We start from the raw sequence: 72,089 nt of genomic DNA, 5'->3' as shown, positions 1-72,089 counted from the left end.
TCTTCCTTAGTTGGTGGTTGGTTGGTGGTCAATAAAATAGGAGTATCCCGTCAAATCTCGATCTATTAATTTATATTTTTCAATGCTTTAAGTAAGATAAATGTATAGTAACTACAGCTACCAAAAGTAACAGAGTAGTTAGAATACAAGTTGTGCGTCTCTCCTACACGATGTACTCAGTGCTGGTTACCATGAACTACTAAAGCCATTCAGTTTAGGTCTAGAGAAAGAGACACAGCTATACCAGTTATATAGCTCCGTCCCTCTCTCTCCACCTAAACTACTTTTGTACTTCATGGTAACCCCAGACCTAAACAAGATAGAACACGAACCAGCGCGTGAGTGGCACTCCACGTGACGCGAGCCTCGTAAATGAAGCGTGTTTTTTTTATTTCTTGCGGGACATACGTGGGTACTTGAGGCAAGAAAGTGCAGCGAATAGCTTGGGAAGCACGTTTCAATTAGTCAGTTTCAGCATAGAGAAATTTAATAAGGAGTTAATCACAGCTGAGCATTATTTCAATTTTCTGGGAAAAAAGTGCTTTTTGCTGCAAAATTAATTGACTTGAATGGGCCAGAAATGTGTTTATTCAGAAAAGTATTTAATGAAGACATTTTAAGGGGCTCATCCATATCATATACAATGCTGACAAAAATAAATTTTTCAATCAATTAAATGTATATTACAATACATATTCTATTTTATATCTATCTATACGTACGCTATTTATTCCCAGATACTTTGTAAATAAACACAAAATAATAAATTATTATATGTACATGGGTGAATCAACTTTTTCTTGCTTTTTGCAAGAATTGCCATATATGCATATTATTAGCTCTACTTTTGTGAGTTTTAACCTGGCCATCGTGAATAAAGATCCTTATTTTTATTTTACATTAAGGGAATAATTAAAAAAAAAAAACATTTACAATTAAATCTATATGTGACCCAGTGGAAGAGACACTTTTTTCATAGAAAAGTGAGGGACAGCTATGTCCACTGGGTCACTGCTCGAAATAAAGTAATAAAATAGCAAATCCTATAAAAACATGATGTATTGCATACATAGCTTGTATATTTATCTGTTTTTAATATAATAAGTATAAACTAATTACACTAAATACAAATTAATTTTTCTGACCACATGTAGTCGAAGTATGCGTAATTTTCATAATGGCTTTAAAGAAACCAACTTTAGTACAAATACGTATAATTTTATTATTGACAAAAAGTAAACTTCACGGAAACCAAATGTTTATTTAAAAAGATGCTACTACAGACTACTACAGACTTTTTCTTATTCAGTGGGATTGAGAAAACGGGAAACTTAATCCACTACCAGCCTAGCCAAAGTGACAGTCGTAAACGCTACGTGGCGATCAAAATTCATGGCCACAAACGCTCACCAACGCTCGTAGATATCTATCTCTGTCGCTCTTGCGGATTGGCGCGTGGCGCGACAGAGCCAGACTACCTTTGCCAGGCTCCGTAGCCGCATGGCATTTCTACGACGCGAAACGAAAACGAAACACCGCCAAAAGGTAGTCTGGCTCTGTCGCGCCAATACGCAAAAGCGATAGAGATAGATATCTACGAGCGTTTCGTTTCGTGAGCTTTTGTGCATTTGGCTACGCACGCTGGTTCTGTTGCGCCATTACAGAAAAGCGATAAGGATAGCGAGCTACGATACGCTTACAAAGCGTAAGCTATTGTAAAGTTGGCTAGGTAACCTCCACAGAAATAAACAAGAAAATAAAGTACTTACTCTGTCTAGTCTAAATAGAACCGTCGTGTTACTTCTATTTCAATGATTCTTTTACGATTAGTACTTAACGTAACGTTGTAAACGATGATCATTGGTTTAAGCAGACCAAATGTGAAAGCCAGACACACTTGCCCTTATGACACACTTACCCGTATTTACCTTTATATTAAATCTGTTTAGGTTATACAGCGCGTAAACCTAATAAGGGCGATAAATGAAACCAGGCATATAATTCAATATTGTTATCATTCATTAAGAGGTGTTTTTCAGTTACTTTTAATTTTCACCCCATAATGATTTGTTTGAAAAATTTCCCAGCAGCAATGTACTGTAAACGTGGTTGCAATGACAACCAATGACAACTGTCAATGAGCGGTTAACGCGAGTGTGTTTGCATTACGTTGCGGGCCGAATTATTTTGTATGGATAAAAAAAAACAGTTTTAAGTAAAAGTTATCTTATGCCATTTTTTACGTCCTATACTCACCACCGTTAAGAGGTTCGCCCGTATTAGGTTTACACCCTGTATAAAATATGTTTAATGAACACAATACGAGTAACACCTAGGTGTGTGTATTCATTAGAAGTATTTGTAAAAAATCTTAAAAAAATCATTGATGTTAAAGGCTTATTACAGAGTCGAGGACTATTTGACAGACAAACATGCATGGCCCGAACCAGAAACTACAAAAAACGAATAGCAATTAAAATAATTGTATTATGTATAGAGGACACAGTTCAGATAAGAAAGCACATCAAATATTTTATATTTTATGTTGTGTAGGTAAATTACATATTTAATGATATTGAGATTCATATTATCTTTTTCTTCTGTGACAATTTGATATGTTTTCTCTGAAGAAGAACGACGTATTATTAAGCAATAATATAATTTATTGAAATTAATTTCCATAGAGTACCTAGTCTGTTCATATTCTTTGATGAATACTTTTGCATGTTAAATTGTATCTTGTTATTTAATGCATGTTAGTTATAGGATGTAATGTTTTGAAAATAAGTTGCCCGCCGAGTTTCTTGCCGGTCCCATAGTGGATACCCCCCTCCCAACTGAGGGGGGACTGAAATCTTCTCGAGGCTGAGACGTAGGGTTAGAGCCGGCGTAGCTTTATTTGACGTTCATATGCGCATTGTAATATGCCTACTTGAAAAATAAATATTTCATTTTCATTATTTCATTTTCATTTTTCATTTTGTGATGAACCCATTTCACAAAATACTAAATGAACATTTAAAACTTTTAGTTTGTTTAGGGCTCTGTTCTTCCAGTGCCATACTAAGCAAACTAATCATCCTTTCTAAATAACCTTCAATAGTCCTTTATATTCAGGTTCACAAAATGGGAAGGGTTTAGAATTGAGACAACTTACCTTTTCATACAAACTGAAGGTTTTCATTTAATTTTTGTGTGGGACTATAGATATTGAAACTGAACATAAAATAATGAGATCTAGGGCTATAGTTAGTTAATACAGGCTGTTGTTATTCGTGGATAACCTTTTAACCACCGATAAAGCACCGGATTATTTGTAATTTTAATGAAACTTTTATTTTTTGTTTGCACTTTTTTATGCCAATCGATGTTATTCCTATCAAATTACACCCTGCATATCTTTTTAGGGTTCCGTAGTCAACTAGGAACCCTTATAGTTTCGCCATGTCTGTCTGTCCGTCCGTCCGTCCGTCCGTCCGTCCGTCCGTCCGTCCGTCCGCGGATAATCTCAGTAACCGTAAGCACTAGAAAGCTGAAATTTGGTACCAATATGTATATCAATCACGCCAACAAAGTGCAAAAATAAAAAATAGAAAAAAATGTTTTATTAGGGTACCCCCCTACATGTAAAGTGGGGGCTGATATTTTTTCATTCCAACCCCAACGTGTGATATATTGTTGGATAGGTATTTAAAAACGAATAAGGGTTTACTAAGACCGTTTTTTGATAATATTAATATTTTCGGAAATAATCGCTCCTAAAGGAAAAAAAAGTGCGTCCCCCCCCTCTAACTTTTGAACCATACGTTTAAAAAATATGAAAAAAATCACAAAAGTAGAACTTTATAAAAACTTTCTAGGAAAATTGTTTTGAACTTGATAGGTTCAGTAGTTTTTGAGAAAAATACGGAAAACTACGGAACCCTACACTGAGCGTGGCCCGACACGCTCTTGGCCGGTTTTTATAAGGTATACCTTGTTAGGTATCGAGAAACAGATTTCCAAATCACTGACTCGGGTAAATTTCAGTGTTCCTTTCTGATTTCACACAAGACACTCACTTCAGTCGAGTGTAATGAAGCTTAAAAGATTATCTTTGTTAAATTTTATTGTTACTGAATATTGGCTTTAGATCCGGGTCCTAAAAAAATATATTCCTTCTCTTTCGTGTCTATTTGTCTGTTTTTATTTGTGGAAATAAATGATTTCAAGGCGTAAATGTGGTTCATATTGTTATACCTATTTGTAGTTATTGTTTTATTGATGAAAAACCTTTAATTGCAACTTCCAACTGCAAATGTCTTTAAACGTTTAACGCTCAGTGTTGCCAGATTAAATTTTGTTCTTGGACTATTTTTATATATTTTCTCCCTCACTAGCTCGGAAACACGTGTTTTATCCTTTAATGCCAGCGGGTAAAAACGCATTTTATCCACTAGTGGGTAAAGTAATTTGACCTAGAATATAGTCAAATTAACTGCTTTAAAATTGATAAAAGTAGGTGAATCCAGTAATGAAGATGATTTACCACCTGTGAAACCATTGGAAGCAGTGATAAATTTATGCATTTTTTGCGTTGTAGTTTCTTCGCTATAGTGAGGGGAAAAGTTTTGTGTTACACACGGGCGCAAATGTATTTAACTTCTCGTGTATTGAAAAACTCGCTAAGTTCAGGATTCTATTCTCGAACCTTCAACTATAGAATCCTTTGACTTGCTCGTTTTTCAATTCCACACTCGGCGTTAAAATACAACTTTGCCCCCTTGTATAACAAATAACTATTAATGTAAAATTGTCATGCCTAACAAAAAAACTATATCAAATACACCTTTGTCTTTGTCACTGGGGATAAAAATTCCCGACCCCATGTCCCTCAATCTCTAAAGGACCATCCTAACTTTTCTCATCCAAGCCGTAATAGAAGGTTCATTGGATATTTTATCGTTTATCGCTATCGCATGTTTTATGTTAGCGAAATTGTTTCCGTGACGGAGGACGCTACGTGACGGTCGTGTTTTGCGATTTCCGAATAAACCCATTGATGTCATGAAACTTGTGTTATTACTTCCTTTGTGTTCATGGCAATGACGCGGCTATAGTAAAGACTTTGACATCCAATAATTTCAATTTGTTAACGTGTTGTTAATAGTTCGGATGGCAGAGCAATTAAGGTATCTATCTATGCATAATATACCTACATGATGTATGGGCCATTTTTTTCAAAGTTGTCCACCCCACTTTTTTTGTAACATGGGTAGCTCTTTCGATCCTGATAGGAGAAAAAAAATGTCCCAAGATTTCCATAATTTTTTTCGAACCTTCCATTCCGTTACCGCCATACAAAATGTATGAAAAAATGTTAACGGAATGAGAAAAAAACCTTGGGACACTTTTTTTCTCCTATTAGAAGTGAAAGAGTTCACGATTCTGGGGGCCGATTTTTGAGTCTCACTGTCACTAAAATACCGGTTGAAAACGGTGAATTGCCTATTATTTTCAGTGACAATTTTCTGAATTCGAACGCCGTGAGACTCAAAAATCGGCCCCCTGTGTGGAAACCACATAAAAATTCCCAAATCCAAAAAAAAGTGGGGTGGACAACTTTGAAAAAATTGGCCCACATATCTAATAGCACAACTAGCGTATGCGAGATACATTCTAACGCGAGATTAAGTAGGTACATATATTATGAAGTTGCGCGCGAACGCAAGTTATGCTTACTGCGAATGAAGAGGGCGCTGTTTCGATTCTAGTCAGTATCTTGGAAGATTTGCTCAGTTGATATTTTTTTATATTCCATATTTGAGTTAATTTTCAGCACAATTTTGCATTATGTTTGTACTATTCTCTCAATTTAATTTTGTGACATCGAACAGCCTTTTGTGAGAGTCTATTAGTTTGGACTAGGTATGAATAAATTGGTAATTACATACTAAACAACAAGCCTTAAACAACACTGTTTTATTGTTAAAAAACCCTACAAATTAGGAACAAGAAACAGAACAAGAAACAGAATTAAAAAATTATGAATTATGTAACTTTAATACGAGGTACCCTAACAAACTCATATGTCCGAGAACAACACACACACAAGTTTATATAAGAAAAGTTGCTATCCTATGAGTATACTTTTGTATAATAAGCTCCCAGACACTATCAAAGGCCTTACTTTACATTTGTTTAAAAGAAGATTATTTGAATGGCTAAATGAACAGACTTTCTACTCTGTAAAGGAATATTTAGACTACTAAACCGCTAAATCTGTGACATCTCAATTAATTAATTTATTTATATTCGATAATTTTATTGTTTTGTATATTAATATTTCTATGTAGATATAATCTAGCTTTAGATAGGTATTATTTAAGTGCATGCATAGTACTAGACCTAGGTACAATCTGAGATTTGCATGTCACTGTGTGACAAGGTAGATTGGCTCACTTTATTGTAAACAAACACCTATGTATACCCTATCTTTCGCAAATAAATGACTTATGACTTATGAACTTAAAAGTATTAGTTAAACTAACGTAAAAATGTGACCTGACGCCATGTTTTGATTAGGTTTCTTGGTGAAAACGTAAAATGCTGTCGAGTTTAACTAATATACCGAACATTTTCTTTAAAATCTCTCTTACGTCCCAAATACTAACCTTCAAGTTTAGTTATAGTTGTCTAATAAAATTGTAGGTAAGGTGCATTAGCCAGCGTTCCCACTTAAACGTCGCGTGTCTCGGGGCGCGCAACGGACGTCCGCGCCACGCCACCTGAGTGTAATTCAAAAAACGTCTCCTCAGTACATTTTGTATAGGAAGGACGTAAGACGCGCCGCCGGCGCGCGCCACGCCGCCGCCACACCACTTGGGGCGCGTCTTACGTCCTTCCTATACAAAATGTACTGAGGAGACGTTTTTTGAATTACACTCAGGTGGCGTGGTGCGGACGTCCGTTGCGCGCCCCGAGACACGCGACGCTCTGATGTGGCCGGTCCCTTAGGGTAATGCCGAATGACAGAAATGCTCTGGAAATTCCGAAAGGGGAATCTTGATATGATGGAAATAATGGTGATTTTTATGCAATTTTCGTAATTTGACGACTTTCGGAATTACCCTAATGCACCTTACCTATAACGAGCTCGGATCTTTCGACGTGTGATTGCCAATCCATTTTATTTATCTGTCTTTGCCCCATATTGTTTTACGGCCTCTTTGCTTAAGAGGCTCTCATTTCTGACAACGCTGGATAATATTCCCCGTGGTAAGTTAAGGATATGTTGCTTCTATTTGTGGCTGTTTTGTTCTTTCGTTATTGATAGTGACAGTTGCGCGGGGATCCGAGATGTTTTAGGAGGAAAGTGGACTACCGCAGTTTCGTACATTGTTTGCATATTTCATACCTAAACTACACCTCGGATAATGACGATCAAATATATGAAAGAGGCGCGTTCCTACGCACACAATCTAAGCTCGTGTAGGTGAACTGGTGGAAAAATATAGAAAGTGAGTGAAGAGATGAAAAATAGAGAAGAATTTCTTTTCTCGCTCCCAGTTATAGACGTCAAGTGTAACATGACATCACGTTGCGTTTTGAAAAATTGTGCAGCGGGAATTAACAACAGCCGCTTATTGAAAATTTTATTTCACTATTAAATTACGATAAATTTCTGAAATATTTTGTGAAATTATGTTTTTTAGTAATGAAGATTACAAATAAAAATATTTTGGCCATTTTGGTGTGATGTGCATATTTCCTATTTAGAAAAGGACGTGACTGTGATCACTATACTAAGGTAACGGACCCAATCATGGACAGTTTAAGAAAAATTTTCGACAGATTTTTATATTTCACTCATAAATGTAAAAATTCTACCGCTAAGCGTGTTAAATATTGAATGTCCTATCCTTCTTTTACATTTCAAGTGTATTGCAGAATGGATACTCCTATTAGTTTCTTCATACTTAACAAATTAAAACTAGGTGTTTTTTCTCCAATTATGGACGGCAGTTCTCCAGTAATGGATCCCCCATTATGGACAGTGAAATAAGTTTAAAATTTTACTTTTAAAGCCAACTGATACTCAATGAGTAAATTTTATATACCATAAGTACAATTAGTTTGAGTTATTTTAACATAGCATTGTTTCTTGTAAATTTTGGTTTTGTAAAATGTTCCTTGTCCATTATAGGAGGTAGGCAGTTTTTCGGTTCCAGTAATGGACACTCGCAAAATAACGCCATTTCTTTATATCTTTGGAGCAACAAACTAGTATGTTTTATTCCTTATCTCATGCTTAATGCAGTAAGTAAAACGCATTCAAGTTTACACCGAGTATTATTTTTTTATTATTTTATACATGAACTCAACTCTCTTAGCAACATTACTAAGAATTCGTCTTGATATTTTTTTCATTAAACTGATGAATTTTATCTTGTCGCCAAATCCTTCAGAAATAACCGAATTAATTGAAACTTCAAAATGAAACAGCTCTACAACTCTAGTTTATGCTACATAGTCGTCAGTTTTTAGAAACTAATTTTAGATACTTATTTTTAAGGATTTGTGTTTTTTTGTCCATAATGGCATCACCGTCCATTATGGGGTATTTCACCTTACTAACTTTTCCAACTATGGAGCAACTGGGCATTTTTTTTTTCAAATTTGTCCACCCCACTTTTTTGAACTTAAAATTTCTTATGTGGTTTCCACTTAGAATCGCAAGTTCTATCCCAAGATTATTTTCCCATTCCGTTACATTTTTTATCGCGGTAACGGAATGGAAGGTTTGAAAAATGTATGGAATTCTTGGGACATTTTTTCTCCTATCAGAATTGAAAGACCTCGCGATTCCAAGTATGAATCGCGTAAAAAATACCCATGTTACAAAAAAAGTGGGGTGGATACCATGAAAAAAAAGGCCCAACTAACGTATCGAAAACCCTCGGTAGTATCTCCGCACTCTCCGACCCGCCACTAACAGTTTATGTGAGCACATTAACGTGAACAACTCACGGTACAAGTTTCCTCATCTGTTACATGACCGCTACATCTGTACGAACTTCAGGGCATTAGTAACTCTTACCCTGCGTTAGATAATATGAGGCAATCTAGAATAGTTGGCCCCGTAGCCGAAAGGCATTTCTGCGACGCTATTGTTCCAGATTTGTAAGTTCACATTTTTGACACATTTGTTTTGAAGTATGTTGCGATGTGGCTAAGACGTATTGTTTGCCAAATCTAGCGATTACTTAATTTCGAATTGGTTGAATTGATTAGGCCCTATGTACAAGGAGGTGCTTAAATAAATATACGATTTCTATCAACTTAGTGAAATGTCATTTGAATCGAAATGACAAACAGACTCTGCCACAGCACTAGTTTAAAAATAATAAAAATGTAAATCCTGGGTGATAAATTAATATCGTAAAATACTCACTAACGAAGATCCGCAAAAATGTAACATGTGTTAGATTATTATGTTTAAAGTAAGCGACATATTGTTTTTAAGTACTTGATTTTTTTTAAATATTATTACAGGATTTTATTTAAAATTTCATTAGGTTGCGCGAGTTTACGTATTGTGGACGCTGTCATGTGTCAAAAAGAGGTTCTTACAAATCTGGGACGATAAACGCCACCGAATCGCCGCAGAAATGTAGTCTGGCTCTGTCGCGCCAATACACAAGAGCGATAGATATAGATAGCTACCAGTGGCGGCTGGTGAAAATTTCTGCTATGCAACACTGAGCAAAAAGAAACCTACCTTAACATTAGGTACTTTACTAGTATCTAGGCAAGCCAGTGGCAATCGGCTTGTATGAACCAGCTGCTGCTGATAGCTACTAAAGACATATTTTTGTAGGCGTTTTGTGAGCGTTTATGCATTCGGCTACGCACACTGTTTACAAGCTAAGGATCATTTAGTTCGATTCCTTGTAAGGTACCTACAGCGGACTATTTTGTATGGTGGGTAATTTCAACTAAGTAAGTAAATATTCTTTATTGCACCATTTTAGCATTTTACATGTAACAACTAATCGAAATATTTCTAAGTTATACTATTAATATATTTTATCTGGGTAAAGGGACCTGATTATCGATGGCGCTTACGGCGATGATCGTATACAAATACGACGCCGCAGGACGTAAGCGCCACCGACAATAAGCTCCCTTTAGGCCTTTACCCTGATAACGGCCTAGAATGACCTAATTTCCATTTGAATGTAGCCTAGTCCCGCTTACCGCTATCGTCTTAGACCAAATATCGTTGCCAGTAAATGTGATGTTTGTTTGTTTGTACCACCAACTATGCACTGCTAAGAGAAATATGTTACTAAAGTGGCTTATTTGACAGCTACTTCCAAAAATCATTAAGTGTGTTTATAAAATCAAGAGTGAACAGGCATCTCCTGGGCGAGCTCACTCCATCGTAAGCCACGTCTTTGCCTTTGGCTAGTCTGTGGCCAAGAGTCATCATCCTCCTTGCGTTATCTCGGCATTTGCCACGGCTCATGGGAGCATGGGGTCCGCTTTTGACACCTAGTCCCAAGATTTGGCGATGGCACTAGTTTTTACGAAAGCGACTCCCATCTGACCTTCCAACCCGAAGGGTAAACTAGACCTTATTGGAATTAGTCCGGTTTCCTCACGATATTTCACCGAAAAGCGACTGGCAAATATCAAATGACATTTCGCACATAAACTCCGAAAAACTCATGCGAGCCGGGGTTCGAACCCGCGACCTCCGTAACGAGAGTCGCACGTAGTTACCGCTAGGCTACCAGCGCTTTCCAGCGCTAGTCCGTGGCCAAGAGTAAGCCCATTTATAATGGAAACAAAAAAGAGGTATAAGCGAGTTTCAAAATGATTTGTTAGAATCTTTAATTCTGTGTATCAACTACGAATACAATACATATACATATGTAATGTATATTCTAAATTTTCATCATTCTGTAGGCGAAGGGAAAGTTCTGTTGGCATTGCCAGTAAGTAAACACCCTCTCCTCATTATTGTTATGGTCTCAATCGATTTGCAAAGCTATGATTTCCCCTCAATATTTTTTTATGTCTCACTTACTGCGATTTTTTTAAGATGATAATAAAATCATTTTTTTGATCAGACACACGAAAAAGTCACTCGCGAAAACCACATTCTAGTTTTCATATTTCTTTCTTTCTCAGAGCTTATTTAATTTTTTTATTTGTTTATTCATTTATGATAATTTTATTATAACTATTCATCAATATTGTTCCTATTTTCATATCATTATTGTTTTGTATGTCTCTCACATTACGGAAACCATAGGGTATACCAGACTTTTGGGAAGCGTGCGCGGAGCCAAAGCCAACACGAAGAGGCTCTTTTGACACTTTAATGAAATGTAAGGGTCCACCCACATCTAGCGTAGCGTCGGGCCAACTGTATAGCAAAGCCTGACGCCGCGTCTTTTTCCATACAGCTGGCCCGACGCTACGCTCGCGAGACGCTAGATGTGGGGGGACCCTAACACAGATCTGTGAAAGATGGTGAAAGAAAGCCGTATCTTGGGCATACATTATATTACTCCTCAAAGTAAAACTCCAGGGTGCGTAGCCGAATGGCACTAACGCTCACGAAACGCTCACGAAACGAAACGCTAGTAGATATCTATCCCTGTCGCTCTTGCGTATTGGCGCAACAGAGCCGGACTACGTTTCGTTTTCGTTTGGCGTCGGAGAAATGCCATTCGGCTACGGGGCCTGGTTCCCATTCAAGTTTTCTCGAGTGCAACGGCCCACAAAGTTTGAAGAAACCGAGGAAAGTCGTTTGCTTTGTTTCCCGGCTCGCTGATTACTTTGCCGGCGATAGCTTTGTGCTTTGAGTAAAAGTGAAACACTTTTGAAACGCGTGTAAATTACATTATTTTATACCAGCAAAATAGTTGAGATAACGTGGTACTTGACACACTATTAATGCCAAAGAAATGACTACCATCTGTCATATTAATTGACAATGATTTTGGATAGGATGAATAGGTAGATCGGTGATAAATGAGATATGATTTGTTGACAAAAATAAGCGCGTTACAAAACACGGAGAAACTAAAAAGCCAAAAATAATAAACCTTTCAATTCAGATTTCTTATCGTATTGCAATAAGCTAAACATCCAAATTATAAACAAATCAATTATTTTTGTAGTCGGTACCAGACCTGTTCGTCGCCTTGCTATTGCCTGTTTGCCTGCCCCACCCAACCATACACAGGCTGGTACCGACTCCAAAAATAATTGATTTGTTTATAATTTGGATGTTTAGCTTATTGCAATACGATAAGAAATCTGAATTGAAAGGTTTATTATTTTTGGCTTTTTAGTTTCTCCGTGTTTTGTAACGCGCTTATTTTTGAAGGCGGTTTTATTTTTTGTTAAAAAGTTTATTTATTTGTTGATTTTTAGTGGTTCCTAGTGATATTATATGTATCAGTCCGAATACATGTACAGTAGTGAAAGAATTATCCTTTAACTCCTAACCATTGAGGAGTTGACCTTCCATCATCAGCTCAGTTGATTTTTAGTGGTTCCTAGTGATATTATATGTATCAGTCCGAATACATGTACAGTAGTGAAAGAATTATCCTTAAACTCCTAACCATTGAGGAGTTGACCTTCCATCATCAGCTCAGTCACATAAAATTATTACCATCAGACGTAAATACTGGTGTACCTTTGAAAAAACATTCAGTCGAATTGAGAACCTCCTCCTTTTTTGAAGTCGGTTAAAAAATAGACTAAAAACATTACATGTGCCTATAACATTTGAAGAGTTCCCTCGATTTCTCCAGGATCCCATCACCAGACCCTGACTTGGTGCCAATGGGACCATCTCGGGGTTATACCGGTTCGATCAAAAAAAAAATTTTGAAAATCGGTCCACGATTCTCGGAGATATCGAGTAACATACATACAAAAAAAAAAAAAAAAAAAAATTCAGTCGAATTGAGAACCTCCTCCTTTTTTGAAGTCGGTTAAAAATACAGTGAGTATGTGTAAGCCTTATACGGGCGATCAATAAATGAAGCCAACCATAATCCGTTTCATTTATCTTTTTTTTTTAAGTTACTTATAATTATCACCCCATAACAATTTCTTGAAATTTTTCTCAACAGCTGCTGTTGACAACATACGTGTAATAATTATGAGCTTTCAAAAGTGGCTGTCAACGAGCGAACGTTGAATTACATGAGCTATTTTACCGCCCTCGGGCGATATAGTGAATACATGGGTCGGCCTTCGACCTGTCAAAAATTACAGGATGACGGACGAATGTTCGAAATGTCAGCGTAGGTATTTCAATACTTTTACTTAGTTTAAAATTTAGTTATTGTAAGAAACATTGTGTATATCACGTGTTGTTGAAGGATTACAAACTCGAGTTATTAAAGAACGAGGGGCTGTCTCTGAGCCTCTCGTTCGTAATCCTTCACTTTTCGCCTTTAATACACAATGTACTATTGTTTGCATGTCTTTTGTTTTATTTAAAAATTTTGTACTTATGTTTTTTTCTATACTATTCTAAACCATCGTTAAGTAAAGTTCATACTGCGAAATAAGAATAGACGCAGTAGTACAAGGTTACATAGTTGTTTGCTAATTCCATGTCCTTGTTACGTTCATTAGAGCGACTTAGGGAGTTTGCAAACAATTTAGTTGACAGGTTAACGCTTTAAGCCATATCGCTTCATTTGCGGGACGGCAGCTAAGTTCAGGATTTAGGGTTACTTGAGGTCATTCAGTTCTAGTGAAGTTAAGGCAAGTCTAAATCTTCATTAGAACAACATGGAATGATATTACTTTCTCAAAAAACTGTTTACAATGTTTGTTCACCACCATACTTACTTACTTGGCTGGCGCGATAATCCAAGATGAGTTTTGGCCTCCAACACAAGAGCACGCCAATTGGCCCGGTCTTGAGCGGTATCTCGCCAGCTTTCACCGACGCGACGCCGAGTTAACGGAGGTCAACCTCCACTCTATCCGCCCAACGATATTTTGGGTGATCAGCAGGACGGCGTCCATTTTGGCGTCTCGTTTGACTGCCCGATCCTCAGCCAGTCTTTCAAGGTGACGCCAATGGAGACACATCGCTTTGGTTTCACTTATTATATTTACCTCGACTACTAGTTCCTTAATTTCAGCACCATGCTACGAAAATTGAAAAAAAAAACTAAATTAGATAAGTATTGAGTGCTGTCGCTGTTGGTGGCAAACAAGCATATGGCCGACCTGATGGTAGGCAAAAGGCAATCGCCGTAGTAACTAATGTGGATGCACTCGTAACATCTCAAAAAGTTTTATATCGAGCTACATTATATTCAAAATATTTTTATAAATAAATAAATATTATAGGACATTCTTATACAGATTGACTGAGGCCCACGGCAAGCTCAAGAAGGCTTGTGTTGTGGGCACTCAGACAACGATATATATAATATATAAATACTTATATATACATAGAAAACATCCATGACTCAGGAACAAATATCTGTGCTCATCACACAAATAAATGCCCTTACCGGGATTCGAACCCGGGACCGCGGCGTAGCAGGCAGGCTCACTACCGACTGCGCCAGACCGGTCGTCATATATAACATTTAAGATATCAAAAGGTTGTAATGTTTCGGTCCTCTAAGTTCCGGAACGCATAATTAGCTTCCCTGATGTCGCTTATGTCCATGGGCGGCGATGAATGCTTTCCATCAGGCGGCTCGTGACGTCTGCTCGGTTGCTGACTATATCATAAAAAAAGTATCTTGAAATCGCTGTCAATAGAAATTGTCAACAATGTAAACAAACCATTATATAAAATATCAGTATTTTAGCACAATTTTATTATTCTAAAGGTTGTGGATCATAATGTGATATGAATTGATTAAATAACACATGGATTTAGCCAGTATCAGATGAGTTAGAATGGAAGCTAAAGACATTTTGACTACAAGGTTTGTTTACATTGTTCACAAGTTCTATTGACGGCGACTTTGATTTTTTATACTTCCTGAAATCTTATGAAATATGGGGTAATGAATAACACGAGAGTCATTATGGCGTCGTCATGATTAACGATTAGAGCTAATTTATTTCACCTGCAACCTCATTATATCATTAAGGAATTTTATAGTTACAACTATTAAGGCAAATCTGTCGCTAGGGATATAAATAACACCACAAAATATCAGTTAACACTTAGGTTTATTCACAACCGAACATTATGATATCACAACGATAGATTATCGAACGTAACACGAGATCCCGATCAATAATGGTACTAGCGCGTGACGTTGCGCACCGCGTCGATCGATCAACTAAACTAGGCTCGGATAGAGAATAATGGCGTCGCATAGGATGATGCCAACCCTCTCCTGTGATTGGCCCATTTTCAGGTGTCGTCCGGACGCGCGACCTTGAAGCCACCGGTGGTGCGCTCTCAAGCACGATAAATGAAGAGTTGTTATAGTCGGCCCTTCCTGATTACTGGGCGTCCCGAACAGTTGATCTTGTAGCTGTAAGAAAACTTTATAAGTGACTTGTTATCATATGCGATGGCCCGCCTATGCAGGCCTGCATCACGGATACCAGAAACAGAACTAGCCTCTTAAGGATAGTCTATATAACACATGATGGCGTCTCTGAAGACCTACATCACAGATAACAGAAACAGAACTAGCCTCTTAAGGATAGTCTATATAACACATGATGGCGTCTCTGAAGACCTACATCACAGATAACAGAAACAGAAGTAGCCTCTTAAGGATAGTCTATATAACACATGATGGCGTCTCTGAAGACCTTCATCACAGGTAACAGAAACAGAACTAGCCTCTTAAGGATAGTCTATATAACACATGATGGCGTCTCTGAAGACCTTCATCACAGGTAACAGAAACAGAACTAGCCTCTTAAGGATAGTCTATATAACACATGATGGCGTCTCTGAAGACCTACATCACAGATAACAGAAACAGAACTAGCCTCTTAAGGATAGTCTATATACATGATGGCGTCTCTGAAGACCTACATCACAGATAACAGAAACAGAACTAGCCTCTTAAGGATAGTCTATATAACACATGATGGCGTCTCTGAAGACCTACATCACAGATAACAGAAACAGAACTAGCCTCTTAAGGATAGTCTATATAACACATGATGGCGTCTCTGAAGACCTACATCACAGATAACAGAAACAGAACTAGCCTCTTAAGGATAGTCTATATAACACATGATGGCGTCTCTGAAGACCTACATCACAGATAACAGAAACAGAACTAGCCTCTTAAGGATAGTCTACATAACACATGATGGCGTCTCTGAAGACCTACACCACAGATAACAGAAACAGAACTAGCCTCTTAAGGATAGTCTATATAACACATGATGGCGTCTCTGAAGACCTACATCACAGATAACAGAAACAGAACTAGCCTCTTAAGGATAGTCTATATAACACATGATGGCGTCTCTGAAGACCTACATCACAGATAACAGAAACAGAACTAGCCTCTTAAGGATAGTCTATATAACACATGATGGCGTCTCTGAAGACCTACATCACAGATAACAGAAACAGAACTAGCCTCTTAAGGATAGTCTATATAACACATGATGGCGTCTCTGAAGACCTACATCACAGATAACAGAAACAGAACTAGCCTCTTAAGGATAGTCTATATAACACATGATGGCGTCTCTGAAGACCTACATCACAGATACCAGGTTATGGAATAAAATTTAAATAGAACTAGTACTCATCTGATACAATGTTTATTAGACGTAAATTTAAATGGCAAGCATCTCAATTGTAAACACAATCTTTAACATGCTGATGTCACAATCCAGTTCTTAATCTGGATTTCGAACATGGCGTCCTAGTTCTTAATCTAGGAGCTGAAGTTTGACTAATGAGATACATAAAAATAATGTTTCAAATAAATCAACAATTGACAATCTCAATCGGTATGCGATTAAATACTAAATCACCCAGTTCTTAATCTGGATTTCAAACATGGCGTCCTAGTTCTTAATCTAGGAGCCGAAGTGTGACTAATGAGATCAATAAAAATAATGTTTAAAATAAATCAACAATTGACAATTTCAATCGGTATGCGATTAAATACTAAATCACCCAGGTCTTAATCTGGATTTCAACATGGCGTCCTAGTTCTTAATCTAGGAGCCGAAGTGTGACTAATGAGATCAATAAAAATAATGTTTAAAATAAATCAACAATTGACAATTTCAATCGGTATGCGATTAAATACTAAATCACCCAGGTCTTAATCTGGATTTCAACATGGCGTCCTAGTTCTTAATCTAAGGACAATAGATGAATCATACATGAAGTTTATCTAATTACAATAATCGCTCTTATGCATTTTATGAAGTTCCACTGGAATAATATCAATCTGAATCAGACTCAGTGTTTACATTAGACAAAAAGGGTTTAAGTTTATCCCTGGCCAAAACATTGTTATACTTACGACCAGTGCTGTTGGTCCCTTTCACAACATAACGATCATTCGGAAGTACTTTAGTGACTACAAACGGCCCATCGTAACGTGGCACAAGCTTCCCGCTCCTTAAACCCCGTTTGAAAACCTTGCGTTGCGCCAGTACAAGTTGACCAACGTTGAAAGGTGTTCCGACACGGTGTGTTTTGTCGTACAACGCCTTAGCCCTTTCAGCGACCCTCTGGGACCTGCTAGCGGCTGCCTCACGGAGTTCGTCTAAGGAGTCTGACCTAATTGGCATGACAAGGTCTCCCGTCAAACGCGGACGGAACCCATATAAAAGCTCTAAAGGGCACTTGCCTGTAGTATCATTCTTATTAGAGTTTAACCCTAACTGAACCTTAGGTAGATACTTTTCCCAATGGTTCTGGTCGTCACCCACATATGCCACAAGTGCATCGAGTATTGTGCGGTTATATCTTTCGATTTGTCCGTTAGCCCTCGGGCTGGCTACGGCGTTCATAACATGTTTTATCTGTCTTTGAGCACAATACCTTTTGAACTCATGACAATCGAAAGCCTTGCCCCTATCGCTAATAATACGACTAGGCAACCCAAAGGTCTTGATGAATTGGTCCAAGGTTTTCAAAGCATTAGCACAGCTTGTGTCTCGCACCGCCTCGATCCATATAAACTTAGTAAAGGCATCAATAAGTGCAAAAATGTACATCTTCCCCGATGGGCTTTTGCAAAATGGACCGAGGTGGTCGACATGCACTGTATGGAATGGTACCGCTACTTTTTCTATAGGGTGGAGGAGACCTACCTGTCTACCAGTAGGTTTCTTCGCATACTGGCATGATATACAACCCCGTACGTACTTTTGTATAAATCGACGCATTTGTTTAAACCAGTATTTAGATCTCACGGCCTCATATGTTTTATTAAAATTTACATGACCATTGTCATCATGAAAGGCTTGGACCAATGACCAGCGTGACTGCTTGGGTACTACAACCTTGTTAATGCCATCTACCTTTCTAAAAAGCACACCATGTTCCTCAACGAAGTCGACTGCCAGTCCCTTAGTGTTACCACTTTTTAATTCATCCTGGAGCTGTTCAATAGTAGAACGCACTGAGTCGTCCTCCCGTTGTAAGCATTCAATAAGGTCCTTTTCGACACAACGCATTACTGTTATATCAACGGGATTCCGACTTAGTGCGTCCACGTGGCTCATAGAAGTTCCAGCACGGTACTCCACCGTAAAGTCAAATGCCTGAACCTCCAGCCACCACCTCGCAATACGTGGATTCAAGTCTCGTTTTTCCCATGTACAACGCAGGGCGTTACAGTCGGTTACTACGGTGAATTTAGTACCACTTACATACACCCTAAACTTTTGTAAGCTCATCACAACGGCCATAGTTTCAAGTTCGAAACTATGATATTTTTGTTCGGCAGGGGTAGTTTGCCTACTGGCATATGCGACTGGTTTCCACGTACCTTCTGGCTGTTTCTGAAGTAAAATACCGGCAAGTCCAATTTTGGATGCGTCAGTATGTATTTGCGTGTCATAATCCGGGTTATATATCGCTAGGACGGGTCGGCTAATCAGCACAGCTTTTAGTTTATCAAAAGCGCTCTGTTGATCATCACCCCAAATCCAAGGCTGATCTTTCTTTGTTAACATTGTAATTGGACGTGCAATGGTGGCGAACCCGTGAACATATTTCCTAAAATAATTAGCCAGACCCATGAATTGTCTACATTGATGAACGTTAACTGGGACAGGAAAATCTTTAACGGCCTTAATTTTATGTTCTGCAGGCCTTATCTCACCATTACATATCTCGTGGCCTAAGTACTCTACCCTAGAGACTAGAAACGAGCATTTGTCGACACGCAACGTCATATTAGCGTCGCGCAATCTCTCTAGAACTTGGCGCAACCGATTCAATGCAGCGGGATAATTTTCAGCGTATACGAGTATATCATCGAGGTATGCAGTTGCACATTCAAATTTAAGTGGCCCTAGTATTTCGTCAATAGCTCGCTGAAACACTGACGGCGCGTTCACAAGGCCAAAGCTCATACGGGTATATTGAAAATGGCCGTCAGCTGTAATAAACGCAGTAAACTGCTTGCTTTCATCTTCTAACTGTATGCAATGATAAGCAGATAAGACGTCAAGGCATGAAAATACGCGCTGCCCAGCTAACCTATCTAACTGGTCTTGTATAAGCGGAAGCGGATATCGTTCTTTTTTGGTAACCTTATTAAGAGCTCGGTAGTCAACGCACATACGCTTCTCGCCTGTTTTCTTGGGTACTAATATAACGGGGCTAGCATAGGGGGAGTTAGATGGCTCGACTACTCCCTTTTGCATGAGATCAGTAACTATTTCGCGCACTTGGTTACGATCTTCAATTGACATCCTATAAGGTCTGTAATAAATAGGTTTATCGTCGGTGAGTTCTATTTTCATTTTTATCGAACACTTCCCGATATTCTGATCGTTCTCGGAAAAACAATCAGAGAATTCTGATAGTAGGCTTTCAAGTTCGGCCCTGGTGTTTGAATCTAGGCCCTGTCCGATTTGATACTTTGGTTCGGAATTATCAACAGTAGCACGCGCGACGCATTCATTGTTCCGTATTGTAATCGACTCAGAGCCTAAGTTGATAACATTCAGCACTACCCGGCCGTCGACTACTTCAGTACTGTGTTCTGGAATTAAACACTCCGATCGTGGTTTAAGATGTACTGACTCAGGTACAAGTATCGGTCCGTCAAACTCAGAGCAAGACAATGTTATTTTGTTGACGCCCGGTAACAATTTTGAATCCTCCGATGCATGGAGGGTAACACGTTCGATTTTATCACGCAGACTAGGTAATTCCGGTAAATAATTTTCGTTGAACATACGCAGAGACGTAGGTGTTTTAATAACATACACAGTAGGATGATCAGTGAAAGGCTGTCCAACAATTATACCTATATCCTGCATATTATCAGGCACGATGTACGATTTAATATTTTCGCACGAAGCCTCATCTGCGATTATAGTTACAAGAGCTTCTGCGAGGGGTGCAGAACGCCCCCCACCCCAGCCGTTAATAACACTGTTAACATTAGATAAAGGTTGAGTTTTCAAGCCTAATTCTTTTGCCAAGGAATTCGTGATAGTAACGCATGAGCTGCCGAAATCAATAAAAGCAGAAACATCCGAATTATTCACCTTAATAGTCATGTAATACTTAGAAGCTGAGTCGCTTGCGGTTTGTATTACGCGGACCGTTTGCGTCGTTTTTGAACCACCGTTTGTATTACGACTTTTAAATTTCAAACATTCGTTTTTAATATGACCTACTTTGTGGCAGAAACTACATTTACGTATCTTCAGAAAACAATCATCATCGGTATGACCCTTTTTGTTACAAAACGAACACACAGGTGGCGCTTTATCCTTTCGGTCAGATATCTTATGTGTACAACGCGATGAAGTATGTCCACGTCTTTTACACAAATGGCACTTATATTGCGTTAAATGGTTATTATTAGCACGACTACTGTGCTGGGTTGACGCAAACTTAGAGTTGTGAACGGAACCCTTTCGTTGTAACGATGAAAGATAGTTAAGCAACGTGTTTGGATCTCGGCAACCCGCGGAAATCGCTCCAATTTCAATTAGCTCACTTCCTATGGTACCTATTATAGCTTCTGTGATCAAAGCCGGGGAGATACCACACGCGTTGCCTAGAGCTAATTTATCATAATAAAATTGTAGATAATCGACGTTGGGGGATCTAGTTACGTTGACTAACTCACGCATCATGTTTAATTTACTTTTGTGGCAAGGAAAAGCTGTGAGTAACTTGGCCTTAAAATCAGCCCATGACAAATTAAGGTCTTGTAACTGATCATACCAACGTCGAGCATATCCTTTCAATTTAGAGGAACAATTAAATACAAGAGTTTTTTCGTCCCAGCCATACATATTTGAAATTCCTTCAACCTTACGGATCCATACTTCCATCGTAAGTAGAGTTGATTTTGGGTCAAATTCAGGTATCGGATCACTACGACCCACATAACGTAAATTATTATTATTTTCGGAATGTACATACGGAAACTCCGACGGTGATGGCGGTGGCGGCGCCAGGGCGCCGCCGGCAGGAACTTGTGACACTATACCTACTGCACTTGCACTTGTATTTGTACACGACACAAACGACGGCGCGACGGGCCTGGCGGTAGCATCACGAGCAGCCTCACAGGTTGGCGGCCTACTCGTTACCTCCGTTGTGTCATTAGGTGTAGTCTCCGTCGGCGCACGACTAGCCGGCATGGCCGCTAGTCGCGTGGCAAGCTCTGCAGGGGGCTCCGCCGGCCACGCCCGCAGCTCATCCGTTGACGCCGGCGCTGGCCCCATGGCCGCTTGTTGCGTGGTAAGTACTGCAGGGGGCTCGGCCGGCCACGCCCGCAGTCCCTCCTTCGACCGTGTGGTCGAAAACTGAGCGAAGTTTGCCAAATCTGGTAATGGCGGCGTCACGACGCCACCTGTAGTGCACGAAGAACGCGTCGGTAACGGACCGAGCGATTTCTCGCGCACAATGTCTTCTAAGTATTTTAGGCGCTTAGCCAACTCTTTTGCTTTTACTTCGGCTAACAGCTTCCTTCTTAGCCGCTTCTCTGACGATTCTTTCTCTTTATGTTTGTGTTTACCCATAGCGACAGTTTGAATTTGAATTCACTCACTCGCGGGACAATACGATCGCACTTCTGATGATATTAAGGCAAATCTGTCGCTAGGGATATAAATAACACCACAAAATATCAGTTAACACTTAGGTTTATTCACAACCGAACATTATGATATCACAACGATAGATTATCGAACGTAACACGAGATCCCGATCAATAATGGTACTAGCGCGTGACGTTGCGCACCGCGTCGATCGATCAACTAAACTAGGCTCGGATAGAGAATAATGGCGTCGCATAGGATGATGCCAACCCTCTCCTGTGATTGGCCCATTTTCAGGTGTCGTCCGGACGCGCGACCTTGAAGCCACCGGTGGTGCGCTCTCAAGCACGATAAATGAAGAGTTGTTATACAACGTAAATTTTTGTAACTTAGTAAAAAGCACTTTCAAAACACGCGACGCTTGGCTCTATACGTAGGTAATTTTACGTTCCTACCAATTTTTAACCCCCGACGCAAAAACGACGGGGTGTTATAAGTTTGACGTGTCTGTCTGTCTGTCTGTCTGTCTGTCTGTCTGTCTGTCTGTCTGTCTGTCTGTCTGTCTGTCTGTCTGTCTGTTTGTCTGTCTGTGTGTGTGTCTGTCTGTGGCATCGTAGCTCCGGAACTTTAATTTATGTGGTTAGGTTATTATAGGTCATGAACATGTTGGCCTAACTACTAAATAAGCTAAACTAGGGAGGTAATACGTTTCGACGTATTCTTATTGATTTATTAATTTATTGATTGATTTATTGATTTTTAACCCCCGACGCAAAAACGACGGGGTGTTATAAGTTTGACGTGTCAGTCTGTCTGTCTGTGTGTGTGTCTGTCTGTGGCATCGTAGCTCCGGAACGGATGAACCGATTTAGATTTAGTTTTTTTTTGTCTGAAAGCTGAGTTAGTCGGAAGTGTTCTTAGCCATGTTTCATGAAAATCGGTTCGCTATGTAACGGTCGGGGTTTTTTTTTTCAAAATTTTAATTTTGTGGTTAGGTTATTATACACGGTGCTCGTGAGCATTGCGAGAGATTTTAACCACGCATTTCTGAGGCTAAAGGAAAGATTTTTTTTAATACACACGAGGAAATTTTGCTAAAAAAATTTTTTTTTATTTAAAAAAAATACTGTTTTCTAATGTATTTTCACATAAAAAGTAAATGTTATTCATAAAACTAGCACTTAAAATGAATTTTGACGTTTTTTTTTCTATAAACCTCATTTTTGAAAGGTTTTATTTCGTACTTTTGGACATCTATCAATGAGGATAGTGAGACTAATTCTCCATAATGGCACCAACATCGTTAAAAAAGCCTTTCGTACTGAGTAACAATAAGAAAATTTTTTTTTTTCAATTGGTCATAACTCTGAAACTAGGCGAAATCTAGAAAAGTGTATATGACATTTTAGTCTTAAAATGGGATCAGGAATATGCTCTTAAAATCTCTCGCAATGCTCACGAGCATCGTGTATATGTATCAACAAAACGCTCACAAGATAGTGCTTAAGTATTCTAAAAATTAACAATGTCACGTGACTTACTAATACAATTATTATAAATGTTGTACCTACTTGCATCGTTCATCGACTTCATCGCAGTTATTCAATGGCTAGCTGGTGCCGACGCGAAACGAAAACGAAACGCCGCGAAAGGTAGTCTGGTTCTGTCGCGCCAATACGCAAGAGCGATAGTGATAGATATCTACGAGCGTTTCATTTCGTGAGCGTTTGTGCCATTCCTACGTAACATTACTTTTGACTCGTATCCAAGTATGTACCTATTCATTTCTTGGAAATCGAGACCATTAACAAGACAAAATTTATACAGGGTGATTCATGAGTCGTGACGTAGGAGTGAACAGGGTACTTAAGGGAGGGTCAAATGTCGTGTTGAGATTTTCATAATGGGGCAACACTAAATTGTGATTTTTTCTTTTAACTATGACTTAATTGATAGTTAATCATCAATTAAGTCATATTTATCGAACGTAATTGATAATTAGCTATCAATTAAGTACTTATCAATTAAGTCATAGTTAAGAAAAATAATCACAATTCAGTGTTCCCCATTCGACTCAGCGTTTCCTCCTAAAAAACTGTTCACTCCTGGAACGACTCACGACTCATGAATCATGCTGTATAAGTCGTTCAGCATTCATACCCTGGTTACATTCTACTACAAAACGTCGCATGCGCCATATACCGTAAAGTACTTAAGTCATTTCAAAATGTCGTGTTGAGTTTTTAAAGCGTCACAGTGCCTTGGGGGGCATTATTTGAGTGAGTTCGTGAACAGGCTCGTAAACCTCTAACGACTGGCCCACCGCGATAATGAATTCACGCCTGCGGACTATTCCAAACGCTACGAGAGTTATTTCTGGGTACACAGAGAGAAAATACAACCAAGTTTTCATGTTCGTTCAACAAGTTTTTTGGTTAAAATAGCGCCTACGTGCTCTTTGGTTCAAACAACAAGCTACTTGTCATTTGAATCGGCAATATATTTGAATCAACAAGTCGATTTTATAAAAAAAACCTGACACATATTGTTTTAAACATACGTATGGGTGATTCAAACGGATAAACCGCAACAAGTCGAATGCGAATTTATTTCTGGGTTCGTAGCTGAATGGCACAAACGCTCACGAAACGACACGCTCGTAGATATCTATCTCTATCGCTCTTGCGTATTGTTGCGACACAGAGCAGAGCCAGACTACCTTTCGCGGCGTTTCGTTTTCGTTTCGCGTCGCTAATATGCAAGATTTTTTTTTTTATATGTGGGCTTAGCCAAAGGCAAAGACGTGGCCTACGATGGAGTGAGCTCGCCCAGAAGATGTCTGTTCACTCTCAGATTAGAGTGATAGAGATAGATAACTACAAGCGTTTCGTTTCGTGAGCGTTTCGTGGGCGTTTGTGCCATTCGGCTACGTACCCTGTACTTGTCGTGTAACATAAAGTACCATGACGTTTTGGCTACCATGAAAATGTAAGTATGTATAATCTAACCACAAAATTAAAATTTTGAAAAAACTTTGACCGCGACATAGTGGACCGATTTTCATGAAACATGGCTAAGAACACTCCCGACTAACTCAGCTTTCAGATAAAAGAAACTAAATCTAAATCGGTTCATCCGTTCGGGAGCTACGATGCCACAGACAGACACACACACAGACAGACAAACAGACAGACAGACAGACAGACGGACGGACAGACGGACAGACAGACAGACACGTCAAACTTATAACACCCCTTCGTTTTTGCGTCGGTGGTTAATAAAAATGAAAAAAATTGAAATGATTGAATGATGATTCCCTGACGCTTCATATTAATCCTTATGATGATAAGAAACGATGAGATGTAAGGTAATGAGAGTAAAATAATGATGAGATGATAATGATGTATATTGGACCAGTATATTAGAGGTGCGTTGCTGGCCTTTAAGATGGGAGTACGCTCTTTTCTTGAAGGTTGTAGGAAGTATGGCTCTGTCAGAAGAACGTTACAATGGGGAGATCTAGCTAAGAAAACCGGCCAAGAGCGTGTCGGGCCACGCTCAGTGTAGGGTTCCGTAGTTTTCCGTATTTTCTCAAAAACTACTGAACCTATCAAGTTCAAAACAATTTTCCTAGAAAGTCTTTATAAAGTTCTACTTTTGTGATTTTTTTCATATTTTTTAAACATATGGTTCAAAAGTTAGAGGGGGGGACGCATTTTTTTTTCCTTTAGGAGCGATTATTTCCGAAAATATTAATATTATCAAAAAATGATCTGAGTAAACCCTTATTAATTTTTAAATACCTATCCAACAATATATCACACGTTGGGGTTGGAATGAAAAAAAATATCAGCCCCCACTTTACATGTAGGGTAGTACCCTTATAAAACACTTTTTTTATTTTTTATTTTTGCACTTTGTTGGCGTGATTAATATACATATTGGTACCAAATTTCAGCTTTTAAGTGCTTACGGTTACTGAGATTATCCGCGGACGGACGGACGGACGGACGGACGGACGGACGGACGGACGGACAGACAGACATGGCGAAACTATAAGGGTTCCTAGTTGACTACGGAACCCTAAAAAAAAACTACGCGAAAGCGTGAAGAGGTGTACTGAGTAATTTTGAGATTTTATCTCGCCCAAACAAGTCAAGCGTTTAGAACTGCCGACTCCGCAGCTCCGCACTCCAACTGGCAAAACGCGTTTGATTCTAACGAGGGTGAATTTCAGAAAACGTTTGATATGGAAGTGTGGATAACTCCGTCAAATGCTGTAACGCATTTATCCGGCTTTTTAACGCCCTACGCAAAAACGACGAGGTGTTATAAGTTTGACCTGTGTGTGTGTGTCTATCTGTGGCATCGTAGCTCCCGAACGGATGACGCGATTTAGATTTCGGGAGTTTTTTCAAAATTTTATTTTTGTGGTTATTTATTGTTGGTTATGTGATTTTGTGGTGGTGTGGTGGGTATATGAGGTGTTCTGCAGTCTGTCACCGAATTGAGAGTCATTTCTGAAATACGCCATAGATACAAGTACATTTTGCTCCATTCTGGAATAAATAAAAATTTAATCTAGAATGGCGCATCGATTGCTAATGTTAATATTGGTGCATTAATGGTGTACAATATAGAGGTAAGTACATACTCTTCTTCTTTCTTTTTAACCTTTTTCAATCTTAGAGATGTAGGTCTCCTTCATTTTTTGCCATTCTGTTCTATTCTGGGCTCTTTCTATCCACTTTGATCCAGCTGTTCCCTTCATATCGTCACACCAACGCATTTTAGGCCTCCCTGCTGGGCGTGACTCTCCCCACAGTCTCCACTCCAACAGCCTCTTGCACCATGAACCGTCTTTTCGGGCCACATGCTCAGCCCACTCCCACTTCAGTTTCGCCATTCGTCTGGTTACATCAGTGACTTTACTATATTCCCGAAGCCATTTATTTGTTGTTCTATCCCTAAGTGAAATTCCTACTATCCTTCTTTCCATCGCTCTTTGGGTTACTTGTAACCTATGTAAGATTTATTTTGTATTAAAGACCCAAGTTTTTGCTCCGTAAGTAAGTACTGGTAGGATACACTGGTCGAATATTTGAGCCTTTTTTACTGCTGTGAGATCCATTTCAAAGTATACATACAATATATATACAATGTACAATCCTATAGGTAGCAACTTAGCAAGTAAGCGTGCAAAGCGTCATCAGCGCGACACCTAGCCACGGGTACACTACACCTGCCAGAGTTGTGCTCGTGTTGTGGCTCCCGTATTGGCTTACACAGCCGTGAGAAACGTTGTCGCCCCACTTGACACTGCTTGAATGGTCTATTATACACTCGAAGGCCAAGATGACGATGATAGGTAGCCAGTCAAATAATTCGAATTGAAAATTACATATAGTAGCAGTAGGAATATTTGCATACTTATTTCATAAATTAAAAAAAAAAACAGCTATTAAGATGTCGATGAAATTTACAACATAGGCGCGTATGAAAAAGACAATTTGGGTAACTTAAGGTTAATTTTCATACCAACGACTTCTGTAAAAACAATCCATGTATATTCTATTGTTAATAAGATTCGTTATTTGATGTTTTTATAATAAGAACTTCAATTTAGTAACATACACGATTTTTGTGTGTAAAGCCTCTAATCCGCATAAGGCTTTCTTGTAGCAGAGTGTGTATCCGCCTTAAGACATTTTGTGTAACGCGCCCTTAAGAATCTCTAGCTGTCATCCATGACATCTTACCCCGAGAAATTACACTCTTGACTGCCCACGGGCCACGTGCAATGGGTCCTAAGACTCATAGGTATCAAAATAAATGTAATGATGATACAATAATTATTTACTTGATATAAAAGTCTTATTAATTAAAGTTATGTGCTTTTTTATTTTTAATGTAATCTTGTTATATTGGTGAACAATAAAGAATATTTGTATTGTATTGTATTGTATTGTATTATTTTTAAAATTTTCGACTTATTATAAATGGGAAATGGGTGTTTATTGTGTTCGATATACAGCCAGTATGATAGATTTTTTTCCGCTACTTGTAGTCCTTGTAGATCTAATAAGTATGTCCGATGGCGAGGCGGCTGCACCATCAAACACTTTAAAATCGCGTCCATTTTCCCCGTGTAACAGTTTAAACAGAAGCCAGAATATGCAACTGTTAAAGCCAGTTCAATGATTGAGCGAAATACGCTCACCGCGCGGTGATGACACCACGCCTCACAACATGCAAACGCGCCCGATTTTGTTATCTAGACTTTACAGAGCGAAAAAGCCTGTGAATTGGAGGTTTTTATTTAAAATTCAGCCAACAAAATGTCGACGAGCACTATTCGGTGAAACGTTGAAAGTCTCCTAACGTGAAAAGCATCCGGTTTGTAGTAGATATGTGTATGTTGGGTATGTTTACTAAGGGCGTTCCCTGCGCTAATGACCTTCGATTTGAATCTTACGTACGAACGAAATATTACGATAGTTTCTAAAGCCTATCATATAAAAACAGATGAATGAGTGAAGATCGGGCAGTCAAAAGAGTCTACTTGGGAAGACCGAATGGACGCCGTCCTGCTGGTCACCCAGAATATCGTTGGGCGGATAGAGTGGAGGTAGTCCTCCGTGAGCTCGGCGTCGGCGAAAGCTGGCGCGATACCGCTCAAGACCGAGCAAAGCGGCGTGCTCTTGTGTTGGAGGCCTAAACTCACTTTGGGTTATCGCGCCAGCCAAGTAAGTAGTAGTAGTATTTAGCATCATATTAACAGCATCGTCTTTAAACAAAATAAATATTATCTCAAAATCATTCATTGTTTCTGTGATATTTGGCATCAAAAATGTACAATTTTAGGGTCAAAAACTGTTTTTTGGTAATAACTTTTGTTTTAATTACTTTAAAATTAGTCACTAAAAAGTTTTTACTTTTTAGTGACTAATTTTAAAGCATTAAAATCAAGGTAGTCGATAAAATCAAATTTCGGTAGACCATGTAAAATCAAATTTCGATAAAAATCAAAAACCATGTTTAAAAAAAATAAAAAAAAAATAAACATTCTTTTTTTTTCAAAATATGGCTCTTACGAATAGAGATAAAAAATTGAAGAACCGATCGCAGTTGGTCTTATAATTCTATCTGTAGTGCATATCTAGGAGTTTCAACTCAAAAATTGTCAAAAATCGATGAAAACCGTGTAGAGCCCCGTAACTTATTTATTTTTATTTATTACTAGCTTTTTCCCGCGGCTTCGCTCGCGTTAGAAAGAGACAAAAAATAGCCTATATCACTCTCCATCCCTTCAACTATCTCCACTTAAAAAATCACGTGAATCCGTCGCTCCGTTTTGCCGTGAAAAACAGACAAACAAACCGACACACACACTTTCCCATTTATAATATTAGTATGGATATTGGCCTTCTGGCTGCTTTCCCTCAAATGATTTCTTCTCCGCACGATCGCTTCCCGTGACCGAGTCGCCGATGTCTTTATGCCTTTGTCACACCAATGATGATTGGCTCAGCAACAAGTTGTTCTATACTGCGTTCTGCGTTTTTAGGGTTCCGTACCAAAAAGGTACAACAGGAACCCTTATGGTGCGACTCTGTCCGTCTGTCTGTCCGTCTGTCACATTCCTAAATATCTCGAGAACTACTAATGCTATCAACTTGAAATTTGGAATAGTTGTGAACATTGTAAACCTCTACAAATAGAAAGTATAATTTTTTTAAATATATTAATTTTAATTGTAGAAAATGGCCAAAATGAAAGGGGGCAAACTGTAAATTTCAAGTTACTAGGTCAAGTGGGGTATCGTTGGAAAGAGCTCAAATTGAACGTAAGTAAACTATTTTTTATAATTTTTTTGTTGTGGAAAAAAAAAGAATTTTGAAGGAAAATGTAAAAAAAAAAATACCGTCCCCCCCTTATCTCCGAAGTTTACCAACGAAAAATTATGAAAATTTTAGTAAACATTGGTTTTATGCTATATATTACAGGAAAAATATAATCGTGTTTGTATTTTGAATACTTTTTTTGTAATTCACAAAAAACTTTTCAGATTTTTACTTTCAATTTACCCACCCTTGCGGATGTATATCGTACTTAAAATTAATACGAGATGTTACGTAAACCATCTTCTGTCCAATAAAGTAAAAACTGTTTAAATCGGTTAACATTATAAAGAATTATCCCTGAAAAACCAGGTCGCGCAAATTAGTTAGCAAATTGACCGGGAGATGGCGCTATACACTATAATACTCATTAGTGCCTATACTTTTGTCTTCTAGTCAAGTCATTAGAGTTATATGAAAATATGAGATTATTTTTACTAGGTAGTTTGAAAGAAAGTTTGTACGGAACCCTCGGTGGGCGAGTCCGACTCGCACTTGGCCGGTTTTTTAGTGTATTATCCAGCTGCTAGCCAGAACCACGCCAAATGGTTATTGAAAGAAGAAGGAAGCAAAACTTGTACACTTGATATTGTTGTTAATTAAGGATCATCAATATCATAATCAATGGTACTTGCATCTAATTCGAACATTCCTAATGCTAACTGCTAAGGAATGGAACGTGCTCACTCTTCTGTATTCCCGGTTGAATACAATATGGGTGTATTCAAGTCTAAAGTGAACAGGCTATTACTGAACAAGTGAACTACAACTTCAGCGTTGTCGTCACTTTCCACCAGTTGCGACTAAGGTCAATGACTGTGCAGTTTATTAAAAAAAAGTCTGTTAATAATATCTATTTAAAACCCTTATTTTTATCTCAAAGTAAATCCCTATAATCAACTAATTTAAAAATCTTTTACAGGGTATTTTTAAAATACACGCTTTTATTCAGCACGTACCGCTGAATTGACTTTATTCACTGTATCAACTTCATTTTCAGCGCAAAATATTTCGAATACTGAAAAGAATCTCGGATTACACAATTATATTATAACATGAAAGGAACAATGGTCACCGGTCTAACGACATGGTGCCCCCAATTATTTTTATAACAATGGTTTTGTGAAACCGGGCTCGGAGGTCCCGAAATTTGCATGATATTGCCTCCCCAAAAATACCATTAAAATTTGTTGTATGTTACTGCAGTAGGATATAATTATAAGGCGCATCTGCGTATGATTAATAATCATAGACGTCCCTTTGACAGTCAACATTATAAATGGGAGGATTTAAATATTGCCATCACATAATACAAAGATATATCGAAATGGTAAGAATAAGTTGTAAGAGTTGGAGATTTATGTAGTAAAGAAGAAAATGTAGAATACGGCGTGCCGCAAGGTAGTGTCCTGGGTCCAACATTATTCCTCATTTACATTGATGAACTATGTCGTCTAAAAATGGATAATGGTCAAATAATATCGTTTGCTGACGACACCGCTTGTTTGTATCATGGGGATACTTGGGCTGAGGTCAACAACTTGGCACAAAACGGTTTCAACCAGGTTAATGAGTGGCTGTCCTATAATCTCCTTACATTAAATTATGACAAAACCAAATATTTAACATTTAGCATCAAAAATAACAAGCAAGCACTATGTAAGGACATAACACTTAAAATACATACTTGCCAGAATGACATAAACTGTCCCAACTTATGCCAGTCTATAGCCGAAACACCATGTATAAGGTACTTGGGAGTTCTAGTGGACAAAAATCTGTCTTGGCGTCAGCATGTCTCAAACCTCGCGGGAAAAATTAGAAAACTCATTTTCATTTTTAAAAACCTTAGGCATGTCTGTGACAGGAAGCTTTTGTTGTCCATCTATTACGCTCTTTGTCAATCTGTTACCACCTACTGTATTGCTGTGTGGGGAGGAGCGTCAAAAACTTCAATACTTACACTTGAAAGAGCACAGCGTTCAGTCCTTAAGGTTCTAACATTTAATAAATTTCAATACCCAACAAGCACTTTACCAGGACACCTTAGTTCTCACAGTTAGACAGCTTTTTATTAAGCATCAGTTGCTAACCAGACAGCACAAAAATACTCCATCTTTGTCGGAAACGAGAAGGAGAAACGACATCGTTTATTTATAATCCCGTCGCATAAAACTAAATTTTCAAAAAAATTCGCGTATGTACTCGGCCCAACTTTATACAATAAAATAAGTAAACAAATTCAGTTGCGATCACTCAATTTACACACTCTCACACGTCACTAAAACAGTATTTGCAAGAATTAACTTACGACAACACAGAAAAGATGCTGGAAATCTTAGTATAACACACACACACACACACACACACACACACACACACACACACACACACACACACACACACACACACACACACACACACACACACACACACACACACACACACACACACACACACACACACACACACACACACACACACACACACACACACACACACACACACACACACACACACACACACACACACACACACACACACACACACACACACGCACGCACGCACGCACGCACACGCACACGCACACGCACACGCACACGCACACATCTCTTCCGTAAATTCATAATTCACACCACACATAATTATGATGATGATGTGATCTATTATTCTTCATTAGGTCAAGAATCTTCCTCTTTTCACTATTCTGGGTTTATCTTGTATACTTAAATTAAATAGTATTATTGATCTTATAAAATTTATCTTCACTTTCTGCGTATACTACATGTTTACTCCTAACTCGGCCTAGCGACCGCCGCATTCCAGTGGATTTTTTGTTAAGGTTCGCGATATTGTTATTTATAGGTATAAGTTTCATTTAGTTACTCATTTAATAATGTGTTAGTTTAATAAGTTATATTACAGACTTGAATGTAAAAAACAAGTGGTGAGTTCGGTGAATACTGGCCCACCGTAATACAGTTTATACTAGTACGGGGTAATAATTTAATTAATTTATTTATTTATTTATTTAATGAACAAAAACTTGTACAAATTGGTTCTTAAAAGTAGATCAGAAGGACTGTTTCCTAAGTAGGCGAACCTGTGGTTTAGGATAAACAGTGCCCCTCCCCTAAAACTAAAGTTATAATAACAAGTTGAGAAATTCAATATCATGAAGTTATGGATAATAATCATTCTCAGAATTTAGAAAAGGAACAAGAAACATATTTTAGTAATAGACTAAGATTAGTTTAGTTCTAGTTTAAATCAAATTATTTCAATAAATTAAATTAGCATGCGTGTAAGATGTGTGTGTGTGTGTGTGTGTGTGTGTGTGTGTGTGTGTGTGTGTGTGTTTGTGTGTTTGAAATGAGTGTCATGTGATTATATTGAGAATGTTCTCTGTTTCTTCATAGTTTTTAGTTAATAGCCAGTCTGTTACTGTCAGTTTGCATTGCCGTTTAGTCATAGGATATACATTTAATTCTTTATTTACTTTATTATAGACATATGAACTATTGAACGTGAAGAATTTTCTACTGAAAGAAGTTTAAAACTTTGTAGTCCTTTTTCCGACTTGATATGATCGTCGGGTATTTGAAACGTGTTGATTGTAAGTCAGAGTCGAATGAAATTTTAAGACTAAATGTAATATAAAAAGCTGTCTAACTGTCAGGACCTTTGCTGTAGAATATACATTTACAGTGGGGGTCAGGAATGGTAAGAAATACATGACTTTTAACACTGCTCGCTGTGCTCTTTCTAGATTTATAAGACTAGACTTAGACGCGCCTCCCCAAGATGATATACAATATGTGAGAAGAGACTGACAAAGGGCCTGGTAAACTCGTTTAATCAAAGAAGTGTCCGCGACGTGTCTTAATTTTTTAAATACATAATCGAATCCGACCACTGAGTTGCGATATGTGAGCTCTAAAATTTAAGTTAGAGTCAATAACAACTCCAAGGTATCTCATAGTTGTAGTTTTCATGAGCGCTTGGCAAGGACATGGCCTCGTTCCAGGCGTTTGACATTGATGAGCGACTAGTTGTAAAGTTTCTGGTGGCTGGCTAGAGTTTCTTATGGAATGGGTTATGAATTTTGTCTTTTCGACATTAAGAGTGAGATAATTTTGATCTAGCCACACCTTCACCTTATCGAAACCCTCCTGAGCTCTAGTAAATGCATCTTTCCAAGTGTTTTCAGCAAAAAGAAGTACAGTGTCGTCTGCATATGTTAATATTTTTGTATTCGGTAAGTCTAGCTTGCACAGATCATTTATAAAGATGAGAAACATGGTAGGTCCCAAGATACTTCCCTGAGGTACTCCATAAGTCACAGGTAGATCGGCACTAACCTCATCGGCTAAAGTAACACATTGTTGACGGTCGCTTAGATAATCTTTGAATATGCTTAAAGTTAAGCCACGTATACCAAGCAATTCCATTTTTTCCAAGAGCAATGATATATGTACCGAATCGAAAGCCTTGGCTAAGTCCATGTATAATGACAGGCATCTTTTACCTTTATCTAGATTGTCCGAAATGAAGCTTGTGAGTTCATGAACAGCATCGTCAGTAGACTTTCCTTGACGAAAACCATATTGGTTAGCTGCTAAGATATTAAAGTCTTCTAAGAATTTAACAAGTCTCTTATTTAATATTCGTTCAAGTATTTTTGAGATTGAAGGTAAGATTGAGATAGGGCGATAGTTACTACAGAGCTTTTTGTCTCCACTTTTATATATGGGTATCACCAGGGCTTTCTTTAGGTTTTTAGGGAATATACCTTTATTTAAGCACAAGTTAAAAATGTGAGCTAGTATTGGAATGAAGATACTTTTGTGTTCTTTTAGGATGTTGTTAGGTATGCGATCCCAGCCCACAGAACATTTGTTTTTGAGGGTCATAATGAGGTATTCTATTTCTTTTTCGTCCGTATCAACCATCACCATTGAGTTCGGGACGGGAATCAAGTTTGCAGTCGCTTTGGTGGACATATGTATATTCTCCTGTTTGGACATAATGTTCTCCGCTTGGTTTTTACCAACATTAGCGAAGTAAATATTTAAATTGTCAACCGCGGCTTGAGGCCCTAAGTCAGTATCAAGTATTGCTTCGTTTTTGGGTTTAGGTTTTTTTGTACAAGTGATCTTCTTGATATTATCCCATAAGAGCTTATTATTATGTCCTGATTTAACAATCTCATGCTTTTCATATTCATTTTTAACTTTTTTTAAGATATTGCAGCAGAAATTGCTGTATCTACGGTAAGTGATTTTGAGAGTTTCGTTATTTGGAAATTTTTTCTGTTTAGCATATAGCCTATCCCTATTCTTAATACATTTTAAGAGACCAGGGGTGATCCAGGGCTTTATGATCATTTCACTTTTAGGAATATTATATACGATTGAGTTTTTGAAGATTAAATTTTGTAATATATTTGTAAAACTGTTGAGGGCGGTTTCAGGGTCATCTAGCCTTAAAATTTCCGTAAAATCAGTTTGTTTCAAGTCCGACGAGAAAGCAGTATGATCAAGTTTGGTACGTGTAGTGTCTTTAATTACTTTCAACTTTTTTTTAAGAAGGCATAATAACACGGCTCTATGGTCAGTTAGTGTTGATTTTATTACTATAGTAGAGGCTTGTGAGTTGGTCTTTAACATAGCATGGTCCAAACAAGTTCCACTATCTGGTCTAGTGATTAAGTTATGACACGGTAGAAGTCCATGAGATGCTAGCAAGTCCAAGTACTGGCCAGCACGGGAGTCTAAAGAATCATCTAGAATATTTATATTAATGTCCCCTATCACAGCAATGTCTTGGCAGCTCGTTAATGTATGTAGAACATCATTCAATGAGTTAAGAAAAGGTTGTATGTTATTGTAAGATGGCGATCGATATATTGCTATTATTGCGTAATTTGAGTTGATCTTTAAGACAAGGCAATTTCCCTCGTTAAAAGTAGGTTCTACCACTTCAATTTTGAGATAAGATTTAGCAAAAATAACTATCCCTTCATTCTTGTACGGGGGTCAGAAATACACTTACTTAACTTTGTCTTGGTTTTTACCATAGAATAGTTACGACAAATAAAAATGTAAGTAGTTTAAGCACCTTTTCTGGCACAATAAAAGATTTTTATTTATTATATTTATTAAGTTAGAATAAATACTGTCTACATAAGACATACACCGGTCGGCCAGTCGCAATACTCAACCAATCTTCCTAAAACTTTGTGTTCAGATTTTATTTCAGTTCAGTTTTTAAAATTAAATGGCTTCAGTCCATTGGGACTATTTCGCCAGTGTCAAGGTGATATGAGCTAATTATTTACGGTAATAATTTTTGTACGGTAAGTACGACAGTGTACGGTGAGTTAGCACTTGTAAATTGATAGCTAGATTTTACCAGAGCACGTGGACTACCGGCCGTTGACGACAAAAAAGAGGCTAAACGCGTTTCGAGATTAATTCTTCATCAGCTTCTCACTACAAAATTAGTTTACTGCATAATAAGCTATCGATATTACACTTTAAACAATATTAAAGAGTAAAAGAAAAATAAATTATTCACGACACGAAACCGCTAAGATGGCGTTCGCACCGGAAGACCCAGATTTTATTTCCTCGATTCAGTTTTTGTAAATTCGGATATTGTGGAAATTCCGATAAAAAAAAATTGAATAGTGGATTTTGCAGATTATAGTCACTTTTGTTTTTATTTGACATATAATTAATGTATTGATAATTGATAAAATCTGAATTATGTGAAAACCGCGATCCATTTTGTCGAATAATGAAAATCATGATAAATAATTGCGCTTTAAAATTCTGCAACATATACCGATATCTCGACGTACCGAAAATACAATCGTGATCGAGACGAACTTAAAATAAACTATTTAGTATGTAGTAATGATACTCTAAGTAATAGACATCGATGCATCAGAAATGAGTCAGCATGATACTTGCTATGATTTAGGTAAAAAAACTCGTCATCAGAACGTCGACTTCAAATCGCTTTCAATCTTCCCCTTGTTTCCATTCCCATTGAAAATTCGCCAAGCCGAAAAATGGATAATGGCGAATAAGGCACAACGTATCTGCAAAAATTGCGCTCAATACAATTTACTCTGTGATACTATCGCGTGAATCTCGTGGGCGACGGTCGTCATCGGTCTCGTTCATCGACGTCGCCTACCTAAGACACTTCCATAGAGATCGAAGGTTTGATTTCGTTGCGCCGCATCGCGCCGCATCGCGTCGCATCGCCGTCGCGTGACCGTCGTCGACGCAAGCTACGGCGTTTAGACGTGGTCACAGAACTAAATTTATAGATAGAAGAAACAAGTTCATCTATTTGTATAGGGGCCGAGCGTGTCAAATTTTGTACTGAAGTTGTTTCTTGCCTGTAATTTTAAATATGTCTCAGGCTCTTGATTGTTCATAATTTTTGTGTTGTTGCAATTGAATATCACGTAACGAGGCATTTTTTATGTTTTGATTGACTTCAACTTACAAAAATTGACGCCCGAAAGCTGCAAGCTGCGATTAAAGACGGACAACTCAGTGGATTTCACTGAGTTCATTTGACACGCTAAGTAGATACGTTTGCTTGATCTATGGTATATATGACATCTGTGGACGTGGTCATAAATAGCTTCGGTGACATTATAGCGTGAAGGAAGCGGCCTGGATCTTTGCATGTTTTTGTTATTGGGAGGTAAAGATTTACACAGAACATTTGGAACTACGAAATTATATTGATAATTGATGACACGACTCGCTGGTCATAGCAATCGTGCATGTACACAGACATAGAAATAATGCGCGTGTAATTTTCGTGGAGAGTGTACCGGTGCAACTTATGCAGCCTATCGTACACATATCGCATCATCATGAGCCAGCAGCGTCGATATCATGTCATGTACGCACCCTGTGATTGGTCCAGGGTGTTGCTATGAAGAGGAGATATGACATCGAACCCCACGTCAGGCACGGGCAGTCTTTCACGGCAAAACGGAGCGACGATTTGACGTGACTTTTTATGTGGAGATAGTTAAATGGATGGAGAGTAACACAGGCTACTTTTTGTTTGTTTCTAACCCCCCACTTACCTAAAATGGGGAGTCGACGTTTGTATGGAGCTTTCTGTATTTTTTCCGAATTTCACGCGAGCGAAGCCGCGGGCAAAAGCTAGTAATCATATAAAAAATTGTGTCTAGTGTCTGACGGTACATGTCAAAACAAATTAGAGGTACATTAGGAAGTGGTAAGGGTTGCTCAACTTGTCACAAACGTGTTCAGTAACTAAATTCATTTTAATAACTCTTTATAAATGTAACAGTTAAATAAGACGCTAGTTTCTTCGAGAAATTAATTGTATTCGACCAAAAGAACCTTCCCTTAAAGTTACACTTTGTATCACAATTTTCATCCTGATATTAAGCGAAACTTTGATACATTTACTTGACAACGTCACGATTAAGATATTTCAGGTTTATTCATAAATTTGGCACTACGATGAAATTATTATAATTATAAGTATATTTCAAGCAGTATAACGAAACATGTATGGACGCAGATTTGTTTGGCAGTTCACTAGGACTCTTTAAAAGTATCGTATATTCTCTATTAAAATAATTAGTACCTATATTATAAGTATTCAGACTGTACTTCCATTTTAAATTAATTTACCTTAAACTTCTTAGTGTATTTAACTATTTTAAGTCGTATAGTGGGTAAATATACTTTAATACTCTTATTGTAACTCGATTTTTGTAATTTAGAGAACTATAGGTCTATAATTAATTAAAATTTGTCTATATAGCTAAGTTTACATAGATATGTATATTATATGACTGGTTGTTCTTGAATAAATTAAAAAAAAATCTTTTCAATTGACCTTAGCCAATCAAAATATTAAACTAAGTTGTCTTCTTTCAAGAAAGTATATCTAAATAAAAGTTTTACTAAAACGTTAAACTTCTAACATTTATGCAGTCTGCAAAAATTTTATAATGTCGTCTGGAAAGTTTTAATTTTAATGGTAAATATTTTAAAAGAGTTTCATTCACGATTTTTTCGAATAATTCATGTCGTATTTTTGAGCATATTTAAACGGATTGCAACCCAAACGCAACATGTACAGTCAGTCACACAAATTGATTTGAAAGGAATGACCGGGCATTATGTAATGTATAGTGCCCGATTTATCACTTGGTCCATAACATATATACCGACATTGAATTGAACAAACGTAGTTACACTGTGAGTATAGTGTGTTTGGAGAGAGTAGACCATTGAGTGTGAATGCGACCAGTGGTAACGCTGAAAGTGAACGCAGCCGACGCGCACGAAGGAGGGTGGATCGTGCACTGTCTACTACGCAACTTTGACATCCTCCCGCCTTCTTCAGTTTTCCGTTATCATGATGCTTGAAACTGTGTCGAAATATATGCGCGAGCTCTACAAAAATCAGGAAGGTAATCACGGTCTATATACCGGTCAATATAAGTCTAATGAAAATAACCGTGATTCATTCAAAACTCTTACTTAAAATTCATATTTACAGTACCTACATACAATCTACATTTCTGCTGAATAAAATTTCGAAAATTAGGTACTCAAGTGGTGAAAACTAAGAGTGACACTAACACCTCTAATTAATGATAAAACTAACGAATTCTATGTATGGTTTCATTTATTGCCCGTTTAAGGCTTCCAGACTGTATGTACCTACCTGCAATGCACTGCAATGCAATGTCACAATTTTCGTTTTCTTTCAACCTCTTAATTGCCAAGAGTGGCATTGAGACTTTAGTAGTTTCATGTGCTCTGCCTACCCCTTTATGGGATACAGGCGTGATTGTATGTATGTATGTATGTATGTATGTATGTATGTACCTACCTACTAACAACGCGACAATGAATGTTAGCATCGATCGAATAATTAGGGTTAATTGGGCAAAGTTGCAAACCTCTCGCCGCAAAGTTAACTAAGTTAATGAAGTACTTCGACTCAATGTCACTTAGTTTACTTTTTGCTGGTAAAGGGCTGAGCCACAGTATAATTTATTTATTTATCGTATGGCTTTTACACACTGGTTAAAACTTATTATATGTAGTTACATTAAATTAAACACTATTTAAAATTTACAGTTCTGCAGATAAAAACTCGCATTATTTGTTAAGTTTTTGAAATCTTCCGCGGGCCCGTTGTACTTGGTGATGGGACACTCGAACACTATGTGGTGTATAGTCTGTGCAGGGTCTCCACACTCGCATGCCGCCGACTCGCTCCATCCCCACTTGTGCCAAAGATGCGCGCAGTTACCGAACCCAGTCCTCAGGCGGTTTAGTTTGCACCATATTTGTCTGCTCTCACTGAATCCCTTGGGCCGTTCCTCTGTGCGAAATTGAAAGATGGTGCAGTTTAATTGGTGTTGCTGAGCATCCCATCTTTCCAACCACGCTTGGCTATCTTTCCATGACGGGCTATATATGTGGAAGGTTTTAGCTGGTGGGTTTCGGGACTTGAGACGGGTGTTTTTGAGGCTATCAAGGTCTTCATGGATGGGCAGTAGGGAGTTACCAGACATTTTAGTGAATTCCCGTGCTAGGTGTTTATATCTGCGGATGTCCGGTGGTACGACATTGCTGAGGACCGGTAACCAGTTGGTGGGAGTTGGCATGATACAGCCCGTGATAATCCTCATTGTGTTATTTAGCTCAACGTCTACTCTGGCCACGTGTGCGCTATTCATCCACACGGGTGCACAGTATAATAAAGAGTACTATCGTACAGTATGGCCACTCCCGCTCCCCGCAGAAGGTGCCGCCCACCGCCTCTCGGTTACCTCACAGTTACCGCCGTCAAAAACGCGAACAGTCGACCTGTCATATTTGCATCAGATAGTACGCGTTCACCTACACGAGCTCAGACTGTGTGCAAGGAACGCGCCTCTTTCATATATTTGATCGCCAGTATCCGAGGTGTGGCTGAGCCTCGATGAGTTTTTGATATTTTAGAATTATCTAACTAAACGTTACGGAGAAGGTAATAATAGAAGTAACCATTTGAGGCGTTATGTTGGCATTGGGGGCGCTGTTCACTTTTTCGATACAATTTACCAACAAACAACTAACCCTTCCCTTCCAACCTCGGCTATGCCATAAAAAGGAAAAAAATCGTTCCAGAAAAATGCAAATTGATAACCTAATTTTAAAACGGATCCGTGCATAAGCATACGATGGGTTAATGTCATTTTCCGTCATGCCTATTGAATAATGTCAATAATAGTTTAGTCCTATTCACAGAACTTTATTTATATAGAAGAAACAAGTTCATCTATTTGTATAGGGGCCGAGCGTGTCAAATTTTGTACTGAAGTTGTTTCTTGCCTGTAATTTTAAATATGTCTCAGGCTCTTGATTGTTCATAATTTTTGTGTTGTTGCAATTGAATATCACGTAACGAGGCATTTTTTATGTTTTGATTGACTTCAACTTACAAAAATTGACGCCCGAAAGCTGCAAGCTGCGATTAAAGACGGACAACTCAGTGGATGTCACTGAGTTCATTTGACACGCTAAGTAGATACGTTTGCTTGATCTATGTTATATATGACATCTGTGGTCCTATTTATATAATTCTTATAACATTTACACTAGTCATAGGATAGGGTTTTGATGTTTGGTATAGTCACTGACTTATTTCAAATACAATGGGTTCCATCAGATGCTGGTTGTGCTAATAAATACATAAAATACATAAATATTATAGGACGTTGTTACACAGATTGACCGAGTCCCACGGTGAGCTCAAGAAGGCTTGTGTTGTGGGTACTCAGACAACGATATAATATATAATATAAAAATACTTATATACATAGAAAACATACAACTCAGGAATAAATATCGGTGCTCATCACACAAATAAATGCCGTTACCGGGATTCGAACCCGGGACCGCAGCTTAGCAGACAGGGTCACTACGCGCTAGGCCAGACCGGTCGTCAAACCTACATATAATAATTATGATTATAGTCGAGTTCAGTTACAGCTACAAAAATATAACTGGGCGTCTTCTGGGCGAGCTCATGACTCCATCGTAAGCCACGTCTTTGCCTTTGGCTAGTCTGTGTCCAAGAGTAAGCTATTATAATAAAAGAAAAAATATAAACATATAAAACAGTCATGTTCTTTCATAAAATTATTGTTCAGTTTGCGTAAGTGTAAATAATTGTACAAGACTGTACAAATTAATAGGGAAAGCTCCCTTAGGGCACCAATTCGTTAACACACAAAATATCGTATGATGACTTTGCGATCCCGATTCCACGAACAAGATTCGCAATCAAACGAAAGTAATAATCATTATTGTTCGTTGGAATTACCGTGGGAAGTTATTTATCCTTGTTTGGTGAAATGAGCACTCTGATGAAAATTAACGTGACATAGGTACAAAAACGCTTGTATTCCCAAAAGGGTTAAGTGAAGCACATTGTAACTACTGAAGTCTTTATTGCCACTTTAGCAATTATTTAAAGGATCTTCCAGATGATTGAATTATGATATTGCAGGGACAGGTTTGATCCCACTGCTCACACTAGGTACAATTGATGCCATGCCATATCCCACAATCGACTTTCACGGGAGGAAACGGGGTGCCGAAATTCGTAGCCCGTCGAACGTTCTAGTATTTGCACATTTAAAGTTTGCTCTATTAGTATTTTTCTCTAAAGAATTTATTTTCCTACTTCATGAAATATAATTCTAAACTTAAATATGTCTCACAAAAGTTTAACGTCTAAAATCAACTAAGTAAGAAGTTATTAAAAACCCAACGCTGCCGGTAAATATAGTCAACAGACTATCCGGTAGAAATAAATAGAATAATAAAAACCGGCCAAGAGCGTGTCGGGCCACGCTCAGTGTAGGGTTCCGTAGTTTTCCGTATTTTTCTCAAAAACTACTGAACCTATCAAGTTCAAAATAATTTTCCTAGAAAGTATTTATAAAGTTCTACTTTTGTGATTTTTTTCATATTTTTTAAACATATGGTTCAAAAGTTAGAGGGGGGGGGACGCACTTTTTTTTCCTTTAGGAGCAATTATTTCCGAAAATATTAATATTATCAAAAAACGAACTTAGTAAGCCCTTATTCATTTTTAAATACCTATCCAACAATATATCACACGTTGGGGTTGGAATGAAAAAAAATATCAGCCCCCACTTTACATGTAGGGGGGATACCCTAATAAAACATTTTTTTCCATTTTTTATTTTTGCACTTTGTTGGCGTGATTGATGTACATATTGGTACCAAATTTCAGCTTTCTAGTGCTAACGGTTACTGAGATTATCCGCGGACGGACGGACGGACGGACGGACGGACGGACGGACGGACAGACAGACATGGCGAAACTATAAGGGTTCCTAGTTGACTACGGAACCCTAAAAACGGTTTAATTATAAAGTCTTAAAAATAATATCAATTATTTTCATATGCGGCCCTAAAGCGGGACTCCTTTGTAACGATTATAACGCAAACTGAAGGTGTTTATGATTTTACGAGTACGGTGTTCCATTTGAGGATATGGCATCGTATAATAACGATAAAGTGTAACGACCCTATGAGCGGAAAAAATACCATTCACACGTTTCTGGTATAAACGGTAGGGCTAATGTTTGCGACATCGGTGTTTGGTGAAAAGTGTATTGGTTATTGCATCCTATAAGTATTATAGACACGTACTTCTTCTTTCTTCTTCATCGTATTTAGTTTTTTATACAATAATTAGGTACATGGGGACAAATTGAAAGTCACTCACAGGTCGAACGCAAGTAATCACAATATTTTACCTCTATTCCGACGTCACAGAAGACCATCGTGACGTGACGTTACATATATTTCGTGTCGGCCAGTGAAACGTCTAAAATAAGGTAAAATAATGTTAACTTATCGCGTTTCACATGTGAACTACTTTAGATAATTAAATGTACAAAACGCGAGACCTTTAATTGTTATATTGGGACATGGGGACATTAAAATATGTAGACGTTTTATTACGTGGCACAATTTCCTTATACATATTTCTAATCATTGGTAATACATAGGTTTGGGTCACAAGGGTGACAACCCCAATATAATGGTCGCGTTTCGCCGTAGTAGCTTTAACCTTTGGGCGAAATATGTTTCTACTCGGAGGTTACTGAACACACCAATAATTATGTTTCGACGAAATTTCCTTTGACAAAGCTTTTGAGTTCTGATAACATGTGCATTACCTATTGCAGATCTAATTTTTGACTTACAACTTTGTAATATAATCAGTCGACTCTTTTGTATATTAATAAGTTAGAGTGACAGTAAACTTTGTAAAGTATTTATATGATTATTATGAAAATAATCTCTCAAAGTTGTTAAGTATATTTAAATGAAATAGTAAAATACATCAGATGAGACGTGGAAACCTACAATGAAAACATATAAAGAAATTAATAAAACAATCATAGAACAAAGCATTCGATCGAACAATCAAAGTTCAATGTGTTCACATGTCACATGAATACTTAAGAATTGATAATACTCGTAAAATAACATAATACATAATTTACATTGACAGTCCATTCGTAACGGGCGACGAGGGGTGGGCAATAACTGAAGAGAAAATCAAGCTTAGTAGCGAAGCAACATCCGCGAGGAACGGTCGCTTGTTAGAAGAATTTTCGTCTCTAAAATTGCGCGAACAATTGTCTTCGTGATAAAAGTGTTTGTGACTTAAACAGGATGTGATGTAACTGTTTTCGAAAACTCTGGGAGGATGTTCGTCTTAGCAGTTATCAGCTTGCTTATACAAGGTAATCAACGTTTTGAGAAAACAACTCAAAGTTTTTGAGATTTTGGTATAGATTAATTACAGAGTCTTGGATACCGAATATAATAATACAGTAGGTTTTTTTTTTAATATCACGTCGGTGGCAAACAGGTATACGGTCCGCCTGATGGAAAGCGGTCACCGTAACCTATGGACGCCTGCAACTCAAGGGATGTCACATGCGCGTTGCCGACCTATTAGAAACTTGTAGGTACACTCTTTTTTTTTGAATGTATTGAGATACTGTAGTACCTATTTTATTACCTATTTTATTTTTAAATATTTTTAGTTAATGGTAAAAATCTTAACTAAGGTAAGGTATGAAAGTTAAAATGGTAACGATATTTAAATTACGTCAGCACAAAATATAAGAAAATTATTTAGTGACCTTTTTCTTGTAGTTTCACCAGTACAAAACGTTATAAATAGCGGTATGAAATAGATTTGAGTCTATACGTACATAAAAAATATAATTTTGCGTGGTAATAAAATATATTATATTCACTGAAGTTTATTTTATGAGTATCTATCTGTACATTAATCTAATCCACATGGATTTAAAAAAGCATCTTAGCCCCACGTTGGGCGCCAAAGTACAAAAACGTTTTTTAAATATAAAACCCACAAATTATGTCAGAAACTATAGTTTTTAGTTACAATTTATTGACAACTAAGGTTTTTGGTCGTACTTGGAGTAGATATTTTCAAAGCTTTGTCGGAAATAACAAAGTTACTGGATTCATTCGAAAACAAATCGGGCGAGCCATGATGAATTTTGGCTGTTATGCTTTTTTATATTGCATGAAGGTAATACCGATGGAATCATGTGTAGTCCGATACGGTTTTAGGCGAATTTATTAATAAATCTAACTAAGATATATATACATATAACGATTCAATCATAAATATCATGATTTCGTACTCGTTTGTGACCAACCAATTAAAAAATAGGACTTTATACGAACAAGCCATGAACAGAAAAGATCTTTTATTTCAATTTTGATATTGAAGCCATGTTGTTAAAGCTTTAAGGTTAAGAAGGAGAGCGATAAGACAGGAAATTAAAGGAAACAAATAATGTGACATGCCTTGTGAAGATACAGGAACAACTGTTTTTATTTAAGTACTAAATTAATTTGTGTATATAAATAAAACATTTTTTTTCTATACGTCGCATATGTAAGTATACGCATAGGCAAAATATGCAATGCATTAAATGGAATCTGCTCCCTAAAATTTGTACATTATGCTTGGAAACATACTTGGCTACTTGTCATACATAAGCAATGCAACACATATCAATAATGTTTTATGTATACAAATTACGGGATGAAGGAATGCCATAATTCATTGCATAATAATTGTTCAAAAATTCAAAATTCAAAACCCGCAACCTTGTTTTTTCAAGATATTTCTTTAATACCGTAAGTAAAAGGTAATCTTACAAAGTCCATATGCTTGATCGCTGACTAAATCATCACCTAAAAATAATCAACGAAATTAAAATATTGAAAAAGCCGACATAGTGGAATAAGATTAGAAACTATCGACTAATTTCGCTTTCAAACAAAAAAAAACTAAATCTAAATCGGTCACGTCAAACTTATAACCAGAGATCGGACGGATTTGCGACATTCTTAGTGACTTACGTCATTTTAATGACTTTTAGTATGAGATGACGCACAAAAATCCGATCTCTGCTTATAACAAACACCCCGTCGTTTTTGCGCCGGGGGTTAATAAGACGATTCTTACAATTTACGTTTAAAATTAGTTTTATTTCCCGCGGATTCAACCTAAGCTTGATATAATAAGCCGTTCCAGGGGGTGGCGAAATATTAAAATGTCACGGATTTCCACATTTTATGAGATTCTGAGTTTGTTTAATATTACTTAATATATTTCTGAGTATTGGTTGTGGCATTGAATTATTTCTGGATCTGCGAGATTTTCATTGGAAATTTAAGAAAATATTTTTTTTTTGAAAGAGAAAATATATATTTTCCTTTTGAAAATAAAAGTTTCTTTGAGAGAAGTATAATACAAACATACTTGTTTATTCTAATATCAGAAATATTCTTCAATTGTGCTGTCATAATATATAATATGAATCATGAGATTTTAAATTTTTCGACACACTACAAAATAGGTAAATCGGTAAAATTAATTTTCATAACAAAAATATTGTAAAATAAAACTATGGAAACGGATTAAATCGCGTATAATGAATTTTGGTGTTGGACATTTGCAGTTTGTTATTTGTCAATTTTGTGTAGATTAATTGGTTAATTATATTTTTTAAAATAGTAATGGTAATTTTTTTGAATATTGTATAACTAGCTTTATTAATAGTGTGTGAACCTGCCTTAGAAATCTATAGGTATTATTTGTGGTCGTGGTTCGTTAATATTTCTTGTATGTGGGTAGCTTTTGCACATTTTAATTTTTCCTCAGTCACCCGTTGACCACGAACGCTGTAAAGAGTTCGAAACGTCGGGATGTATTTTAAATTCATTATACGCGATTTAATCCGTTTCCATAGTTTTATTTCATGAGTAACTATCGCGGTAACCGAAGAAAATATTAAAAATATTGTAGTAGTTAATCATGGACTAAAGACCTAATAACATGATCCACCAGTCGATCCTACTAGTAAATAGTTATAAACCAGACGAAAATATACCAATTTCATAAGATTTATTCTGCCGTAAAGAAAACCGTCTAATAATTTCAAACACGTACCTACCGAGCACGAAATAGCTACGAGAGTAGAATTCAGCAATAATACAATTTCTCATTGTATCCTTACTGTCGATATAAAATAAATCTTGGCTTCTACTCCCACGGGCGTATTGGGATTATGACAAAATGAGCTGAGATAGGAGGATGAGAAAAATTATTTATAGCACAAGGAAATAACAAAACACGATCTCTCGGTTTTATTTAGCCCATGGTTGGCTGGTAGAGAATGCCTCCTGATTAAGTCCGCCATTTGCAATTTTCCTGGATTGTACAATAAAGCTGCAAACAATATACATACAATCACGCCTGTATCCCATGAAGGGGTAGGCAGAGCACATGAAACTACTCAAGTTTCAGTGCCACTCTTGGCAAATAAGGGGTTGAAAGAAAACGAAACTGTGATATTGCAGTGACTAATAATTAATAAAGCTTAATATATGAGAAAAAGGGTCCACAACTCATTTCTCAGCATTATGCTACAAAATTAGTTCTAGAACCAGATCGAATTCATAACCTGTTATTAAAATCAATTCTGTATATTAGATTGGTTTTGATAATTATTTCGGCCACTTTCCCATGTTTACCATTATTGAGAAAAAACAGAAAAAAAATTCCACGTACTTTTTTAATTAAGGTTACTAAAAATGTTAGCAATTTTTTAAGCCTACTTACTACCTAAAAACGTGTTCTAACTGTAACATATCACTGGTATTCTATCTAGTTAAGAGGATACGGTAGCGAAAATGCTAAAATGGAAAGGAGCCCCCCTTTCAACTTGGGAATTTTAGTTAAATATACAAGTGTTATTAACTAGATTTATCGAAAAAAAAATGTCCATTAAGAACAACTCAGTCAAAAGATATTTCAAAAAAACCTTTAAAATAGAGGTTCCGCTCTCGACTCTTTCCTTCTTCAAAACTTAATCAATCGGAACGAAATTTAAGACTCTGAATAACAATTAAATAATCTATGTCGGACCGTTTAGATTTTTTGGTTAATTGTTACCAATCTTGAGTATCACACCTTTTTTTGCGCCACAATGAAAAAGGCCGTTTTTGGAAATTTTTGATTGGCTCTAGAATCTTTAAAAAGCAGAATATGAAAAAATCATTGCTCTATCTTCAAAAACTAGGGAGGAAATAGTCGAGAGAATTTGTATGGAGAATTGACCGTATCGTCTTGAGGACAACTCTCAATTTCCTAATCCATGAATTAAAAAATACCTTTAAAGGAGGGTGACGTAGATTTAAAAGGGCATTGAAAAATCGTTCCAAAAAGGTTCCTACGAGGGAAGGCTATTAACGTAATGCAGAATCTGTGTAGGGAGTTAGTGGGGATTAAACGATCCTTTCTATATTTGTTCGTAACCCACGGCATTGTAGGTTTAACCTACAAATAAAATGATTGCAAACATCCGCATTAAAAAATATTGATTTAAACTTTTACGATTTTTACACTTATTTAAAATTTCAAACGGGACTTCATCGGGTATTAATGGTTTAAACACCATGGTTTAAACACTAACCTCCAACGTTTCAAGGACGGCATTATTTCCGTGGTATCGAAGCAGACTCAAGACCACGAGACCAAGGAGATAATGCCGTCCATGGAACGTTTATAACGACGTTTGCAATTTTTAAATAATTTAAATATTGTTTGTTGTCTTAACGAATTTTCTTTGTTCACTTAAAATATAACAAAAATGTAATATCTGTCATACGTACAGGTATTATGTATCATTTCCACAAATAAATAATTGACTGGAGCGACAGCTGGTATATTTTCACGTAACAATATCCTTCTAACCGGTATATTTATAACATACCGACATTTTACCGGTATTTTAACAGGTTAAATAACAAAAAACAATGTTAATTACTGGGCAAGATAAACAAAAATAAGTATTATATTGTAAGGTAGTATTTTGTAAAACAACATAATGTACAGCGGGGCCAATCTCGACTGGGGGACAATTGTAACTAATCCATTATTACACTATGATGTTGAGTTCTACATGCTATCCGTGATCCACGCCTACCATACATAAACGGTGGACACTCTAATAATGCAAACATTGTAAAACATGAAAAAATGGATCAGTTATATTTGCCCTCCAGTCGGGATTTGCCCCGTTTTACCTTAATAACTTAATAAAACGGTATCTCCTGCTAATGCGGCTTGCACTGCGTTGCCGTTCCTACCATGTCATGAGGTTTAATCATAAAATATACATAAAAAACGCCATAAAAAAGGACAGCCAAAAATATGTGATCAAAATAGACAAATGTACAAATATGTTAATTTTTCGGAATATGTAACAAATCAAATTATTTTTTATTTTTTTTAATTTGTTGTTTTTAAGTAGTAGGACTACTATTATATAAATTATAAACTGAAATAGAAACCATATACTAAAGAAAAAGCGATCAAGCCAGTCTTCGCCACCAGTGGGCTTGATCGCTTTTTCTTTAGTGTATGGTATCTATTTCAGTGTTAATTTTTCGTTTATTATTCAATAAATTAAAAATTTGTGAGGACTGGAACGTAGTACTTATATGGTTATTTTATATCGATGGTATTTTGATTTCATATGATATACCGGTATCCAATATAATTTTAAGAACATTAATATGAGGACACTACTGGAATATACAATATATTAAAATTTGATTGGTTCGAATCCCGGTAAGGGCATTTATTTGTGGGATGAGCACAAATATTTTTTCCTGAGTCATGGATGTTTTCTATGTACATAAGTATTTGTATATTATATGTATATATCGTTGTCTGAGTACCCACAACACAAGCCTTCTTGAGCTTACCGTGGGACTTAATCAATCTGTGTGAGAATATTCTATAATATTTATGTATTTATTTATATGGGATGAAAATGCATCTGCTTGAGACAAAACTACATAACAGCTACAATAGTAAGTTCATAGTCTTAATACTGAAATACTGACAAATACTTTAGAACAGTATAGTTGGCGTGTTTCGTCAAGTTTAGCGAGAACTTCACAGATTAAGCTGAAGTTTAGGTTCATACAAGGAATCTGATTTTGACTGTAAGAACTTGTTATAGTTTTGACACGACCCTGGCTACTAGACTCATATAAAATTTGGCAGAAGAAATGATTGTTTTTTGTAGTATTTTACATAAAAAACAATATTTATAGATTTTGGGTATTCAAAGTGAATGATAACTACGTATTTTCGATTAAAAATGTGTATAATATTTTTTTAAACTTTGGCCACCGAAAACGCTGTCACGTAAAGACGTCATAGAACCTAACTTTACTTAACTTCATGTCAAGTCAATCACTGACATAATGAACTTTTTCTACTCCCGTGTTGTTATTCGTCATTTACCGTGTCGTGCATAGATCGTTAAAACCCTACATAAAAGATGCCCGCCCTCGCCCGGCGCCCCGCGCACCCACGCATACGATATAGCTCTTACAGCATTGTTAGTAGCCGGGGGCGGGCGGCGGCGCGGGGGAGTGCGAGTGACAGGGTGAGTGCAGAAACATTGCAGAGGACAAGTCAAAATACGTATAGGAAACAGTGCGAATTTCACGAAAGTTATTCTAGAAAACTATTCAAAAGTAAGTGCATGGTCGTAGAAAAGTATTGTATGCAACGGTGCTTAACTGAGTCAAAAAATACTCGTGGCGTCTTAATAACAATTTTCGGCTTCGCCTCAAATTGTTACCCACGCCACTCGTCTTTTTTGACCTCCTTTAAACGCCTGTTGCATAAAATACTATTATGCCTCATACTTAGGTAATGTCAGAAAGATTTGTGTTTAATTCGATTGACGTCATGCAGACAATCTATAAATTAACATGGCTAATGTTGTTTTTGCCTGATTAAGTGAAAGTATACTTTAAAAATGTTTTTTTGCGGTTTTCAAGACGTAATAAAATATGGTAATATTTTTTTTCGGTTAATTGGACAGTAATTAATAATATAGGATAGCAACAACAACATACAATCACGCCTGTATCCCATAAAGGGGTAGGCAGAACACATGAAACTACTAAAGCTTCAGTGCCACTCTTGGCAAATAAGGGGTTGAAAGAAAACAAAACTGTATAACTGTGTAACGAATATAGGATATAACTCGAACTGAAGTCTTCTCCGAGACCACGGGGACAACGCCGTCCTTGAAACGTTGGAGGTCAGTTTAATATGTAGTTATACGCGATTAACGATTTTAAAAATAATGATGTGTAATAATCGTGAAAGTTTAAATCAGTGAATATAGATAGACTTTAAAAAAAGGTCAAGTAGCCTATTATTGAAGTCCGGATTGCCTTTAATCCTTGGTGAATACAAAATGCGCTTTATGAATTTAAATGGAGTTTTATTAACTTTTTAAATAATTAAAGTTACAAAATGTGATCGCGTACATGTCGTCGGGTCGGATCGCGGGAGAAGAAGAGAATGCAAGTACAAAATATGTTTGCTACAACTAAAAATGCTTAAGCTAAGCTTACACTCTATATGTTTTGTATTAAACAATCCTCTTTTTCTCTTTCCTCTTAAAACTTGCACTTTTCCAACGTCACTAAACTTCTAAGTCTTCTAACACTTTTCCTGTAATACACACATATATATTATGTCATACATACCTACTTAAAAGGGGTAACAGAGCATATGCAACTTTTCAAATTTTAGTGCCACTCTTTGTTGCGTTAATGAAGGAGTTGAAAGAAAACAAAATCGTGATTTGTGTTTATGATGATTTGTGATTTTGTCATAAATCGCAAAAAAAACTAAGCACATAATTATTAATTATCATATAAAACATAATCATTGATCATTTAAAATGCACACGAAAACAAAATGACACTGTAGGTTCTTTTATGTGCTATCTTTACAATCTTTCGTTTCTACATACATCATGTGTCAAAGTATGTCAATACCATGGTAATATGTTTATGTGTATGAAAAAAGTATTATTCTATACTCAGGTAGGATGGCCTTGTTAAATAATTCCTTGACATCTCACAATTGGCTTTCAAGTAGTTTGACTCTAATTTTCGTTTCGATTAGTTTCGTATTTTCTAGACAATCTAGACATCGTAATCGACCTTCAAAATAGAATCAAATTCTTTTCATAATCGTACCAATACTTTAAATTGGAATCGGGCTAAAAGTCCCCTCCAGCATTAGGTACTTGTCTTGAATAATGGTACAGTCCAGTTTGCAGTCACTCTGGGGAAATAAACGTAGATAGACTAGATTAAATTTGCACACAGCGCTTTGTCAAGAGGAGAAATTTGATTTTAATTACAATTGCCTGGTTTGAGTATAACTTTTCGCTTTGTCTGTACCTACCGATTTGTATGTTACTACCAAACGTTTGGATAAAGTAAACACCCGTAATTTTGAAATCAGAACGAGTAAATTAGGATCTATTTAATTCATGAGTCGATATTATTTATACATAGTTTAGAGCCATTATAGTGTAGCTATTTAGACGATGACATATCTAGATAAATGGGATAGAAGTCTATATTGTAAGGATTAGAGTAAGACATTGATATACATAGAAACATTGTTTTTGATGCACTTTTTTATATTTGATGCATAATTTGAATAAATTTGAGAAAGTTATAATAGAAAAGGCTATTAAAAGAGCGGCTAGAAATTTTAAATCTAGTGGTAATCACCACTCGTTTTTCAATTCTGTCAGTAGAAGTTAAATCACTATAGAACAAAATTCACGAAATCGAATGGTCGACATTAAAAAATCGGCCCCTGGGACCCCGGGAGTATGAGGATAAGAGTTCAGGATGATACCTAGGCCAACGTTTTCCTTGGTAATTTCAACGAGGCAACGCTGCCAGTGTCATGGTGACGATTAGGGCCGGTAACGGTGTTTAAGTTTGACTAAATCTGTTGCGCATCAATTCTTTTGGAAGTTGTTGACGAAGCATGTACTTAATTATTACAAGCTTTTATTTAACTTGTTTGTTTTGTGTCCACTTGACGAAGTTTGTGGTGCTAATCATGAACTATGTATACTATACGTGTGTTGTTTTATGATGATGTAGGATAATGATGATCTGTCATTGAGTTGCAATGAAATCAAAAGTCTAATATACTCTAAGGTTCTCAATACAGTATCCGATTTAAATGAAATTCACGACAATTTTTTTTGTTGCAGAATCCTTACTGCTGCGGATGGTGCGCGTAACGGTGCCCTCGTATCTCGTGCGTGGTCAGCCAGCTCAGCTGAACTGTGACTACGATCTGGGCGACGACGCACTCTACTCCGTCAAGTGGTACCGGGACAACGAGGAGTTCTACCGGTACATGCCGAAGTTCGATCCACCAAAACACGCCTATAGGATAGAAGGGATCAAAGTGAATGTGAGTTTGATTTTTGAATATGATAGTACCTCTTGTTCTTCCTTGCGTTATCCTGGCATTTCGCCACGGCTCATAAGAGCCTGAGGTTTACTTCTGCCTGAGGTTTAAATCCAAGATTGTAGACAATTTATGACAGAATGCCATTTAGCCTTTCAACCCCGAGGGCAAACTAAGTCCTATTTGGCTTAATCCGGTTTCTTTAAGATATTTTACTTTAACGATGAGCAACTCTCATTATCAGAATGTCATTTCGGAAAACTCATTGATACGAGTCGGAGTGAAACTTTAAGTATGCTACTTTAGTTTTGTTAAACAGTTTAATTAATATAGCTTATACTTTTTTTGTCCTACTTATGTAGACTTGATTTTTTTAGGTAGCTAAGTCAGATGACCGCAAAGTGATCCTGCACCAAGTAACGTTGAAGACGTCGGGGCTGTACCGGTGCGAGGTGTCTGCAGAAGCACCGAGCTTCTCCTCAGCTGCTGGAGAAGGGAAACTAGAAGTTATTTGTAAGTATTTCCCATTACTTCAAAATGATATACCACATTTTTAAGATGCTCTTGTCCGTATGATGAATATAAGATGGTTGAAAGCGATGGGCTAGACCAGTGTTTCATGTTTACTTATGGGATTAAGATGTTATTCAAAAATAAATTAGTTTAGTTACTATAAGTTAGAAGACATAAGTTTACATTTTAATGCAAAAACCGATGTTGGTGCGAAAACGATTAAGACTATCCGCTTGCACTTCCATGATGAAATGTGCCTCTCTATCATTTTTCCACATTTAAGCGTCAGTGAAAGTTCCATTTCGTTCGCTACGGGGCATAAGGGATTGCGATGTTGTATAGACCAAAATTTTCACTTTCAGGTTATGTTTACAATGTCAGCTACACATTTCTATCAACAATTTATTTGTCCTCAGATTTACCGAAAGAAGGTCCTAGAATAACGGGAAATGAACACGAGAACCGAAGGGGAGATTCAATATTTCTTAATTGCACGTCGGGGAGATCGTACCCAGAAGCCGTGCTCAGTTGGGACATCGATGGGGAAAAGGTAACTCAATATATGTATACTTTAAAATACATTCCTTTTCTATATCATTTTATTCTTTACACCTTTGTCGCCCATACCATAGAAATTAAATGTTCGCTATGTTTCATCATCATTATTTTGCCCTTATTCCAGTCACTTGGGGTCGGCGCAGCATGTCTTTCTTTTCCATACATCTCTGTCACTCGTCATCTCATCATTAACTTGTTTTAGTTCCATATCATCTCTCACACAGTCCATCCACCTCTTCTTCGGTTTTCCCCTCCCGTTACTTCCACCACCTTCCACATTCATTCGTAATACCTTTCTCGTCACATGGATTTCATCCCTCCGCATTACATAATCCATACAATATTACAAATTAGTCCCACCGCTAGACATTAATTTTTGACTGGTAGTCCATAAATATAACGTGTACTTGGGACAATAAGCGCCTATCCTTACGCATGTTGTATATGGTTCTTCAAAACAGGAGCCGCTGAATAGATTCTTAAAGAGTTTTCTCGGGATGTTGTCTTCCAATTGAGACATGTAACTAATCTCATACATAATTATCTAGGTGACAAATCCAGATCTCCTAGTGGAGTATCCTCCATCTCTCCACGCTCATGGGCTGATGTCATCAGCTCTAGGCCTACGGGTGCCAGTGGGGCGGACCATGCAGGTTCGGTGCACAGCCCGAGTCGCACTCTCCTGGAGGGAGGGCAGCGAAGCTGTCGTTGGAAGTCAGCTGGCGGATAGCAAGGAAGCTATGTTGCTCGGTAAGACAATGTTAGGTAAAAGTACCAGTGTTCGACACGCGAATACACAATATATGACAAGTTAGTTTTAAATTAGCATCTACTAGGACAGCCATACTAAGTGTGCTAGTGCTAGGGCTCCGCAAAGCCTCTCTGGGGGCTCCGTGTGAATTTTGGTTACCTGATACGCAACTTCAACTCTCTTCCATAAAACCAAATTCCTTTTGTACCTTAAAAACAGTTTCAGGTAATACCTCACATTAGAATCTAATGATTACATTTTACTAATAGGATTACTTATTAAAATAAAGATTGCAAGGGTGCCGTCAGATATTTAGCTTTCTAAAAGGGGAAATAAGTTTGAGAACCGCTGTACTAGGACACTGCCCAGCCGAGACGAGTTCAAAAATTTACCCATTTTATTTTCCTAATACTAAAATCTAGATCTAAATCTATTAGAATCTATTAGATGGGCGAATTAATTTTACTTCAGTGATTCACTTTAGTAATATACACGGTGTAACATGACAACGATGGCATCTAGGCCACAGTACCTTTTTCTGTAGGTATAGTACTGAGGTACGGCTTTTTCTTAGACTTTATCTGTCTATACGGAGTTATACATGTCTTTGGTGGTATTAAGAGGATCTTATATTCACACAACTATTATTGTTTCAGTGAAGAGCTCAAGCGAGGTGCCATCATCCAGCATAATCCTGTTAACAGTAGCCCTTGGGCTCCTCATTGGGACGACGGTACAATCTGGGACGTGATAAATTATCCCCGGTTTTATATTAACAAACGTGATTTAGGCGTAACTCTTCGATATTACTCCAGAAATCTGGCTGAGAGTTTGATGTAAGAAATTGTCGTAAGATTTTTTTTGGTAGAACGAGGCGAATCGGGTCACAGGGAAAAATCGGGCTACAAAAATTTTACTTATGACTGGTGTAAGTAAAGAGTAGAAGTTCACAGTGATAATTTTGTCTACAAATATCAAAATAAATCCTAGAATTATGACCGATTTTTTTGTCCTGGTCCGATTTGTTTTGTCTACCCTATATTTCAATCTGTTTTTTTTTTCGTGACAACTTCATAGTTTATATCATTTGTTAACTGAGCATTGGGGAAGGATGACTGAGGATACGCCTGAGAAAAAATGAAACTCCAGGATGGTGGTGATGCTACTAATACCTATTTTCTGCATAGAAATTCTATTTTCTGCATTGATTGTAAGAGGGAACTACATTTTATTGCTGCATTGTATTATAATATTAACACATTCGGAAGCTGAGTAGTACGGTGATAGCGATATTGCAGTTCAAGAAAGCCTTAACCGTTATGGGATGTATTATTTTGGGCTGAATTCGAGGTTCTGTGGATCGGAAACACTTAAAAACACACAGGAATCTGGTATAGCGTTCTATAAAAATTGAAATAAAAGTGAATTAAAAAAAAATGATTTAAATAACAAATGAAAGTAAAAAATGCAGGTTTATTTTTACTACTGTATAGACTGCAATACATATCTAATATATTAATAATTTAGTGAGTGATGTATTATTTCGTCCGTACGGATATCAAAGTGTTAAAATGTTATGTAATAATTTTTCTATAATTTTGATTTGGTGTTTGTAAACTTCTGTCTACTATATTTAATAGTTATCTGTTTTACAAGGGGGCAAAGTTGTTGTTTAACCGCACGTGCCAATATTGATACCCGAGCACCAAAGATTCCAATATTGAACCGCGAGCGTAGCGTTGCGAGGGTTTCAAGTTACGTAGGTTAAACAAACTTCATCATTTTACAATATAAAATCATCATTTATAGGTAAGTCAGTCGGCTTAAGACATCAAGTTAAAGTTTGTAGGAGATTACTTTGCTCTCTTGCGGTTAAAACGCAATTTTGCTTATTGTTTTCAAATAGAAAAGAAAGTCTTTATCAGTTGGTGTGGTGAAAAAATATTTTTACCTGAAAATATACATATGAGAAAAAAGCGTTTCATTAACTTTTGTAAATTTGTAAAGTATCACTTTACGTAACTATGAACGTGTAGAACTGAATCTTAATTATAAACTAAAATCAAGCGAAGTTAGGAGAGATACTGATAGGAATATCAGCAACATAATTATAATGAATTGAATGATATTTAAATGTATTGTTAAAACTGTATTAATGTAAAAACTATTGAACTGACTGCTTATGAAATAAATGAATTTGTGACTAGTTTGACTCGTATATATATAATTTAATATTTACGATTGAATAATTGTACAACTTAAGTAATTTTTTCTACTCCCGAACTGTTATTCGTCATTTACAGGGTCGTGCACAGATCTTTAAAACCCTACATAAAGGTCTATTCCCCAAAGCCAGCGTCTGCCGGCTTTCCGCGCATGCGCGCAGTATCGAAAAAACTGAAAACGCATTGTTTGGCTCTGTAACCATGGCAACGCCTTATAACGACACTGCGGGCGTGCGCGGGAAGGCTTTGGGCAGCCGAGCTGACAGTGCAAACTTTTGAGTCAAAATACAGGAAACAGTGTGAATTTCACGAAAGTTATTCAAGAAAACTATTAAAAACTAAGTGCATGGTCGTAGAAAAAGTATTGTATGCAACGGTGTTTAACTGAGTCAAAAAATACTCGTGGCGTCTCAATAACAATTTTCGGCTTCGCCTCAAATTGTTACCCACACCACTCGTCTTTTTAGGGTTCCGTAGTCAACTAGGAACCCTTATAGTTTCGCCATGTCTGTCTGTCCGTCCGTCCGTCCGTCCGTCCGTCCGTCCGTCCGCGGATAATCTCAGTAACCGTAAGCACTAGAAAGCTGAAATTTGGTATTAATATGTATATCAATCACGCCAATAAAGTACAAAAATAAAAAATGGAAAAAAATGTTTTATTAGGGTACCCCCCCTACATGTAAAGTGGGAGCTGATATTTTTTTTCATTCCAACCCCAACGTGTGATATATTGTTGGATAGGTATTTAAAAATGAATAAGGGTTTACTAAGATCGTTTTTTGATAATATTAATATTTTCGGAAATAATCGCTCCTAAAGGAAAAAAAGTGCGCCCCCCCCCCTCTAACTTTTGAACCATATGTTTAAAAAATATGAAAAAAATCACAAAAGTAGAACTTTATAAAGACTTTCTAGGAAAATTGTTTTGAACTTGATAGGTTCAGTAGTTTTTGAGAAAAATACGAAAAACTACGGAACCCTACACTGAGCGTGGCCCGACACGCTCTTGGCCGGTTTTTTGACCTCCTTTAAACGCCTGTTGCATAAAATACTATTTATTAGAGCACCCTTTAAAAAATGTATGAATGTCTTGTAAAAATGAATTTTGGAACTCCGTTATATTTGTTTTAATTGTACAGTGTTTTAACAGTTAATGAAAATGAGATTGTCTGTCATCATTTTATAATTGTTTGCTGATTTTAATAATTATGTAAATGATTAACTTTGGGCATTTGTTATTTAAGAATGAATGTTTTACGTTTAAATAAATAATATTTGTTGATTTTTGCCATTTTGATTTAAAAGCCTTTATTATTCAATAATAATGGCTGATTTATTACAGACTAACTGTAATAAATCAGCCATTAAATATTATTGAGTCGTTCCTGCTACTAAAAATGTTACTGTCCGCCATTTTATATAATTTTACCACAGCAACTTTTAAACTAGCACTTCAAAATCGTATGAGAAATACGTTTGTCCTCAAAATAATACTTAAATTACTTTTGCTTTCAAGATTTTGTTAAGTTAGGTAATAAAGTTAGTGTTCAAAGTGTAAGTAAATTCGAAGTTTTCAGTAAAAACAAAGTAACTTTAACAAACAAATAGTGTGTTCTGTATATCCCACGAACTACAGAACTATATAATAGAATAAAAAATAAACTGAGTAGGTATAACTAAGATAACAAGTAGTATGACGTGTCAAACAAAAAAGTTATGAAGGCCATACCTACACTCGGAACACTGCAGTATTCCCTAATGTTCCGCCTTGACCCTATGTAACATCTTACCCCAACACACCTTAACTATGACGTCTTTATTGACCCCATGTAACATTAGACTTATATTGACCGGGATATAGACCGTGATTACCTTTTTGATTTTTGTCGAGTTTGGGGAGCTCGACAAAAATCAAAAAGGTAATCACGGTCTATATAAGTCTAATGAAAATAACCGTGAATCATTCAAAACTCCCATGTAACATCTTACCCCCACACACCTTAACTATGACGTCTTTATTGACCCCATGTAACATCTTACCCCCACACACCTTAACTATGACGTCTTTAAGTGCTGTACTTAAGAAATAAATTATAAACGAAAATTACTGTAATTATTTTGAAACGATGCTTTAGTGGCCCTTTGTTGCGGACTAATTATTTTGTAATTTCGTGGTAAGTGGCTTTCAGAGAAACCGTCGTTGAAGCACTTTCGTTGAGTAACTTTTTGTGTTGCGTCTATGTAAATTAGAAATAGTGGTGGATTTCATAAATAGTCAGCATTATGCGTTATTACTGTTATTTAATTTAGGAGGAGTTGGGATTTAATTTAAGAAAAGTAACATTCGGATTTACACTACAGGGTACTTAATAGCCAACGTCGAAATCACGCTAATCGTTATCATAGACGATAATACGGAATGACCGTATCGTTAAGTATAAAGACAAAAAAAAAAACATTTTGAGCAACGTTTCGGATTGCCGCTAATTTTCGATGCAAGCAGGATGAGAGAAACAGATAAAAAAATTAGCCATAATTAAACGTCTAATAGACATTCATGGTGTTTGAACCGTCCCTAAACCAGATCGATAAAAACTCTAGCATTAGCGTAAGCGCCATGCCACATTCTCTAAATGGCCGCCATACACAGATCCTACACTTTATTTTTAACAAATAACAGTATGTCCAGATATTCTGCTTTTGTGGATCATGTGTAGTTATGTGTGTTTTGTGGGTCATGTGTGTGGAAGCGCTGGTGGCCTAACGGTAAGAGCGTGCGACTTTCGATCCGGAGGTTGCGGGTTCGAACCCGGCTCGTACCAATGAGTTTTTCTGAACTTATATACGAAATGTCATTTGACATTTGCCAGTCGCTTTTCGGTGAAGGAAAACATCGTGAGGAAACCGGACTAATTCCAATAAGGCCTAGTTACCCTTCGGGTTGGAAGGTCAGATGGCAGTCGCTTTCGTAAAAACTAGTGCCTACGCCAAATCTTGGGATTAGTTGTCAAAGCGGACCCCAGGCTCCCATGAGCCGTGGCAAATGCCGGGATAACGCATGGAGGATGATGATGTGGATCATGTGTAGTTGAGGTTCGCACCGTACAAATTTTTTTTGCAATCTTATCGTTTTGTACGCAATTTGTGAATTTTCTAGTAGCTTTTGTCCGAAATCGTAATTGGTACTCGGGAGAATTAAGTCAATTCTGTCTAAACCATAAACTTTACGTCGAGTTTCTAGGACAAAATACGTACCTTATTATGTGACTTAAAGCCCATGTCTTGTTATAAAAAAACAATAAAATAGCAAACAAGTACGGTTACTCAAAGTTGTCTTCATACTTAACGATACAGTCTTTAATATACTAAATACGGAAGAGCGACATAGAAGCCTACTTGTTCGTTTTCAAGAGCAGTTTTACTTGTCAAAAGCAAGCGTCTCACTCGCACAATACTTGTGAAGACATCTTCATCATTGGCCCTCATCTTGACAGATTATTGTTGTAGCGAGTTTTCTTAGAAAACGCATACTGTGCGCCGTTGGAGATGAGCCAGTTTAGCCGAAGAAACGAAACGCACTCTTGCTCTCTCGCACTACTACAGAAGAGCTACGATACGCTTACGAAAGCGATTATTGTAGGTACCCACAGGTGTGGTACAATTTACACAGACAGCTGAACTCGAAACTGACTGGCCGATTCCAAAATGACACACCAATATGATACGAGTACTTAGTAGATATACAAACTGAGAGACGCAAAAAAATATCACCCACTTTTTACACATCGTTTCTATACTCCTACATGCTAAACACTAGCTATAATTCCATGAAAGTAACAATCAGAACATATTTTCAAATCAATCCTTGCGCTCGACATAAACGTTCGAATGGTGGATATTTGTCACGTCAGTGACAGACCATTGGCTGGTAATCGCTTTGTAGATGTGCTGATTGTACTATAATAACTACGTCTGTTCTGAAAACACATTACAATTCCATTCAGGTTTGCAGTTATTTCCTGAAACTGGAGAGTTTATATCGATGAGGATTTTTTCTGCGGAATGAACAAATTGAAAATAAACAAGTATAAAAATAAGGCTCTTAAATAATGAACTACCTATACGTTATCATATTTAAAGAAAAATTTAGGCAATAAAATAAAAAGTTATCCAAGTTCATGGAAGCTTTTTTAATAAGTTTACTCGTCTAAAGTTGTACGACATACTATGTATATTTTTTTGGTCACATAATTACTTGAAGAGGAAAAAAGTGTCCATAAACATTTATATAGATAGTTTATAGTTCGCTATAAAATAGCTAAAAATCATCATTAAAATATATTCATTATACACACAACTAAATTACTTACCTAAATTCAAAAGGACCTTGAAGTAAATATTTGTAACGATAAGGTACAGCGGGGCAAATCCCTACTGGGAGCAATTGTAACTGATCAATTTTTTCCATTATTACACTGCCAAATTGAGTTCCACATGTATCTATTGAACACGGGTGCCATATATAACAGGGGGCACTCTATATATAAATAAATAATAAATAGCTAGTTATGATGGCGTAGCAGTACCATATTACGCATCGCGACATGAGCCAGCGGTTCCAGTGGCAGATCTACGAATTGGAGTGGCTGGCTTCCCCTGCAGCCCCCTCCAAAAACATATTTAGCTACATCACACATCAGTCACTATTTTGACGACCGGTCTGGCTCAGTCGGTAGTGACCCTGCCTGCTAAGCCGCGGTCCGGGGTTCGAATCCCGGTGAGGGGATTTATTTGTGTGATGAGCACAGATATTTGTTCGTGAGTCATGGATGTTTTCTATGTGTATAAGTATGTATTTATCTATTTAAGGATGTATATCGTCGCTTAGCACCCATAGTATAAACTTTGCTTAGTTTGGGGCAAAGTTGATCTGTGTAAGGTGTTCCCAATATATTTTTTTTGTCATTGTCAGTCGGGTGAAGGAAAACCTTCGTTAAATCATTCACGTTTTATTGCTACAAACTGATAAACATCGAGGACCGAAGGCTATGCCTCACTTTTTACTCTTCTTTATTCAAATTGACGAGGGCAAGCTGTATTCTGAAAGCTTAGCGATCAGAAGTGAACCAAAAAACTAGTCTTTCTAGCTTGGTTTCTCTATCTATCCTATTACACTACAGTTGGGCCCATATCTGAAGGAATAAAAGAGAACAGTGAATTTTAGCCCATCAACACACCGATATTAAATATTGTTATTTATACAGGTTGAAATAGAAAGGACCGTTCAAACTTTTGAGGTCATAATGAACAACTTTTTTATGGGACCAATGCTGAAATCACGAATTTAGAATGGCGGCATTTTGTGAACATCAAAGGTGTGAGTCTTCTGTACTTGTACTATTATATATTCTGTGGTCATATTGGGGGGCTGAGCTTTCACTTTCCAAGCAATGGTAATACCGTAGTGCGTGTAAGGGCTGACAGTACAGTCAGCCACAAAAGTAACGGATCAAACAATGCTTGAGGTGTCCACCATTCAGTAACCGCTTAACACAAAGAAAAGTGTAATACTCGTATAATTGACTAAGTATTTTTGACGGCAAAATGTAGGACCAGATTTTTTTAGAAAAACTCTTTTATTGAGTCAAGCGCTTCGGACTAGCGTTATCTTAGTCCGCTACTATTGATGATGATCTACAAGCAATGAATATAATTGCTCTCAGACGGCAACAATAAATGCGGCATACTCTTTAAAAGTGCTTATTGAAACCTATTTGAATAAATAATATGTTGAAGTTTTTAGCTAAGTATACAAATAGATTGTCTCAGGTGCCGTAGCCGAATGGCATTTCTGCGACGCGAAACGAAAACAAAACGCCGCAAAAGGTTGTCTGGCTCTGTCGCGCCAATACGCAACAGCGATAGAGATAGATATATCTACGAGCGTTTCGTTTTGTGAGCGTTTCGTAAGCGTTTGTGCCATTCGGCTACGTACCCAGGAATGTTTGCGGACTTCGTTGTGTGTAATATATTACTGACTGTACCAAGTGTTTATACTAGGTATATAAAATGGCTATATAGGCGAGATAGCTGGACAAGTTGTGAAGGCGACCGAATGCCCGGATTATCTGATTACTGCGACAGCAGTGTTTTGTCACGCAATATTGCCTTTAGATAAGTTAAACTATGCGAAGGTCACTCGGGTCCGCTTTGACTATTTTTGTAATAAGGTTCGCGTGTTCAAAGCAAAAAGGACAGGGGGTTTGAGTAGAATTTCGGCGCCATGTTTTTTGAATACATAATATACATTGACATTATCATCATCAGTGATTTATGATGTTTCACCAAAACTGGTACGAATGGAATGACTTGCAGTCCATTGATAAACTAATAAGTAAGTAAACTCTTTTTGTACCACCAGAAAAAATATACAATACATCAAATATAAAAGATAGAAGAAGGAGGAAGTACAAAGGCGAACTTATAACTCAATTAACCTAATAAAGATAAGTAATGAAGAAGTTAGATTTAAATAGTAACAATCTTATTACTAATAGAGATCGTTTTATTTGTTCTACTAGTTAATATGTAATGTTACTAACAACACACACATACATAAGTACTTTTTTATTTTTTTTATAAACTGGCCAGTGATTGACCTTAGTCGCACCTGATGGAAAGTGACGACAAGGCCGAAGTACTTAAACCTGGTATTCCCAAACTAAAATTTTCCACTCATAGGTTCACATGAAACCCTTCAAGTTTCATTGCCACTCTTGGTAATTAAGAGGTTGAAAGAAAATGAAATTGTGATATTGCATTGCTGAGTGGAAACCATTTTAACTTCACATTTTATTTCATCCATCAGATTAGATTAGATTAGATTTCTTTATTTCATGATAAAAATTAGGTACACTATAAATTTGTTACATGCCAAAGTTATGTTTATCTTCTCATCATGATCGTCGAAAATTACATTATAAATTGAAAATAATAAAATGAATATTTTCTCACAATAAGGATCGTCATTTACAAATAGAAATACACAAAACACAATAAAATTAAGAAATGAAATAAAATCCGAAGTCAGTGTAATCAAATGCATGCTATCACAAATTCAATTCCATGTACTTACTCATGTACTCGTTTGTTTTATTTCGTCTTCCAGAACTTATAATTGTTTCCTACTTTATGTTTTTGTAATGTAATGATGTGTGTTGCCAGGAATGCACATTATCCACTCACGTGATTTGGATTTTCATAATAGGTAACCTAAACTGCTTCGACATAAAAATTAGTTACTTAAACATTTCCTACTCCAGCTACTGGACGCATGTGAGTGGTTATTCTGTTATTAACCGCCGCCCAAATCTCAAGGAAGGGCTTCTCAATTCGTCTGTATGTTTTTTTTTTAATATTGCAGTGGTTTGATCACCCACATCGCAGTGGAACCCACATCCCTCAGTCGACTTCTACGACAGCCAGGGAAGAAAAGGGGTAGTGAAATTCTTAACTTGTCACCACACGAGTCTAAGCAACAAAATACAAAATATTGTCAGTTTAATAAAGTGCAATACGAGTTCGATAAACCGCCTTCCAGTACGTCCTCGATACTATCGAGCTAAGAAATTGCTGATATCCGAGCGCTCACTAAAGAGATGTTTTCTCCTCTATTTTGAGACACAATATGAATCCCGGCCCACAAAAGAATGTAATTCCGTGCAGATGTCGTCTTACACAGAACTGAATATATGTATATTGTTGGAACGATTTCTTCGATAGCCCTAGACTTTTCCTTCGATTTTTACTTGATCACTTACGTAATCGCTTTCGTACTTATTGTGTAATAAACATTCCTTAGAGGTCAAAAGTTACCAATTATGATACATTAGGTAGTAAGTATATGAACTCTTAATAATATATATATTTATTTATTTAAATAAGCGCTGATAGCCTAGCGGTAAGTACGTGCGACTTTCGTTCTGGAGGTCGCAAGTTCGAACCCCGGCTCGCACCAATGAGTTTTTTACTTATGTGCGAAATGTCATTTGATATTTGCTAGTCGCTTTTCGGTGAAGGAAAACATCGTGAGGAAACCGGACTATATTCCAATAAGGTCTAGTTACCCTTCGGGTTGGAAGGTCAGATGGCAGTTGCTTTCGTAAAACTAGTGCCTACGCCAAATCTTGGGATTAGGTGTCAAAGCGGCCCCTAGGCTCCCATGAGCCGTGGCAAATGCCGGGGTAACGCAAGGAGGATGATGATGATCGTTATTTAAATACGAAAAAAATTACGTGAGACTAACGTCTTCGTATGACAAACTTACCCGTTATAAGTAAATAGTAAATAATTTCGTCGAGAAGATTAACAAAGAAAGTATATGAAAAAAGAGTAGAAGGCTCAGTAGGAAGTGGAAGACCTAGGCGAACTTTTGGAAATATCACAAACTGCCAGGTCAGAAGTCCTCGAAACCGACGGTTTGTCAGGATCGTAGCAAATGAAAATCCGTGATCTCTGCCTACCCCTCTAGGAAATAGGCGTGATTGTATGTATGTTAATTCCTTCCCCATTTTCAGCTACCTGATATGAAACAATTAGTAAAGCGCGCGCAAGCCACATTCCAAAGAACTCTGAAACTTATACACATGAGGTAAAGCTTCGTTTCATGAAGTAGACTGCAATTAAGTCTGCAGACGAAGTTACATAATTTCAACAGTGGAATACTATAAAAAAGGTAATACCCATAAATGTCGTCGTTAGGGTGTAATGAAGAGGCCTGGCTGGTATTTTAACGTTCGCTTTGTTCAATACGAATATCAAAGATGTTATACCCGAGTCAACGCGAATTAAATTTAATGTTTGTGCGAACGATGGAGTAGCTTTTTGAGATTTACGGTAAATAAAACATCTTCTTCTTGTCATTACTCAGAATTCTTATAAGTAAGTATTTGTAACTTAAAACGATAAAGAGGGCAAAATTAATAAGTCCATAATATTATAATTATAATCATGAGAACTATACTGCAATCAGTCAAAACTAAAATTGATGCATTGAAACTAGGAACACATGAAATTATGGAATGTGAGCAAAAAAAAATCCTACAAATACTAAGCCCGTAACTCTTACCTAATTATAATTAAAAATATAGTTTAGCCAAATGCTTTGGACGTGACATTACATGTAATTTTTATTTGTGAATGTGTGTAATTGTATACTGTCCCTATGGACTAAGGTTGTCTGCAATAAATGATTTATTATGATTATTACGTCTGTCGTCACAGGCTGACTGATGGGGAGTGTATCAACATCCTTCGAACTGTACTAGTTTTTCAAACTACTACCTATTAAGTAAACGAAAATATACAGACGACCGGACTCTGCCTAGCGCGTAGTGACCCTGCCTGCTGAGCCGCGTCCTGGGTTCGAATCCCAGTAAGGGCATTTATTTGTGTGATGAACACAGATATTTGGTCCTGAGTCATGGATGTTTTCTATTTAGCATATATTAAGTATGTATTTATCTATATAAGTAAGTATATTGTAATGGTATTGGGGGACCTAAAATACCATGCTGAAGGCTTTAGAGAATTAAATAAATTAGATTGATTAGGATGTAGATGAATCTAAGGAGTCTGAGCTACTATATAGGGTAGTTGTAAGGAAAGGCACATGGCGATTTATAAAATTGACATATATTATCGCAAATTTATCAAGGTATAGGGCGTTCCTATCAAAGAAATCTATAAGGCATTCGTTATATAAAATGAAATCAATAATCTATAAATGCAAACTTGAATACACTACAGAAATACGTACTTGAAGAAAACAATTTAGGCCTTTATCACTTGAAATATTTATATAAATTATAAGACAAAAGTGTATACAATACAAGTCAACCTATAGCCCATACCTTTGCGGGGACAATATATTAAATCAATGGCTCATGAAGTAAGGGAAAACCCGCTAAAACCCTTACTTCGCCTTATTAATGTAACGTCTACATAATATGTCTACATAACATCTATATGCTCTATTTAGTACAACAATACAATAATTCATTAGGAATTGTAATAACAGCATTTCCAAGACAGTTTACTCTAAACACAGTTTGAGTTATAATAAATGCACATGTTGTTTAATCTGTAGGATATAACAATATAATATCGGTCGTCTCGTTTCAATCCTTGACGAAATGTATTTAGGTACATTAAATATCTCAGGAACTCGAATCCTGGTTTCAACAAATATATATGGAACATATTTAACATAGTGGCGAGGCTCGAACTCGCACTAATATTCATCAATAAAGTGTCATACAAGATATGTAACACAAAGCTGAAAGAAACTGAAGAAGCATTATACAGTTACTTTAAAATACTAATTAACCGTCACAAGGTTATAGCACCTGTCCCAACAATAAATCCAGATTATAAAGCAAGAATTGAACTTGCCTTGCACTTGACAAAGATAATTAAATATTTATGTTGTGTTACTTAAAATACAACTTGAGACGCTGTTTGGATAAAAGAGGTACTTAGCTCGTTTATCGCCGGATCCGGAACCACTGGCTTTATTTTCTACTATAACTACTAAATTAATCTTTAACAATTATTACAATTATATATGATCAGGGAACAAATTGAAATAAAGCTGGAAAGACTTGGGTCTTTCTTGGAGTCTAAAATCAGAGTGTCCTCAACTCTCGGCCTTCGTCCTAACTGGAGTCCCTGCAAACCCAACTTATTTCTAGTTACGCTAATATCAACTTTATTAACAATGATATAATATTTTCGTCGCTACAATTATCCAATTGCGCTCACGATTCTTCTCTGGGACCTTATCCCTTCCAAGGCTCTGATTGGTGCGCTGTCTCGCTCTCTTTTACTGCAGCGGTGCACGTTGTCTCGCTCGGCGTGGTCAAAGGCTTCAGAGGGACCCCCCGCTGTCCCTTTTGCAACGAATGGTACAGTCATGGTCAGATGCCTTGACACATGGGCTCCAGATGTCCTGGAAACAGTTTACCAAGGAGAGTAGACTTTGTATGGAATAATATACCATATTAGAGTATGATTACGTTATAGGTTTGGCGTACTGTGCATTGTGCGATAGCGATTTTTCTGTTGTTCCATTAAACTAATAAATAAATCTTATAATGGGTTTTGTTTTTAAAATTCTACAGAATAACTTTTAACTAAAATATTGGGTAATCCGAGAATGGGAAACTGCCTGCTTTCTATTTTTATTGCCGCCCTTTTTTTTGTTCGGCTAGCCATTTTAAATTTATTACTTTTAATCGATGGCAATTTTAATCAACTATTTATACCTAGCACGTATACCCGTATGTGGAATACGGGTTGCCATCTCAATATGTCGCCCCAAGCTTTGCTTAGTATGGGGCTAGATTGATCTGTGTAAGGTGTCTCCCAATATATATATATATTTAATAAGAAACGTGTGACGCCATAAAATTCCATTTTAATTTAATAATTGCAGTATCATCATGTAAACAATATACATATATTATAACATTCACACCTCTTACAACAATTTTGACTGGGCTAGTGCTACCAACACGGTTCGCGTGTCTGCTCTGCGTGACACAGGCCCATCGATCACTGCTCTTAGAAGACACGAATGACAGTTTTTTCACGCGAACTCTCTGAAAAATGTTTGCCCATTTCGTTTATTTAGGCTAATTGGCGATTTTCTTTCCAATATGTCTACGCCGTCTAATAATCGACAGCGACTGGGGAAAAAGTTTCTTGAATATTTTTAGGCTAAGTGAACAAACGATTTTGTTTCGTGTTTGGTATGATGCCTAATTATAACTGTAATATATGACAAAATATTATATGTATGTCAATTACAGTGACTGACTTACAGTGACACTGAAGCTCCTAAGATCCTAGATTTGTCGTTCTTCTGGGGTTTACAGTACGTAACATACTTGTGAGATTGAGCGCTGATATTATACATACGCCCTTAGTATTATGCAGTTAAAAAGGTATGTTCAGCCAGTGTATGTTTTGAAAAATTACAACGAATTTTTAGATTACCTACCGAATTCCCATGGTTAACAAAAGGGAAGCGTTAGGGAAAACTCCGCCATGGAGAGACTTGTTGTTCAGGAAAGAGTGGGCGGTACAAGACAGACTGCGCCCCTCAATGCGATGGACAGATCAAGTGAGGGCTCTCACCGGGTCTCCCTTAAATCTCTGCGCGCGGAACGCAAATAGAGCAATATGTAGGAAAACCTACTCTAACAAGAGTATATGACTAAGAAGAAGAAGATGGTTAACAATTTGCACATCCATCTTCCCGTGTATTTACGGAGCAACAATCTCAGGCGATATCTTAATAATTTATGACCCAGCAGGTGTCGCCCTTAAGACAAATATACATAACGGGTAGGGGCACATAGTGTATTGTGTAGGTCGAAAAATACAACGTTGTATGAACAAAGGAATATTTGGCAGAATTCGTATTTAGGAATCAAATATGGATGTCAGAAGTCAACAAAATTTATGGTGCACGTTGGGGCGGGGATAAGTCACCTTTATTTGATTCTGTACAAACAAATATAGATGGGTATTGCGATAATTTGAATCTCCTACCAAAACATTTATAATAATATTAAGATTTTTATTTATTATAATTTTTAGCCTGTTGTGTCCCACTGCGGGACAAAGGCCTCCCCTCTCTTTCTTCCACCCGTCCAATGTTTGGCCAAGACGTCAAGATCGTGCGTCCATCTCCTTCACGGTTTGCCGTCACGCCACACTATGTTTTTGTTTAGTGTCCATTCGGTATTTTTCTTGGCAAACAGGTCGTTTGGCATGCGGCAGATGTGTCCGAATATTAAGAAGGAGGTTTAAATGGAGAAACAATAATATCTTAGCCGACTAAGATTAAATGATTTAGGATGTAAACTTAAACAATTGTTAATTTCAGACATCGCCGATGCTGAAATTCTTCCCACATGCATCAAATCTGGGTGGAACCCCTTCTTAAATACGTCTTACGAACATAAATTTTAATTCTGCAAGAGGATTTTTTAGACAACGTCGTATTTGACATCTTTTTAACTTCTGCGCAAGCAACTAACACGTAAATTTATCGCTACGCGTATTTCGTGTGAGTTACGTTTGTGTTGGCACTTCCGTGGGTTCCTGGTTATTTAGAATGTAGAGGCATCTTGCATCTACATACATTATAGTCGCATGTACGGGAACTCCCGCTTATATTACCAAAAGGGGTAGGCAAATCACATGAAACTGCACAAGTTTAGTGTCAGTGCCGCTGGGGTTGGAAGAAGACAAAATTATGATGTCGGATCAGTTGGATCGGATGGATATATCGATTAAAAAATTACAGTGTATCAAAAATGTAAGCAGAATCCCTCGATGAACGTGGTAAAATCTTTTGCTAACTGTATTGTGCATCCTTAAAATCCAATAGCTTCGTTGGTCCAAGAGTATTCCTATTGGGTAAGTAAACATCGTTAAATATATTTTCAGGTCTACACAGTTATTTCCAAGAGCCTAAATGTATTTGCTGATAGAAACACGCCTACGAGACTATATAATAGCCAATTATAACTCAGCATCAGCAATACTGTTTGTATTAACAAAGACATAATTATGTTTCATTTATCTATGTAAAATTTTGTGACTAACTAGAAAAACTATAATTATATTTAAGTCGAACTAGATATTAAAGATAGAAAAATACCACAACATAATTTGTACCTATACAGGTATTTTTCTAAATGACCTCATTTAAGACATGCCAGGGAATTAACCTAGCCACAAAATTAAAATTTTGAAAAAACCCCAACCGCGACATTGTTGACCGATCTTCATGAAACATGGCTAAGGAAGCTCCTGACTAATCCAGCTTTC

The 72,089-nt window shown here is 37.1% G+C and overlaps 1 protein-coding gene across 1 annotated transcript; it reads left to right on the top strand.

The window, feature by feature from the left end:
- The first annotated feature begins 44,861 nt into the window (after nucleotides 1–44,861).
- On the top strand, nucleotides 44,862–58,314 carry LOC125226605. Its single transcript, XM_048130633.1, has 6 exons — nucleotides 44,862–45,003; nucleotides 53,938–54,143; nucleotides 54,518–54,653; nucleotides 55,070–55,203; nucleotides 55,760–55,961; nucleotides 56,619–58,314. The coding sequence occupies exons 1-6, from the start codon at nucleotides 44,967–44,969 to the stop codon at nucleotides 56,711–56,713; spliced, it is 810 nt and encodes a 269-aa protein (XP_047986590.1). The 5' UTR covers nucleotides 44,862–44,966; the 3' UTR covers nucleotides 56,714–58,314.
- Nucleotides 58,315–72,089: the final 13,775 nt, after the last annotated feature.

Source organism: Leguminivora glycinivorella, chromosome 5, assembly GCF_023078275.1.
Source record: "Leguminivora glycinivorella isolate SPB_JAAS2020 chromosome 5, LegGlyc_1.1, whole genome shotgun sequence".
Classification (NCBI taxonomy): Eukaryota; Metazoa; Arthropoda; class Insecta; order Lepidoptera; family Tortricidae; genus Leguminivora; species Leguminivora glycinivorella.
The sequence above is the reverse complement of the archived record's forward strand: the minus strand, read 5'-3'. Positions and strand labels throughout refer to the sequence as shown.

Coding starts and splice junctions, on each gene's coding strand:
- LOC125226605 (XM_048130633.1), top strand. CDS start 44,967: ATGTTCGTCTTAGCAGTTATCAGCTTGCTTATACAAG. Junction 54,144..54,517: donor TAGAAGGGATCAAAGTGAAT/GTGAGTTTGATT, acceptor TGATTTTTTTAG/GTAGCTAAGTCAGATGACCG. Junction 55,204..55,759: donor GGGACATCGATGGGGAAAAG/GTAACTCAATAT, acceptor ATAATTATCTAG/GTGACAAATCCAGATCTCCT.